Source organism: Vipera berus, assembly GCF_964194415.1.
Source record: "Vipera berus genome assembly, chromosome: 2".
NCBI classification, from domain to species: Eukaryota; Metazoa; Chordata; class Lepidosauria; order Squamata; family Viperidae; genus Vipera; species Vipera berus.
Genome location: NC_138203.1, coordinates 59,407,578 through 59,479,666, shown reverse-complemented (window position 1 = coordinate 59,479,666; position 72,089 = coordinate 59,407,578). Strand labels below are relative to the sequence as shown.

The window sequence follows — 72,089 nt, the reverse complement described above, 5'->3', positions numbered from 1 at the left end:
TGACATTTTAGATCTTAAACATTTTAAGAGCTGATATTGGAGGAGTACCTGTATCAATGTGTGCCTGCCCTCTCCTTCTGATCGAAAAAGAATTTACTTCAATGCCCCACAACTGGGAGATGTATTCTATGTGAGGATCCAGGAAATGGCCTTCCGCACCAGGACAACAAGAGGTTGGACAGAACATCAAATTTGCAAATTGTATATGATTGTGTGGAATAGCTAATATCTTGAAGTTAAAAATAAAATTCAAAATGGTATTGATTTTTCTAAAAATGGGCTGGGGAAAAAAACTTCCAAATTTAACCCAGACAAATCCAAAGCTGGCATTTAGGAAACAAAAAATAAACACAGAGATATTTATTTATGGATTAATCAATAATACCTGTGACATTCATTACAAATAAATATGAGCCAGCAGTATGCTATGGCTGCAAAAAGGCAAATTCACATTTAAGCTGCATCATGATAGTGATATAGTAAAGAGTGGAACTGAGATGAATACTATAAATGCTAATGTCTAAGACAAAATGATAACAAGACGTCTATTTATGCATTTATCATAGTGATGTGATGTATTTTTCAGAAAACATGTTGCAAAAGATGGGAAACTCTTTCCTTACACTAGCAAATGTATGATGATAAAAAAAGCTCCCGGCTCAAGATCCAGATGGATCTTGACAGATGGACCCTATCCAACACTGGGCCCTATCCAACAAAGTGAAATTCAATGTAGAGAAAAGAATGGTTTTACACTTAGGCAAGAAAAATCCAATGTGCAGGTACAAATTAGGTGAAACCTGGCTCAGTAGCACCAACTTGAGAGGGATCTTGGAATCCTAGTAGACAATCACTTAAATATGAGTCAGCAATATACAGCAGCAGTCAAAACAGCCAATACAATCCTAGGTTGCATTAACAGAGGGATAGAGTCAAAAATCACATGAAATACTAGCACTGTTTTTAAAGACTTAGTAAGACCACACTTAAAATACTGCATCCATTTTTGATCACCGTGTTATAAAAAAGATTAGAGACTCTGGAAGGAATGTAGAAAAGAGCAGCAAAGATGATTAGGGGGTTGGAGGATAAAACAAATGTAGAATGGTTGCAGGAATTGGGTTTGTCTAGTCTAGTGAAAAGCAGGACTAGGGGTGACATGATAGCAGTGTTCCAGTACTTGAGGGCTGCCACAAAGAAGAGGGGGTCATCCTATTTTTCCAAAGCACCAGAAGGCAAGACAAGAAACAATGGGTGGAAACTAATCAAGGAGAGAACCAACCTAGAACTAAGGAGAAATTTTCTGACAGTGAGAACAAATAACCAGAACTGGAGGCCTCACTGGAGGCTTTTAAGAAGAGATTGGACAGCCACTTGTAATGGTATAGGGCTGTAGTGGCGAATCTATGGCACATGTGCCACAGGTGGCACAGAGAGCCCTCTCTGTGGGCAAACGTGCCATTGCCCCAGTCCTAGGCCTTCAGCTGAGTTTTATAAAACCTTTTCACTTTAGGCCTTTGCCGCCGTGTGCAAAAAAAAGGGTTCAATCAATTAATCAATTTCAACTTCTTATGGGAAAAGAAAGATCTCAAAAAGTTGGAATTGATTGATTGAACTTTTTAGTCCCACCTGGTCTGCCATTACCACCGCAGCCACGCCCACCCAATGGGCCATGCCCACCCAATGGGCCACACCCACCCAGCACGTAACGATACATAAGGGGGTTTTGGGTTGCAGTTTGGATACTCGGCCTCTAAAAGGTTCACCATCACTGGTATAGGGTTTCCTTCTTGATCAGGGCATTGGATAAGAATACCTCCAAGATCTCTTCCAACTTTGTTATTCTGTTCTGTTCTGATGCATAATCTATTTAAAGAGAATAGCATCTGTACTCTTCCTCAAATACAGGCAACCAGTGGAAAAAATGTCTCCAAATTAAAGCATTTCAGATCCTTGAATTTGTGCAGGGTAGGGGAGCCTTCCACCACTCTAGATGATCTCTACATAGATAGATAGATAGATAGATAGATAGATAGATAGATAGATAGATAGATAGATAGATAGATAGATAGATAGATAGATAACTATGAATTTGTTATGAAATATTTTGTTTCTCCATAAAAGATTTACTAGTAATATGTGCTTTATCTATGCAGCAGTAGACCTTTAATATTTAACATAGGAAGCTAACATTTAAGAAAAGAATACTTATTGAAATACCAGCTTAAAAAATGAGGTGAAAGAATGTGCCCATGATGTGTATTTTCCTCAAAAACATTTAATATGTATATGGAAGTTTCTTTAAAAATATATATTCCTTTACAAGCAATTATTATAATCGTAACAGGTTTGCTCTGATATACAGGACTTAAATCCCTCGTTCATCTGAGCTTCTTTGACAACCATGTTATCTTCCAAGTGCTGGGAGCAGACTTTATTTAAGCCAAAAGCAAATCCAATTAAAAGATACACCAGGCCTGTATATTTATAAGGACTATGTGAAGGAGTAATATTGGAATGTGATAGATCTGGAAGATATAGCAATAGTTCCTCAAATGTGTGTGAGTGATGATTTCTGAAAGAATAATTCATCAATTCCAGTTTCAAATCCCAAGAGATCTCTTGGTGATACAGTAAACAAGAATCACAAAAGATACCCAGCAAAATGCCTAGCACAGATCATAAATCCACACACCGAATACAGATAATCTATAGCTAGATTATCTTTTGTTGCTATGAATCTATAAGTGAATGGCCTGTGAAAAGGAGGAAAAGAAACAAGATGCTAATTTTTTTTTCTATGCCTGCTCAGACTCATTTATGAAAGAGCAGCTCAATTCATCCTCCTTACTACAATTCTATTTACAGTGCCAATTCAACTGGCAGTATATTTAAATGGGACTGAAGAAGGATAATGGCCTCCATCATATCTGAAGGCAGAAAGCATGCAAATCTATCCTCAAGAGGAGAATGCAAAAAGAAACCCATCTGGATAGCTGCCACTGCTGGTCCTCAGAACTGTATCTGCTCCCTGAGGCAACTGTCTCCTTCTAGCTAATGATAGGGCCAACCGTCTACAGTCCCATTTCAGCTTCTTCTCTCAATCTGCCATGCTGGGGGCTCAAGATAGAGCTTATAGAAGGATCACTTGACCTCTCATAATATAATATACTGAGGTGTGTGCACGTGCACACAAAGTGCTTTCAAGTTAATGTTGACACCTAGACTAATCATGCAGGTTACTTGGCAAGATTTTTTTCAGAAGTGTTATGCTATTGTCTTTTTCTTAGGTCCAGGGCTTTTTTTCTTATAGAACGCTCAGAACGGAGTTCCGGAACCTTTTTTGGATGGAAACTTGTAGGGTAGGCAAGGCAGGTTGTATGACATGTGTGAGTTCCGGCACCTTTTTCTCTTACAAAAAAAAGCACTGCTTAGGTCTAAAAGAGAGACACTAGCCCATAATCATCCAGCTGGTTTTGTGCCTAATTCAGGATTAGAACTTGCAGTCTTTTGTTTTCTAGCCTGGTGTCTTAGCCATTACACTCTATAATGTGCTGGAGAGTGCTTTTAATTTCTTGATACCCTGGTTTTAAATTGAATCATGCTGGACAAATGTTCCTATAACTTATTATCTTAGATACAGATAATCCTTGACTTATGACTATAATGCCTCCTGCCTATCATGGCTGTAGCTCGTAATGGTCATAAAATGGATCACCCTCATGACTGACCTGATTTTATGACCCTTATTGACTCAGTCATTAAGCCTCAGTTATTAAAGCGAACCAATGGTTTGCTATGGGCTGTTTATGCCAAAACCCAGAAGTAAATGCCTTTTGGAATTTCATGTTCATATGACTGCGGGCTCCTGCAAATGGCTGTACATGCAGACCAGTTGCCAAGCACCCAAACTGTGATCACATTACCATGGGGGAGAGGGCTCCATTGTAACTTTGGAACTGGGAGGTTGGTCGTAACTTTGAATAGTCACTGAGTGACCAGTATACCTATATACAGAGTTTGATACACACTTCAGCTTCTGCAACTGGTAGAAATGAACTGGTCTTTTTGTAATATGTTTTACGTTTCCAGTCTTTCTCATGGTGACAAGATATTCAGAATGATGCATCAGGATCCTGATTATTTTACTGTACTTTAGCCAGTGGTGGGATTCAAATATGTGAACAACTGGTTCTCTGTGTGGATGCCACTTCCAAAAGTCGATTCTGGGCCTGGACAACAAAAAATTAGCTACCGGTTCTGCCTAAGTGGTGCGAATCAGTTGAATCCCACCACTGACTTTAGCATACTTGAAGTGATTGGTCATATGGATTCACTGATGAACACGAATGTCATTTGTTTTCTTTCAGGAGTGTGTGTCCTATAGGAATAGCAGCACTGACATTTATGAAAGCAAATTATTTTCTAGAATATGCATGTCTCCTCTGTAGTGATATCAATGATGACATTTACAAGGCAAAATTCTTTTCATGATGTGTCCATCTAAAATGTGTTCAATCTTTTGCTTGAAGTTTTAAAAAATCTTGCTGCATGAGATCTTTAAATCTGCAGTCCTGTGATACCTTATAGACAGATTATTAATATCAAAACTGCCATACTAGATCAAATCAAAGCCCTTCTTGCTTCCAGAAGTGGCTAAAGAAATGTCCATGATGATGAATAAGCTTATGCTCATTTCCAGATACAATGTGTTTTTAATTTTCTCACAGATCTCTGTAGAATCTCTGAGGATGTTTAAAAACAGTTTTTCAATGTGAACTAGGAAGCTAGTTAAAATTTCTATATTTCTGCTCCTGTTCCAGACACTTGGCCCTTTTTTCCTCCATTCTATTACATTCTTTTTCTCTGTCTAATACAGGTAGTTCTTGACTTACAAACGTTTCATTTAATGACCATTCAAAGTTACAATGGCACTGAAGAAAGTGAGTTGTGACCATTTTTCACACTTACGACTGTTGCAGTATCCCCATGGTCATGAGATCAAAATTCAGATGCTTGGCAACTAACCCATATTTATGACAGTTGCAGTCTCTCAGGATCATGTGATCACTTTTTGCATCTTTCTGACAAGCAAAGTCAATGGGGGAAGCCAAAGTGATGGGATTCAGTCAGTTCACACCGGTTCAGCAGAACCAGTAGCTAAATTTTGTTGAGTTTGAAGAACCAGTTGAATGCACACAACTTCCAGAAGTCCATTCGAGGTCTGGGAAGCCTGAAGAAGGCCTCCCAGGCCTAGAATGGCCCACTGGAAGTGTGGGGATGAAACTTCCGGAAGTCCGTTCTAGGCCTCGGAGTCCTCCTCCAGGCCTCCCAGGCCTAGAACGGCCCACTGGAAGTGCGGGGATGGTACTTCCGGAAGTCCGTTCTAAGCTCGGAGGCCTAGGCCTGCATCCACGCAGACAACCAGTTGTTCAGGGATTTGAAACCCACCACTGCTTATATAGCTGGCTCACAGTCCAAACACATCCACATCTGCTAAAAAAGTAAATGTTTAAGGGCACCATTTAAGGGAAACAGGAAAACAGATTACAGCCTCTCTGTTGTGCTTTGTCACTTATTACATTCAGATGACCAAGGCAGAAGCACTCATTGGCTGTTTCAAACTGATGTGGGTGTGATCCTTTTTCTGATGTGAGCATGATCCTTTCCCTCTAGTCCTTGATTGTCTTCATCTGTTGTCATTCTCCTGTTGAGTTCCTAAAGAATTAGTCATAGGAGGGCATGAAATATAAGAAAAACTGTGGAACCTGAAAGAGCACTGCTTGTGTGTATGTGATTTATGAACAACTTCAATTTTTATTTACCGATTACCTGTCTAACATAACCTGGTCATTAGTACATTAATGTTCAAATCCTTGCTTTTCATTCTATCTATGCATACTCAGTAGAATGTGCTGTAAATCATTTGAATTGCCCGGCAGTAAGACTTCGTAGCAGGAGCAGTAATTAATTTTGATAGAAGCTTCACAGAATGACACGGCTCTATGACTTGCAGAAATGAAAGAAGACATATATGCGCCTACCTGCATGGAAGACTGGAATGCAAAAGTCAGCCTTCATGTCTATTCCAGATTTAAATTTTAGGCCTTGTCTTGCACAAGTTTTTCAACTCAGTGGACTTTTAACCATTGTTTACTTTTCTTGAAATGATAATGGTTCTGTTTACCCTGAGAATCATTGGTTCCTTTCTCAAAAAGTTGTTTGTGTTTTATCTGTCTCTTTTAATCTTAATGACCCTGTCTCTGTTATTTCAGGTATTTTTTCCCCTATCTATATGCATGATGTAATGATGATGATTCAGTAGTGTCCCACTCTTGGTGATTCTAAGGGGCCACTTATCTCCACATCTTCCAATCTTGTGCTACTTCTTTGAGTTGTTTGATGCTCTGGCTGGTGTCAGCTTTGATGGTATCCAGCCACTATATTCTTTGGCAGCCTTATTTCACTGTTTCATCAACCATCCTTTTTTGTATACCCCATTAGTGCAGGGGTGTCAAACTGCTGGCCCATGGGCCGGATGCATCACGCAGAAGCTGTGCCCACCCCATTGCTGGCAATGGCAAAACAGTCCTTATACGTTGCACAACGTCATGTGACATCACGAGTTTGACATGTCTGCATTAATGTAACTCTTCTGGGCCATTCTTTATCCTCCACCCACCCACCCAAAATATATAATCTGTTCCACATTCAGATCTTCTCATCACTCTGGTATCAATTACTAAGTCTCTAACTCTTTCACCATAAACAAATCAGTCATGCTTTCTAATTTAGTCCTTTGCCCTGTGTACATGTGAACAGTTTTATGCTAAAATGACTTATTAAAACCAGACATTTTTCTAAGCAAATATCATCCAATATTCACCGTGCTTATTTATTGTGCATTTTCAGATGACACTATAATTTCTCACCTCATTCCCATTCATATTGTCATGCCATCTAACTGAATCACTTTCTCCCAGCTCACATTCATTCCGAAACTGATTCCTAGTTCTTCCATTATGAACATTATTCACAATGTTAGCAACACAGCTATCATCAATATGAATTACAACTTTCATGTACGCCTACAACAATTTAGACCAGTGTTTCTGAACCTGGCTGTGTTTTTCTGGGAACTAAAATCCGCACATCTTATAAGATATTGAGGCTAAAAAACTGATTTAGATCATCCCAATTCATACTTTCAGATATTCGATTTAGCCCTTTCAATCATAAGTAATCCCGTATTTTCAATTCCATGCAAATAATAATAATAATAATAATAATAATAATAATAATAATAATAATAGTAGTAGTAGTAGTAGTAGTAGTAGTAGTAGTAGTAGTTGGAAGAGACCTTGAAGGTCATCTAGTCCAACCTCCTGCTCAGGCGGGAAACCCTATACCATTTCAGACAAATGGCTGTCCAGTCTCTTAAAAAGTTACAGTGTTAGAGCATTCACAGCTTCTGGAGGCAGGTTGTTCCACTGATTAATGGTTCTAACTGTCAGGAAATTTCTCCTTAATTCTAGGTATTTATATGTATTATGTATTTATCAATTCTACTCCATAGAATTATATCATTCATTTTTCTCTCAATTTCCCAAGTGCAAATCCTATTTTTTCTTTTATCATTCATTTTATTAATTAATTCATAACTTTTTACCATATTTTAAATTCTAAATCACAGTCTTTCACATTCCCTGGTGGACCAAGAGATGGACCAATAAATATTTATGACTATTGCCCATCATAGCTGTAGTCAATTAAGGCTTTCACATAACACTTTTTAGTAAGACCAAGGGTAAACTTGATGTTGTGCAACATGGAGCATCCTTGCTAACAGTAAGGAGGACACTAGGAAATTCTGGCACATTTTTACCAGTATGCTGAATCTGCAATCAAAGCCCAGTTTTACCTCAGGCATGGACTCTCCATTCTATGTATCATCCGTCTAACTCAGGGGTAGGCAACCTTGGCTCTTTTATGTCTTGTGGACTTCAACTCCCAGAATTCCTGTGCTGGCTCAGGAATTCTGGGAGTTGAAGTCCACGAGTCATAAAAGAGCCAAGGTTGCCTACGCCTGGTCTAGCTGGCTGAGGAATTCTGGGAATTGAAGTCCACAAGTCATTAAACAGCCAAGTTTGAAGACCCCTGGTCTAGAGACTCCTTTGCAAGGCAATACACTTTGGCTCAGACTTCCCTGAGCAGCAGGAACATGCAGAATGCTGCAAAAACTCAGGATATGCAAATAAAGTATAAATGATTTAAATGGAAAACAAATACATCATGCTAGTTTCATCTCAGCCATCCTGGAGGCTTGTTTTTGCTTGTTTTTGCTTTGTTTCCTGAATCCTCTTTTTTTTTTGCCGGGATCTCATTTCTTGCTTAAAAATCATTTCTCCTCAAACTGATCTTTCAGTTTACTTTTCCTTTTTCACAGAACTCACTCTGTCCTTACTGATAACTCCCTGTTCCCTTGCTAGTTTTTACTACGCAGTATGTGTTTTCTTCCTTTCTTCATTGTGTATCTTCCGTCATAAGTCTACTAATCTGGAATTTGGACAGTGTTTCTCAACCTGGACACCTTTAAGATGAGTGGATTTCAGTATCCAGAATTCCCCAGCCTGTGCTTTGGGGTATTCCATTACTTCACCTTATAAATTCACCAGAGTGCACAAGAGCTCATATATGCATCAAGGATAGATACTTGAATCTAAAATCATACTGCTGTGGGCATAGGTGGGTGGCATGCCTTAGCTACTTCTGCCTAGAAGCTGGTGTTTGCTGTGTTTTGTTTCTGCACAAAATCATTCTTCTATCTTTTCTAACCTCTTGCTTAGAAATGCAGTTGTACTATAGAAAAAGTCAAACTCTGGGACTTTTCCTTTAAGGGAGCAAATCTCCAGTGATACTACTGCACAGCAAAACAATTCTCAGTTCATTACCATTGCAAAATAAATAAATAAATAAAAAATAAAGTTTCTAAAGCATATTTTTCTTCATGTGCAATACCCAAAAGGATACTAATTAATCTTCACTTATTAATACAAAAAGTCATTAAAACTTTACACTTTGCATTCATTTATTTTGATTATGACATAGTAAACAACAGCGACATCAGTTGACCAAAAAAAAGGCGTTTTCATGTAGCAGACATTGTCTGGTTAGCTTCAAGCAGCAAAAAGAAAAAAAAAGTTTTTCTCAGTCTCAAATGGTCCAAGACTGTGGTACTGTGGTACAAAGGGTCATTTTGGCATTCTGCAGCCCATTTAAGCTGCTTTGTGCTTTCTTTCTTTCTTTCTTTCTTTCTTTCTTTCTTTCTTTCTTTCTTTCTTTCTTTCTTTCTTTCTTTCTCTCTCTCTCTCTCTTTCTTTCTCCTTCCTTCCTTCCTTCCTTCCTTCCTTCCTTCCTTCCTTTCTTTCTTTCTTTCTTTCTTTCTTTCTTTCTCTCTCTCTCTCTCTCTCTCTTTCTTTCTCCTTCCTTCCTTCCTTCCTTCCTTCCTTCCTTCCTTCCTTTCTTTCTTTCTCTCTCTCTTTCTTTCTCCTTCCTTCCTTCCTTCCTTCCTTCCTTCCTTTCTTTCTTTCTCTCTCTCTCTTTCTTTCTCCTTCCTTCCTTCCTTCCTTCCTTCCTTTTTCTTTCTTTCTTTCTTTCTTTCTTTCTTTCTTTCTTTCTTTCTTTCTTTCTTTCTTTCTTTCTTTCTTTCTTTCTTTCTTTCTCTCTCTCTCTCTCTCTTTCTTTCTCCTTCCTTCCTTCCTTTCTTTCTTTCTTTCTTTCTTTCTTTCTTTCTTTCTTTCTCTCTCTCTCTCTCTCTCTCTCTCTCTCTCTCTCTTTCTTTCTTTCTTTCTTTCTTTCTTTCTTTCTTTCTTTCTTTCTTTCTTTCTTTCTTTCTTTCTTTCTTTCTTTCTTTCTTTCTTTCTTTCTTTCTTTCTTTCACCATGTGAAGCCAGCTCCATGTGGCCCAGCAGCCAGCCTGGGCACTCTTCAGCAGCAACAAGAGCAAGAAAATGATGGCAAAGGTGAACTGAGCATAAGGTAATAGGGGACCAAATGGGCATAGATGGTGAGGAAATAGGCAGACCATAACTTCAAGTCATAAGTCACTTTATTCAGTGCTGTTATAACTTTGAACCATCACAGATGGTCATTAGTCAAGGACTTTCAAATGTCTGTATCACAGTTACATATTAGAAGACAAAAGAGAGCAGATCTTTGCATAAAAAGGATACATATTAATACATAGTTCCAAAAGTAAATTTAGAAACAATTACTTAACAAGCACAATTGAGTCCAGAATTCTGGTCGTGTTTGCAGTCATTAAGCGGGTCACCACATGACCTGACTCAATTTAACAACTGTTTTTATGATGGTCCTAAAGTGAGTCACTGCAGTCCTTAAGTGAGTCGCATAGTCATTAAGTGAATCCATTCTCCCAAATGGGTGTCTTTTGCTAGAAAGAAACAGTTTCACATCAAGGAACTTTATCTTTCTTTATTTCACTAATTGGAGAAGCTATCTGATTCCAAACAACCCTGTGCAGCTTGAAAGCAAGGCCAAGTTTTCAGCAACTTCAGGAACATCGTCAGGGTGGGGTCCATACAGATCTGCAGGAGAGAGATGAAAATGCCTTGGGATTTGAAATACATGCGAATCCTGTTACTTCATAAAAGTCACACCCAAGAAGAGTTGCCCCATTGCAGAACATTCATCTTTCAAAGACAAAATGAGCAAAGCAAGCCTGTCATTGAAATAATAAAAGGAACGGACAAAATTGATTTGCATACAGATTTAAGTGCATTGAAGTGATTTATAAACACAAGAAGCTTGCAGCAAGTTCTTCAATGTATCTGTTAATGTTTGTGGCAGAAAACCTTAATCTTTAATAAGGACTCAAATTAAAAAAAAATTAGACCCAAACAGATTTACTTAATTAGTATACTAAATGATCAATTCACATTGTCATTGTATTTGTTTTCTATTGGCTGAAAACCCAAACTATCTTTGTCACCCCTAAAGGTGCTTACAAAATGTATCCAGAGTTACCCTTGTTACACTAGCTATGAACATTGGCCTTCGGATGTTGCTGAAACTCCCAACAGTTGCAGCCTTTAGCCAAAATGGCCACCATAATAATGTTAAGATCGATAGTTCAAGGGACATCTTGCTTTTGAGGGAAACCATTTCCTAATTAGAGTATGACCAAATTCTCTGCAATTCTCTCGTTGCCCTTGCATTAAAGAAGAAAACAGTAAAAATCAGCCTTCCAGCAAATGAAGCTACCTAACCCAGTGTTGACATTGTTAGCTGACAAGGGTTGTCCAAAAGACTCATGTGGAGAATTTTGTCATATGATCTCTTCAGCTAAGGGTTTGGAAATTGGACTTGGTGTTTTGCACCTGTGTTGGGCCTATGGGATTATGATTTACATGGATATTCTACCAGCAGAAACTCAGAATTCAGAGAATAAGAAGCTTCCTCTTCTTCAACCAACTGGTGGGTTGTGCTGAAAATAATAATAATAATAAAGATTATTATAAAGAAAAGGATATCCTATATCCTTTTTACATGCTAGAGTATAAAATGTACTACAAGACAAGATCTTGTATTCCTAATTAGTGATATTCTACAAATTCAAAATGCTCAAAAAGCTGGTGATGCAATTCTTTTATCTATAAAAAGCTCAGCATGTTATTTAGCAATACCAACTTGTTATATGACAAGAATTGAACTTGCAAAAATGGGACAGTTGCCTAAGGCTATGAAACATCCTTCAGGGAAGGAGATGCTAATAAAACTACTGGCATCATTTCTAAATCTGCTGTAATGAGGAGATTATCCTGATCACTTTACAGAATCCCAATTGCCTTTAACAGAAGAGGTGGTGAAGTTAATTGTCCATAATGATGTAAGTTCAACTGGTGGCTAAGATTTTTCTGGAAAAACAAAATAGCTGCAGTTGATTTAATTAGTTACTCTCTTTGTGAGGTATACCACCAAAGGCAATAGTGAATAGTAAGAGGACGTTCCCTCAGGCCACATTAATTATGTAGTCCCCACAATTGAATGGTTTTGTTGGACAACACAAAAGTGCACTATTGCTACAGTTTCTGGTGATGCTTGGCATCATTCTGACTTTCAGGCTCTTGCAGCAAGCCCTTCAATCTAACTTTAAGTACTTCAGCCCATCTAAGGAGACCACCCATGATTGAAAGCTTCAAAATATTTTTCAGGATGCTGACTATGAGAGATATTCACCTGGAGTTTTTCTATATAATTTGAGGTCAGAGATAGGACTTATAGCATAAAGATAAAACTCTCTGTTGCTATTCCATTAGTGGCTAGGGATTCCCAGAGGACGAATGTGGAGAACATAAATGGAAACTGCCACAAGAGGGAATCGGTGGAAATAAAGCCAGATTACACAGAAGGAAATGCGGAAAGAGGAGATGCTTGACGGGAATCCAAAGGAAATGGACTGAAGAATCAGCCTTAACAATTCAGAGACTGTCAACGTTGTATAATTCTTGAGCTGCAGTAATGAGACTCCAGGAAACTCCATTCAATGCTAATGAATACCTTAAAAAAACTTTATATCCTACTTAGATATATACAGCAAATATCACTCATATAGTTGGAAAAAGCCCACAAGTAGGCTTTCACTGAGGAAGAGAAATAGTCCTACAGGTTCCACTACCCCCATAAAAGACTCCTGATGGACTCAATACTTGTAAGGATAGAATAGTGCAGACCTGCCAGACGAAGACCAACATATAGTATTAGAGGATATATAAAATATAAATACTGTTATTTAAAAGGCAAGAGGGCAAGAGAAGAAGGGGGCGACAGAGAACGAGGTGGCTGGATGGAGTCACTGAAGCCATAGGCGTGAGCTTAAATGGACTCCAGAAGATGGCAGAGGACAGGAAGGCCTGGAGGAAGGTTGTCCATGGGGTCACCATGGGTTGGACACAACTTCGCAACTAGCAACAACATTTAAAAGATTGAAAATGTTTTATAGATTTTTTTGGCTAAAAGAAGAAAAAAGTGAAATGATTTATGCATTTAATGATTGAAACAATGAAAATAAAATAAGGTGTTGAGGGACTTCTGGAAGTGTTAAGAGGGAAGGTTTGTTCATATTTATTGAAGAGAGGGTTGAAAGTCATATTTCATATCCTTCCTTCCACCCTCCCTCCCTCCCCACCCTCCCTCACACTAGATACTAAGTGAGATAACCCTGTGCAAATCAGGCAAAATCACTCACCTTGGAAAATCTATTGGGCAAAATATACATTTTTGGCTTGAATTGCACTGAGAAACAAACTAGTAATGAACACAATTCCTGTAGGAATTTTTAAGTGACAAAACGACATAAGTTAAATAAATACACAGGGAGTCACATTTTGTAGCAGCTGAAATTTCCAGATAGTCTTTAATGGCAGCCATGAAAACAATTTAGATTAGGAGTCTTCAAACTTGGCCACTTTAAGACTTGTGGACTTCAATTCCTAGAATTCCTCAGCCAGCCAAGTTTGGAGACCCTTGATTTAGATTGTGGGGGGTGTTCTGTTTTAAATAAGGCTGCAGTTTGCACTCCATGAAGAGCTGGACACAATCTACCCCTCTCCTCCAGCAGGAGCTATGAATTAAAGAGGGGTTGCAGATTGCAAGATTGTCTGTGGAGGGAAGCACAACCCTATCAAGAGCCAAAATTGGTGTGACCACAGAATTGCCTAGTTTCTGAATTAACAGCCCTTCTATCTTGCTTGGATGAAATCTGAGCCAGTTTCCACACACCCAGGACTGGAGAATCTCTAAGGCCCAGTAGAGCAGACATGTCAAACTCGCGACATCATGTGATGTCGTGCAACGTATCAGGACAGTTTTGCCATTGCCGGCAATGGGGTGGGTGCGGCTTCTGGATGACGCATCCGGCCCATGGGCCGGCAGTAGAGGATTTCTACCCCATCTTCCATTTAGCCTTTTTCTGGATGTGGCTTCAACTTCTATGAACCCATCTGGGCTTGATTAATAAATAATATGGCAAACCCAATTTTACTATATAATAAAAAGAATATCATAGAATCAGTCACTCATGCTGTCTCCGTACCATCTCTGTAGACGTCCTAAAGTAGACAAACAGGTTATGGATGGCTTTCAATTACAGGTATTGACCCATATCAATCTGGATCTATTTCATGCAGCCTTCCTTTGTGGGGAGGGATATTGTGGGAATTGTAATGAAACCTATAAGTTACACTTTACACTAATTATAATAAAATATTTGCTTTTGCAGGTCATAGCCATAGAAAAAGTAATATTCAGAAGCCTGATTTCTGTAAAACGATAGGATGGGGTTCTTTGAAATCCCAACCTAAATATTCTCAGCTGTATTACCCACTGCAGTTTCTAGGGTTTTTTTTTTCTTTCTGTAAAAGTACCAGCTCATTGCTTTGAACTGGCACAAAGGCTTTAAAAACACAGCAGGATTTAGTTAATTATTTAGTTAGCATCCCACGGTGTTAATAAATTACTCAACATACATTCCCTATTGGAATTGCTTTCCCCCCACTTTTTCTTTGATCATCATAATTTCTACAGGGCCTGCTGAGGGATCAGTTTCATCATTTTTCCACAACAAAGCAAACACTCATATATGGGATACAAATGGTTTGCAATTACTCATTAGATGGAAAAAAATATTAAACTCCGTTCAAGATAAAACACAGCTTCATTCAGTGTATCTTTCTTCTAGACCCAGTGCTTTCTAGTAGATTTTTGTTAAACAGCTATACGATTATTTTACCAAGCAGTGTACAAAACACAGAGTTGTAAAATTCTACAGGAGGCAGATGGTGAGAATTTCCAGCTGCACAGAATGTCCTCTGGAATGATTCATTTTGCTCAGGCACAGTATTTCAGATCCTTCCTAGGCACAACATGTGGTGTTCCTGATATTTCCCATTAATAGTGCCACAGAAGCAAGACATTTACATAAGCCTGTTGCACTGTGCCTTTGTTACAATTATAATTTGAATTTGGATTGAACACAGGAATAAAATGATGCTTACTTTGATATCAGGACATTTGAGAAAGATTCAAAAATAAGCCAATCTGGCATCCCTAGCATTTCCAGATGACACCTGAAATCTCAAATCTGTCAGCTGTCATATATGTGTGCTAAGACTGGTAAAACATTGTGCTAAATGAAATGCCCAATCTTCTAGTGATGGGTTGTCTTAAGATATGTCAATCATTTTATTATTCAACCAATCATGGTTGAATAAGCAACCATCATCCTCAAGACAGCTATTTTGTAACCACAAATATGCCTACCAACCATCATTGGGTTTCATATTTCTTCTTTTCCTTCTAGGTTACCCTTTTTACTAACAGAGCAGTGATCACAAAGCATAGCAAAAAGAAAAGACTTCCTTGCTTAGTATTTCTTTGATTGGCAGACAAGACAAAACTCTCAGTCTCACAGATAGATTCCAAATTCTGCCCAGTTGTAAAGCTTACTGATTAATCTTGGGCAAAACTAGGAGTATGACAAAATACCAACATGGTTAATCAATAAGAAAATTGTGTCCTTCAAGAAAGCAGATGTCTCTATCATTCTAGGAAGTAAAAAGTGTACTTGAAGTCATACAATAAATATATTTATTGGCCAAAAATATATATTTTTTTAATTTAATTTGTATACCGCCCTTCTCCCGAAGGACTCAGGGCGGTGAACAGGGCAATAAATACTAAAATACAAAGTACAAAAATTAAGAAGAGATTAAACCATAATGCCCAATAAAACAGATAAATATATAAAAACATAATAAAATCCCAAAACCCATCAGACCAGGCCAGCTTGTTCAAATATGTTATGAATATATAGTAGAGCACCATATGAAAGGTAACAAAAGGGTTAGAGAATGGTCCTTTTTGCTGTACAATGTCATTCCTACTTTTGTGTGCAGTACACCCTTTGTATTCTTCTAAGATGCTGTACAGTAGATTGGTGCTCATTCCTTGTTACCGCCCTGTTAACTTCTTTCTTCTTTCATTTCATTTGAGACTTTGAAGCTTCATTTACAAATGAAGTAGTTCTAGGCGCATGTACCAGTTTTGGGCGCAAAGTGGAAGATGTGGCTTTTGCTACCATGCCACTTCTTAAAAATGTTTTTTTTTTTAAAAAAGGAAACAAAAGCAAAGCTAGGAAATTGCTTCACTTTATGATGTTCTGCTAAATGCCTTTTTTTTTACCGCGTTATAGCCGGTAATGAAAAAGGATCAGCCCATTCATGCTACATAACCTATTTAGGCTATGAGCTTACCACCGGTCACTTAAAAATAGGCCGTACTGAATTCCACAGGATTTTATTTAAGGTCAGCTATAAATCAGAGTTAAAGCATGTGACACTCAGTGAAGCCTAAAGCCACCATATCAAAACTGGGGGGGGGGGATGGATAGCCAGAAGATAACCGCAATGGGTTAGATGTTTTTTGCACCTTTTTGCTATTATCTAGTTGTTGTCTGGATTTGTGCAGCTGAAATATAGCAGCCTTCATGAAATCACTTTTGCAACCTATTTTTTATTAATACAAGCAAGCACAGCAATCTAAGGCCTTCAGCCTACTGTGCTTTTCTAGGTAGCCTACTGTTAAGTAGATTACAGTGGGTCACAGAGACATCACTTTCCTTCCCACAAAGGGAACTAACATCACACTACTTTCAGTTCTGCTGGAATTACCTTTGTAGCTTCTTAAATCTAAATGATTTTTAAGCAAGATCTTATGCAACAAGCAGCCTAATTAGAAGAATCATCTGGATTTGAAGGCAAATTTGTTAATCCCTGACTCCCACATTTTCCCATTGTTTTGACCCCATCTCATTATCATTCTAAAGCAAAGCACAACATCAAAACAGCAGATCATAAATTACGCTTTATGAAAGTCTATAAACAAATGATACCTAGATTAGATCTGTCCTCTCCGTCCCGGCTAAAAGAAAATCTTTTCCAGATTCCCCATTCTGCCTCATGATTAGGGTTTTAAGTTAAACTAAAAAATGTCCTAGTAGTGAACTTTCCATAAATATCTACACCTACTTTTCAGGTCTGTGATTTATTAACTCGAAATAATTATAGATTGATAAAGATCACATAATATCCTGTAGGTCACTAATAAACAGCATGTGTGATTTCCAGTTTAACTGAAAACTCTACAAAGGAGAATATTCCAGAAACAAAACTAATGTTTTTACTTGCTCGGGAGAAAAAATGAAATTACTGTGAAACATTAGGGGCTTATTAATTGTTTTGAGTTAAAAGGAACTTTTACATTCATTCAAATTATTTATATGACCACCCATTTCACAACAGTGACTCTGGGTGACATACAAGAAGTCTAGAGAATATATATATATATACAGTATATATTGAATAAGGTACCTACAGACTGATTTTCAAAGAAGTTCATAAAGCATACATGAAGACTATAATGCAAAGCAGAAGTGGTTTCTGCATTGTAGAATGGATTTTTTTTTGCTACTGTTATTTTTAAATTACTGGGTATTTTGTGGTCATAATAAATATAATCCACAGTCAATATTTTTTTCTCAGTTTGGGAAGATTTACATACTGAAATTGAAAGTTCTCTTTTTACATTTGTTCTGACATTAACTGCAATTTCAAAGTTGATTCTAAAAACAATCTGTGAGTGTCATGTATAAGTTTACTTTTAAATTTTTCACTATAATATCAGGCATTAAGATTAAATCTTATTTCAGTTGTACTCTTTCCTGATCAGGTATTAAGATTAAATCTTCTTTCAGTTGTACTCTTTCCTGGTGACTTGGATGCTGCTGACAACGTTGGGTTTGGAATACTCATCCTAACATCATTAAGTCCTGCTTTGATGTTTCTGTGATAACAAGAGGGAAGAAAAAAAGCTTCTTTCAAACCTGTACTAATCCTTTAACTCCAAGTAAGATTATGAGTTTACTTCATAGGATTCAGATTAGAATCCTAATGGATCAATTTGCATTGACTAAAGCACATTTCTTACCAAATGAAGAAAGGTAATTGATTGGTCAAATTTCTTTTAATCGAGAAGAGAATGTGTTGAAATTTTCATGAGTGTACTGTAAGACAGTAGTGTGATGGCCTCACATTTATTTAGTTATAAAGTAACCCCAGGGTATAAATATTCCTATTTTTCACTGCACAATCAATTTAGCTACCAACATGGATCTTTTCTGGCTTTCTCTGCTTTTGTTAAAACCCAGGGGAAGACCATATTTTTTCTTATATCTCCCCCTCCCCAAAATTGGAAATTATAAGCAGTGAAGGAGGCCTCAGGGTGATGGAAAAAACTGAATTAGAACAGTATCAGGAGTAGACATTCTCTGTGCTTTCTTCTCAAGAATTCAGAAGCTAAATTATAAAAATAAGGAATTTATTCAATAGTTATAAAGAGTTTGACCTTTATAATTTGAATAAAACTGATATAGTTAGACAAAGTTTCGTTTCTTTCTTGTTTTGTTTTGTTTTTGCTTAGGGCAGGGCTTTTCAACCAGTGGTACGGGTACCACCTGTGGTACATTGGCACCTGGCAGGTGGTACGTGACCACCCTAGAAAAGTGGTAGCAGGGGAGGAGAATGAGCTGAACTGGTGGCAGCACCACACACAAGCCTGGAGCTGCAGGGCTGGCAGGGCTCAGCAGAAGCGCAAGGATCAGTGCCAGGTTCCAGCTGGAGTTCGGCGCTGATCCTGGCGCTTCTGCTGAGCCCAGGAGAAGTGCCAATCAGCTGAAATGTAGCAGCATCTCCAGGGTCTTGTGATTTACATTCAAATGCTTGGCAACTGATTCATATTTATGATGGTCACAGTGTCCCAGGGTCATGTGAAGTGACCAAAACCTGCTGCAACCACCCAGCAGATGGGGGGAATAAAAACCAAACACCCCCCCACCCCTGTTGCCAATCCTCAACAGAAATGCTCGCAACAATGAAAACCTCGGACAGGAGGAAGAGAACAGCCGGGCGGGCAGGCAGGTGTCTTGCTCGGCTGTGGCTTGGGGGGCACTTTTTTCAGTGCCATTGTAACTTCAAACAGTCACTAAGAGAACTGTTGTAAGTCGAGGACTACCTGTACTTCATCACTTTTTTCCTTTTTTTTTTTTGGTCAAGTTTTTGACACCTTGCTAGGTGACTGGTGGTACTCGGATGTTGCCATATCCTAAAAGTGGTACAATGGGTGAAAAGGTTGAAAAGCCCTGGCTTAGGGGACACATCTGAAATGAATTCCTTGCAAAACAAATAAGTTTTACAGAAACTAATTCTTGAGAAACAAACTTCAGTTCATGGCTAGTTACTAATATTCTGTCAGAAAGGATAGAGGCTACTTTCTTGCTGCTGTTTTGAATAATTGTGAGTCAGAAATGATTTGCAATAGTTCCAGAAGGATTTCTGATTCAGAGTTACTCAACAAAACTTGTGAGTCAGAAATCCTTATTGATCTACCCAAATCATCAAGAACTTATCAGGAAATCCAACTACTGTATTTTTGATCACTCTCAATCTATTTGAATTAGCTGGGTAAAATTATCAAAAGGAGAACTGGATATGGGATTACTTTAAGAGAGTCATTACAGCATGTCCTAGTTTAGAGATAATGGAACAGCATGGTTGTCTGTTTTTGTGAAAAATCTTGCCCGTAGAAGTATTTAGGTGTATAGCATGCTTCCTGAGCATTACATGGACCTGAGATTTTTCTTTTTGTCTTTACTGCATTGTGAAGCTGTCTTGAGTTGCTGTGTTTATTGAAGGATGAATTTATACTACAATTAATTCTAAAATTTCAAGAAAATAAGAAAGCCCGGTAAACTACAGCATAAGTATATTTGGGAGCTAGTAATAAGAAACAATTATGGGTGGATTGTTAATATATAAATATATATATAGGCAGGTTTTTTGTATCAACCACTGCTATTTTATCTCTGCTATAGACAGAGCTATGATGTTGTTCCTGGGATCTGTTGGAGTCTCTCTCCCTGCTTAGGAGTCCATAGCCCCGAGTGCCTCTAACACCACTAGGACTACTATAGCGTTCACTTTTCACTTTCCACATCTTCTCCAGGCCTTAGTTTTTCATACTCCTTCTTCCTGATGTTGCTGTCAATTGACACTATTATATCTATCACCATCAATATCTTCTGGTCATTATCTATTACCACAATATCTAGTTGATTGGCTAGTACCCTGCCTGTCTGCCAGGATCTGAAAGTCCCACACAATCTTAACCCTCCTATTCTCTATGATCTTCTGTGAGATCTCCATTTGGACTTGGGAGTGTCTAGCCCAGTGCAAATATCAGCTCCTTGGTTGTGCCATAGAAAGTCCATACAGAGAATGGTAAGATCAGCCAAGAAGATCATAGGAAGCTCACTCCCTGGTATTCAGGATGCTGCTTATAAGCACTATGTGCTTAGAGCTCAAAGCATTGTTAGAGACCCCCAAACCCACTTTATGGTCTGTTTCTATTGCTCCCTCTGGGAGGAGGTTTTGAAGTATTTCTAGCAGGTCTACCCGATTCTGTAATAGCTTTGTTCCCTATGCCATCTGTCTGGTAAACTCGCAGGATTCGTTTTTCTTGCCATGCACATGTATACATAACTAGACTGTTGTTTCTCTGTGCCATATAATATATGTGGGTATATGCATAATTCTGTATTTATTTATTTATTTATTTTTGTCATATTAATGTAGTGTATATCGGAGGTGGTGACCCTTTGAGAGCTGTAGGCAATGAAATTTCATTTTAATGTATGTACATTCAAAGTGACAATAAAGTTATTGTTCTATTCTATTCAGTGTCTGCTGATCCTGCCTGCATCTTACAGCCTGCCACTATATCTCTTAGATTGTCTCTGAGGCCACTCTGCATAATCTGTACCTTGGGTCCTACCATACAGGTAATATGGTAGACCCCTGTTTCTATGCATCTGGTGCTTAGTGTCTGTTCTTGCGCTGCTGTAATTAATGACTAGTGCTGGGGGGGGGGGGTTAGTCCTTTCCAGCTACTGGTAAGATTTCCCAATTTATCATGTCAGCCATCTCAGCTATCTGTGGAAGGTACATCCTATGCGGATTCTTATCATTCCAGGGCATTTTCTTTGCCATCTCTGCTACTGCTTCAGGCTCATCATTGGGGCCATCTTATTGATGTACTCCTGGATCTTCTGGGTTTCATCCAGAACAGTGTCTTTGATACTCACCAGACACACACCCCCTTGCCCTTTTCCTGACTGTGTGCAATCTCTAGGTATGGACTAGGGGTAAAAACCCCCATACATTGTGAAGAGCTTCTGTCTGCTGATCCTGCCTGCATCTTACAGCCTGCCACTATATCTCTTAGATTGTCTCTGAGGCCACTCTGCATAATCTGTACCTTGGGTCCTTCCATACAGGTAATATGGTAGACCCCTGTTTCTATGCCTCTGGTGCTTAGTGTCTGTTCTTGCGCTGCTGTAATTAATGACTAGTGGTGGGGTTTTTTTAGTCCTTTCCAGCTACTGGTAAGATTTCCCAATTTATCATGTCAGCCATCTCAGCTATCTGTGGAAGGTACATCCTATGCGGATTCTTATCATTCCAGGGCATTTTCTTTGCCATCTCTGCTACTGCTTCAGGCTCATCATTGGGGCCATCTTATTGATGTACTCCTGGATCTTCTGGGTTTCATCCAGAACAGTGTCTTTGATACTCACCAGACACACACCCCCTTGCCCTTTTCCTGACTGTGTGCAATCTCTAGGTATGGACTAGGGGTGAAAACCCCCATACATTGTGAAGAGCTTCCAGGTCTTTGCATAAGCAGCTTCCATGTCGTCCTTTAGTCAGCTCAGCAGGGTTTCAGATGACTACCAGGGCATACCTGTATGTGCTGATAGCATAGATCTTTTTCTTCCCATTGAGCTGGCTCTTTTCTCAATATAGTAAAAGTATACAAAACAAAAACAACAACACAAAAATAGAAAGTAAGAAAAAGGAAAAAAAATGAAATGAAACAAGAAGAAAGTATAGTTATGCCTTCCATTCTTTCTATTGTTTTCCCCATCCTTTTCGGCCTCCTTTTAATCTCTGAATCCAGAAATCATCAGTTCAGTCTTTTTGTATTTCATTCAGAAAATCCATAGGACGTTTCTAGACTTTAAAAAAAAATTCTCTGTTGTTTGTTTCCCCTAACCAAATTGGTCAGTCTGGAATGAAAGTATTTTTCAAAGTAATGTTGCAGGTGTTGCTGCAGAAACTGGGTTATTCTGAAAGGACATATTTTAACTCAGCCTGAAAGTGTTGAACTAATCATTTTTAACTGAAAAAAGAACATTTCATCAGCAGGTTAGGAAGCATATGGTCTAAACATGAGTGGAAAACAAAACTTTACTCTATTGCTTTACTCTGTTTGATAAGCATTTGATGTAGCCTCTCCTGCAATAAAAAAATGAGCCGACAGTGCTAATATTATGCTTTTATTTACTGTATGCATGATCCTGCCATCCAATATAATTAGCTGCTCAAGATGGAATAATAGCTAATATAAAATGGTGATGACTTTTGTTGCAAAATGTGGACTTCGCTTATATAAAACACACAAATTCTAAGAATATTATGATCAGTATTAAAAGAAATCCTGCTTGCACATTTGAAAGGTCTCATATTCTTATTAATTCTGTGTCATGGACTGTCGTTCTTTCATCATTTGCCTGAGAGTAAATTCTAATAAATTGAATCTTCTGAGCTGCCATGCATATGATTGCTGTGTTGCCTTATTTTCCAGTGCCTCTATCTATATTTCATACAATTAATTACCTCTAGTAGATTAAAGGAAGAGTAACAGCTGTAGGGTTACCAATGTAGGGTTACCAATGCAACAAGTGAACCATTTAAATGCAATCATATAGAAAAAGAAAAATTAGTTCTGCTCTGAATAGCTTTGAAAGGGGGATATGTATATGCAAAGAACCCCCAAACCGTACATGTCTGAGCAAATGCCAACACCTCTGGCCATCAGTGAAATGGCCATACTAGTAAGTGGACTTCACTTTTGTGCCTCATTTCACTCAATTCACTTCAGTTCATTATTTACTAAGTGGAAATCGTAGAGGTTTACATCATTTCTACCTGGGAAGATTCTGGAAAAGATAATCAAACAACAAATCAGCGAACACCTTGATGCAAACAAAGTTATCACTAAAAGCCAACATGGGTTTGTCAAAAACAGATCATGCCAGACAAACCTTATTGCATTCTTTGACCAAGTGACAAAACTAGTGGACCAGAGGAATGCTGTAGATATAATTTACTTGGACTTCAGTAAGTCATTTGATAAAGTAGATCACAACCTACTGCTTGATAAGATAGAAAAATGTGGGTTAGATAGCATCACCACCAGATGGATTCGTAGCTGGCTGACAGGCCGTACTCAGCGTGTGGTCCTCAATGGAACTGCATCTACATGGAAGGAAGTGTGTAGTGGGGTGCCCCAGGGCTCTGTTCTGGGCCCAGTGCTCTTCAACATCTTCATCAACGATTTGGATGAGGGGATAGATGGGGAACTCATCAAATTTGCAGATGACACCAAGCTGGCAGGAATAGCCAATACTCCAGAAGATAGGCTTAAGATACAGGAGGATCTGGACAGACTCGAACACTGGGCACTATCTAACAAAATGAAATTCAATTGTGAAAAAAGTAAGGTTCTACATTTAGGCAGGAAAAATCAAATGCACAGGTATAGTATAGGTGGTACCTTGCTCGATAGTAGTAACTGTGAGAGAGATCTCGGAGTCCTAGTGGACGATCACTTAAATATGAGCCAGTAGTGTGCTGCAGCTGCCAAAAAAGCCAACACAGTGCTAGGCTGCATTAACAGAGGGATAGAATCAAGATCACGTGAAGTACTAATACCACTTTACAATGCCTTGGTAAGGCCACACCTGGAATACTGCATCCAATTTTGGTCACCACGATGTAAAAAAGATGTTGAGACTCTAGAAAGAATACAGAGATGAGCAACAAAGATGATTGGGGGACTGGAGGCTAAAACATATAGGGAACGGTTGCTGGAATTGGGTATGAAGAGAAGGACGAGGGGTGACATGATAGCAGTGTTCCAATATCTCAGGGGCTGCCACAAAGAAGAGGGAGTCAAGCTATTCTCCAAAGCACCTGAAAGCAGGACAAGAAGCAACGGATGGAAACTAGTCAAAGAGAGAAGCAACCTAGAACTAAGGAGAAACTTCCTGACAGTTAGAACAACTAACCAGTAGAACAACCTGCCTCTAGAAGTGGTGAATGCTCCAACACTGGAAGTTTTTAAGAAGAGACTGTGTGAAATGGTATAGGGTTTCCTGCCTTAGCAGGGGGTTGGACTAGATGACCTCCAAGGTCCCTTCCAACAACTACTTCTTCTTCTTCTTCTTCTTCTTCTTCTTCTTCTTCTTCTTATTATTATTATTATTATTATTATTATTATTATTATTATTATTATTATTATTATTTTCCAGACTGAATGTACTTGTGTGCCTTCAAGTTCCTTGAACCATCTGATTTTCTTTGAAAAATCACTTCTTTAAAAATGGAAACTTACTGCAAAGCATGACAACATGCTCTAGCATCATCCTGATTTCCATCCTGAGGTATCAATGGAGAAGCAGTAGCCTTGTTTGGTCAGGCATCTACCTGCCTACCATGAAGACCAAGACAGAATGCTTGAGAGAGTCTAGAGCAGAGGTACCAAACTGGCAGCCCATGAGCCGTATGCGTCATGCATAGGGCACGCCCACCCTGGCTCTGCAAAGGCAAAAGGTGTCGCAATACGTGGTTTAGAAGAAATGGTGGGGAACCATTGTAGTAGCTTTTAGTAAATATCATGTTGGAAAACATGTTGATGAGAGGTTTCATACCATGGTTTTAAAATTCAAGTTCGAGTGTTTTCTTGAAGAAGGGGAAATGTAACCTGACAAAGGACAAGTAAGACAGCCCTTTGTAATAGTAACAGAGATCAAGTTTTATTACAGGAAACTCTATGGAGGAATGAGTGGAAGGAGAGGCAAAGCCTAGCTGCCAGTAAGCTACATCCTGTCAGGCAGTGACAAGGAGCAAGTGTGCTGAGACAAGAAAGGCAGGAAGGAAAAACCCTGAGATTAAAACCTCATAGGCAAAGAGCTGTGTGCAGAGTAGAAGATACAACAGGGAGCACAGAGGAAATTCCTGTCTATTTACACACCATGGTCCCTTGTGATTAGTAAGCTATGAGATATTGAAAGGGTCAGTGAGACTAAGCCATTCTCCCAACTTATTGCCTACCAGATCAAAAATGGTTGCTTAAGCTAGGCTAAAGAACTGTGCTCTCTACCTGTCAGGCAACCTCAGCCAGGATCTTTGCTCTTTGACAAACCAGGACAACTTAACATTCTGTCCCCCCCCCCCTCTCTCTCTCTCTCTCTCTCTCTCTCTCTCCTGTTCCTTCTTTAATGCAAATTCCAGGGGCAAACAGATGCATCCCCTTAAGCACAGAACAGTTCCTGTAGTTATTGCTAGCATCTGTTCTCTATCTCTCTGCAAAATTTTATAGTCATACAAGGGCAGCAGTAACCCAGAATTTTCTTTTCTTTTGAGGAACATATTGGAGCGTTTCACGGTGAGAGATGTTTTCCATTGAGGAAAAAAACAACTACCATATAAACTCAGTATTCTCCCAAGCCTGTTGGATAGTGACCTTATTTTATTTTCAAGGTGATCAGGATAGAAGAGAAAGAGGAAATGATTGCTCTATTTCTGTTATTAAAATGTTACATTCTGTCCATTTGCTGCATTAACTTCAGTTGCTCTGTTTATTCTGCGGTGATGGCTGCAGTTAGTATATTTTAATTTTGACTGTAGGTGGATCATCTGATAAAATTATTTGTCGTTGGTTTCCTTTGAATCATAATTCTTGGCAAGAGAAAAATAAAGGGACTTATGAACTGAGAGAAACATTCCTTTTACTAATCAGGTTTTTTTTAATGTTGTGTGGGTGCGTGATGAGTTGTTTTTCTATGATTTATTAAGTTAATATAGTATTATAATCAGTAGGAGCCAATGGACATGCTTGATAAATATAAAACAAAAGTAGTAAAAAATGTAGCTGTGGTTAAATGGACCCTCAGACGTTGAAAAATTCAGAAAAGGAAGGCTTGCAGAAAAATACAGTCTCTTTGATTCTAGTTTTCAGACAACACGATATATAGACCTTTTCATATCATACCGTCACACAGGACAGTTTTCATCCCAAATAAAATATTTGCTTTCAGGAAGTTGGTATTTATCCTCAGGAAATAAAACATAGTGACTTTGGAAACTTCAAAAGAGAAACCGGCAAAAGTCTGGTTCAGATAACTATTAGTTGCAATTATGAGGTATTCATAATTGCAGTGAGAAATTGTGTGCATTGGAAGCAGTGTGACTTTGGACATCAGTTACTCAGGAGCGTTGTGAGCTCCTTCTATATTCACGCTTCCTAGCAGCAACTGCGATGAGAGAAGAACAAGGGATGGTGACTGTGATGAATGGAGGACAGGTCTCTTCTACAAGAATGCTTCCTAGCAGCAACTGCGATGAGAGGACAAGGGGAGTGTGTGTGGGGGGGGGGCTCAGAATGATGAGAGCAGCATTGTGGCCTCATGCTGCAAAGCTCACTTTTATCCTGCATGCCTTTTGATGTCACATGCACAATCTATATGGTGGAGTTTATGGCATGACACTACAGCAGTGCTTCGGTCCTTCTGACAAAAGCCATCAAAGAGGGTGGATAGCAGTGGGCTTTCCGGAGGGCTCTCCACAGTAAACACAAAACATTGCATTAGGTAATCCTTTAATCTGATTCAGCACAGCATTTTTGATGCTCTTGTTTTCTCCTTCGCATAAGACAGCTTCCTGATGATTATATTCCAGTTGTTATGGAAATTAAATGGCTTATTTTCTAATGTTCTTGATCCCTAAAGAAAATTAGTCTGTTTGCCATTCTACATTTTGCATAAGTAAATAGTGCATTCTGTAATAATGTGCACTTTTCTGGCAGAACGTTTGGGATGTTTTTGAATCATCACACACTGCACTGCATTAGGAATATATTTTCTCTGAGATTTCAAATATCCTTTCATTCCACACAGATAGTCTTTGACTTATGACCATAAGGGAGCCTGCCCATCATGGCTGCAAATCATGACTGTTGTTAAGTGAAGCAACCACATGATCACCTCACTTAATGACCACACCCTTCTTCTCCCTAATGCGTTCGTTCAGTGACCACATGGATTGTAAAGTGGAGCGTGGGGTGCCTCAGGGATGGGGAACACCCTCAGAGGCCTAGCACAATCCCAAGATCTCCCCCACCCCCTGAGGTACCTTATGCTCGGCCTCCAGCCTCTTAGGTTCATTTCATCTCATAGAATAATTTCTACCAAAATAACAATGAGCATATTAAAATTTCGCAAAAAATAAAAATAGCTAAAAATAAAATTAATTTATTTGTGCTGCCTAACACAGTGGTGGTGAACCTATGGCACGCATGCCAGAGGCGGCACTCAAAGTGCTCTCTGTTGGCACGCTTGCCACTGCCGCCAGCAGCAGGTCTATCAGGCCACCACAGTGGCCTGGAGCAGGAGCCCCACCCAGCACAAAGGAGATGAAGCAGCCAACTAGCAAGCTCGAGTGGAGGTGGTAGAGCAGAGGTCACCAACCACTGTCGATTGGCGGACTGGAAGAAAAGGGAGGGGGAAGCATTTTACATGTGTGCACACATGCACAGGGCCACGAGCATGCACAGCATGGGGCAGGGTGAGTGCCTGCATGATACGTACTAGCCCTGCCCCATTTTTGCATGTTGCAGTGCCTTGTATCTGCACCCCAAGGTGTGGTGGCGGTCGTTTTTGCATCTTGCAGCATGGTGGCCCATTTTTGCGCCCCCAGTTTTTGCGTGCCAGAGGTGGCACTCAGAGGTGCCTCCCTGCCCCCCTCCCCGAGGGCACCACAATGCTGATGCAGCCCTGGCACTTTGTGATAAATAAGTGGGTTTTGGGTTGCGGTTTGGGCACTCAGTCTCTAAAAGGTTTGCCATCACTGGCCTAACACATTCCCAAGTTTCTTCTCAGATCACTTCTCTGCACCCCACTCATATTTCATAAGATGGGAGATGCACCATTGCAAACAACTTCGATCTTGCCAAGTGGAAATTTGGCATAGAATCTAGCTTTTGCATAATAGTACTAACTGAGCACAACTTTGCTCTCAGTTAAGCAACTTCATTCTAAGGCTAAGCACTTTGCTCTGTCTTGGCAAGAACTGAATTAATAAAAAAAAACAGGCACAGCCTGCCAAGTGAATAGCACTTTACAGGAGCAATACAAATTTCCTATTTGCTAATCATGAAATATCTGTCCATTTGAGATAAATATCATAAAAGCACGCCAGCTATTGATTTATAGCTTATGGCGGGATAAGCTCTAATCTTGCTTTGGTCCAGTTTATTAGTCATACTAGCTATTGTTATTTCCCAGTGGTCCTCCAAGGAGCTGAAGACAGTAAGAACATTGTCTTTTATTCTTTTTCCTGCAACATAATTGTCTCAACATGAAGTGCTTTTAAGAATCAGTATTACCCTTTTCCCCTCAGATCATCTTTTAAAGTCTGGCATAAGGAACAAACTCTTCACTGTGGAAGAAGTAATACTGTACATGACTAATCAAAATGTCTGCCATAGGACTACATCACACTCAGGGGAATGCTTGGAGAATGCTTGGACATCTTGATTATATCAGCACATATGAAACCATAAGTTCTACATGCTAAAGTCTCCTGTAAACCTGAATTTGTCCTGGTTTTTATCTCCCTGCTGACAGATCAAGATATCTATTGGGATTGAGAAATGTAGTGCTGCAGTGATTCTCTTCATTCCACATTCTATGGAGCCAATTACATACACAGGGCCAGCTTATGATACAAATGTAAAGTGTTCATTGTATTTATAAATCTTCACCCATTGTTACATAAACACAATGTAGATTTTCTCCTTAAGGAATGAAAACAAGAAACTTTGAGAGATATACTAATTACCATTTGGCTTCTGAGTGGTATTAATGGTGCTGAATATTATGTTTAAAGCCCTATATTCTTTAGTTGCTGTTACAGAATATATCTAGGATCTAATCTGAGATCAGGGGCCAAATTTAAACAGTTTCAAATTGCTAAAATGCTTGCTAACCTCTGTTGCTACTCAACTTGTTATAGAAACAATGGGGAGGGAGAACCTGGAAAAGAAACAGAAGTTTCAAGAAGCTGTCCACGGACTGTGAGACCCAAGATCACAAAAGCAGGTGTCTGACAGAGAAGTGGACTGTTCCCATAACAAACCAAAGAGATGTGATTGGGCAATCTGAACACTTGGTGGGTGGTGGCTATGAAAAGCTATTGTTGGGCCATGCTAATCTTCTCTGTATCATTCCAATTTTAGTATATGTGCTGCCTAAGCGAGAAGTGGAACAATTAACTATTAAGACAGAAGACTCAATTGACCAACAAGTTCAGCTGATGGAAAACCCAGACAAGGAAAAGAGTCAACACTGAAAATGGAAATGATTTTTTATACAAATCAGAAAAAATTTGACAAAGAAGAAGAACAGATTAAATTGAAGACAAATATATCAGAGCAAACATGGGGGACTGGAATAACAGGGTGACAACTAAATGAATACAAATGGGCTAGTCCTTCCAGAAAACTGGCAATCAAATGGTGTCCTTTAATTCAACTAACATATATAACAATGAAGGGAGATTTATTTGATGATCTAAAAGCACTGATATGCAAGCTTAGTTGGCAAAGGAAGAAAGCTAGAATAAGGTTGAAAAAATTGGGGCCTTGACTCATTAGAGAGGATTTTATATTGTCAATTAGAGGGTTAAAGGGAGATGTTGAGATAAGGGGAATTTTGGTTATTAGATTTAAAATAGCTGGAAACTAGTTGAAAATAAGGATTTGATTTGTCTAATATTGAAAAATTAGATCTAAAAGGGAAAATAAAATTAATTATCATGAATATGTTTGCCTTATTGATTAACCCAGGCATATATATAATGGTTTTGATTTATTAAAGGGGATATTGTATTATTATTATTAAGTAGATGACTTAATATGGTGGGAAATAGATAACTTTCAGGAAATAGAACAAGATTACATTTAAATAGATAAAATGTGTATTTTGGATATTATAGTTTGTTATGAAGTGAGATAAGGGAAATCTTGGTTACCCAAGGTCTGAAAATTATGGATACCAAAGGTTAAATTGGAATATTGATGAGAAGCTTAAATTATGTAAAAATTAATAACAGGATATGGATTGTTTATGAAGATTGCATGTAATTAAGAAATGTATTTTATTGAGTTGATATAATTAGAAATGTACTAGTTTGAACACAATATAGTAAATGTTCAGGGAAAAAGAGAAGAAATATCTGATGTTGTAATCTGAGTTTTGTACTAAAGATTTTGTTATTAAATTATTGATTAACCCAGTCACCACGTTGCTTTTTAAATACGCAAATGTAAAATTGGAAAACTAATAAAATATTATATATATAAAAAAGAAAAGCTATTGTTAACCAGATTTTTGCGCAGGAAAACCAGAGTTGATTTTGCTTCTTCAGTACCGAGATGTATATTCAATAAAGTTTATCTTTTATGGCATCTCAAAGCTGTAAAGATTCCTCAGTGTTGAATTCGCTAGCTGGATGGTTGACACAAGCATAGAAGTGAGATCACAGGTACCAAAGTAATACAAATGGGTTTATTTGAACTGTTTCAGTAATTTCCCATTATTCTCATTCACACATTCTTACATACAGATAGTCCTCAACTTAAAAACCATTTGATTAGTGACTGAAGTTTCAATGGCACTAGAAAAAAGTGACTTATGATTGTTTTTCACACTTATGACCATTCCAGCATCTTGTCAAGATTGGCAAAGGTCCCTAATCTGAATGAGTATTCCATCAGGGGCTTGTAAGGAGGCTTTATTTGTGGCTACACCCCTTTTATTAAACAGATCTTCAAGATTTAGAAAGTCCATTAAAACATGCCTGTTCCAGAAAGAGTAAAATGGACAGACCATTGGTAATTTTCATTGGGAGAGTCTTTTTCCCAGTGTAGAAGTCATGATTTATAAAATACTTTATTTACTTTAATCTTTGCTACCAATGCAGTATAGGTGTCACGCTGCGTCATTGATGACAAACCACAGACGCATCCAAGGTACGAGTGACGTTGTTTATTCTTCTTGCAACCAGAAAGACTAAACCGGAGTAAAGTCAGCGTTGGCAGCATCCTGCTCCAACGCTCCTTTATCATCTGAACACACTCCGGCCCCACCCCGCCAACACAAACCAGCATCCGCCCACAATCCAATAAAGACCCCGCCCATATCCCCCCTGCCTGCCAGCTCTGCTCCTCACGTGATGGCAGCAACCATTGGGTGAGTCTGCCAGGTAACACCTGGCCCAGTCCCCAAAACCCCTCCTCGCGCTCCCCTGTCTGTCCTATCCCTGTCCCCACCACCCGTACCATGCAGACCCCCCCTCACGTGCAAGCCCACAGCTCCTGTCACCCCTCGCCGTGTCCGTCTCATCCCCGCGATTAGTTCGGCCTGACAGCCATGTTCCGCTTGAGCTGGTCATGCCGTTCCGGATCGGTCACAGCCAGCCTGTTGCTGGAGAGGCCCAAGGACCCCTGTCAAAGGCCTGGCAGAGGGAAAAGACTGCGCAGGCACGGCCGTCAGCTGTTCGGCATCTGCCTGCACTGGCCCCGGATGTTCGGCTGCTCCACAGGTATTCCGCGCCGCATGGGCAGTTGGATGAGCCCTCTGCGCTGCTGCGGACCCGTTGGGAGAAACCAGAGGCCGGTCGGCATGTCGGGAGCAGGAGGTAGGTATCCCCAGACTGACTGGTGCCCCCCCCAGAGTGGTGAGGAGTCCCCGGAGAGTGGCGAGCCAGCGAGGCTGGACAATAGGTGTGATTTCATTTAGAGTTGGTTGCAATTTAATTGACTTTTAAACCTGATGAATAAATAATTAGAACAAAATCTAAAGTTTGTCACTTAAAATGTTTATTTTTTTTTCTGTTTTATCTATAGAATATCACAGGGAACATAGAAACCCGGAAACACAAAGTACATGATAAACACTATTGAATAAAATTTACTGAATGAAACTATAACAATAAATACGCTTGAATATGCATCTTAATAGCTTGCAGACTTATATAAAAATTCATGCTTTTTGAACAGCATACTTTTCCATATTACATTTTCATGATGCTGGCATCCCTTGACAAGTTGAAACAAGTTATTTTTTGTTTGTGAATATTGATTTTCAAATATCTCATAGTTTATTAATATCACACCTGAAAATAAACCACCAATGTAACAAACCAAATAACTATTTATTCTCTAAGAATTTCTGTCTTCTATCAAAAAACTCCCACAAAACTTTACATTGTAAGAGTGAACATGTATTTTGCTAAACACACATTTATGTAAAATCTGTTATAAATTACAACAAAAGGGTATAATATAAAACATATCTTCTTTAGAATTACTGGTCCAACAATAAATATTGCTTGTATAGTAACCTTGCCCCAGTAAATGCAAAGCTATAAAATATAGTCATGGCTTATTCTATTATTACAAGAAAGGGATCAACAAGCAACAGAAGAATATTATGTTTTCATTTAAATAATGACCTCCAAGAGATGACTGATTTAACAGAGGCTAATATGCATAACTATCTAAAATATCTTCTAATTTCTGGAATCTAAATAGGATACTTACATGTTTAAAACTGATTATTTCAGTTTCCTTGATACAAACGATTAGATTTGCAATCACAGACAGGATTTGGGAAATAAATGAACTGTCCTTTTTTTTTAGATAATAAAGACTGAATGAAGTTAAGAAGGATTTGTACAAGCTTCTTTGACAGGGATGTCATGCATTTACAAGGAAAGTTCTATTAATAGCTTTTCTGGGAGTTACAGGCTGTAGGTTTTAGGGCTGCTTTTAGTTATCTCCCAGGATTATAATGACGAAAGCATATGTGCAGCATCCAAGTGGAACTCCTTTCTCACACTCAAACATGCTATGGGATATTGAAGGTTCTGCTGATCATATTAAACTGAGTTAAAACCATAGCTCTTTTGGCTTGATTAAAAAGAAACTAACTGCTCTGCCCTGTCGGAAGATCTAAAGATGTTTTAGCATCTGTGAGTTTGTGAATTGGCAGGCTATGTGCTCACTGGTGCCTCAGTATTCATGCACATGCATTGCCATTAGAATAAATCATGGCTTGTATCTATATGTAGTTTTACAGAACCAATACGTGAAACCATGGGACTTAATTTAATCATCAATAAAGCTTCTCTTTTTCAGTGCCACAACTGCAAAAATGACTCATCCATCTTTTCCACATCCCCAGAGTTAATTCAGAAAGAAGATAAATCCTGAAGAATAGTAAGGACAGCAGGTGGCTAGAAAACTACTCTCCAAATTACAAAGAAGAACACTAATTAGCCAGCCGTTATTACTGTAAAATAGGAAATGTCCCTGATAAATACGTAGGTTGTAGCTGGAGCAAATATTGCTACAGGAAGTCAGAGAAATGCTTCAGTGTTCAAGGTGGCTTCAGTGTACAAGGATGCCTTAAAGTACTGAATGATTCCAGAAAAATATGTAGGAGTTGCTCTATTCATTTTCTGCAGGTTAAGAAAAATAGGGCTAGAAATGAAGTTGGCAAAATTTATGAAGGAAAGAGGAACCAAGAGCTGTCTTTTCTTAAATCATGTTTAGGTTGGTCCTGAAATTCTAATTCAAAATATTCATTGCTTATAAGTAGTTTCTAAATGTAATATGTGATTGTAGCAAGAAGCTACCAGATTATATTTCAAAATGTGTTTCAGTCTTGAGTTTTTATTTTCCTTAATGGAATCCCAAATGGAAAGGACGAAAACCTTTTTTTAGTGAAGCCATGCTTAAAAACAAAAGAAGACAATCATATGGCTCTATATGAAATTATTGCCGTACTAAATGCTGTTGGATTTTGTGATAGTTTGAAAACCAACTTGTTTAACAGAAAATGGAAAAAAATGCCCATATGCTTACATGTGGTTTTAAAAAGATTATAACGACAAACGTGATGCAAAAAAAAAAATTAAAAGAAAATTTGAAAATACCTAGGTACTGTTCCTTTGGAAAAGTCTGAATTGGAAGCATTTGTTGAGTGAAAGCAATGGGTTATGGGTAAGCTACAACAAAATCCTAATTTAGAGCTCGATTTCACCAACTAGACTAAGGATGTTAGATGAACTCAGCTCTTGGTTTCCTTCTCCTGGAGATTCTGACTGAGACAAAAAAAGAAGCTATTGGATCCATCTTATAGTTTCTAAATGTGGAAGAAATTTTAACAGGCTTTGATGTCCCGAAAATGCTTCAGAATGTACTGAATGGGTGTCAAAATAATTTCCACCACATTTCTGAGTACACCATTAATCATCTCCGGCATTCAGTCTGGAACAAATAACCATATGAGAGGAGCACTATTAAAGTAGTATTCCTCCCCCATCCCTCCTTTACTGGAACATCAGAAGAAATATTTTCTTGTTCAAATGAATGTGTGCAGTTTAAAGGTGCAAGTTGTTGCTGTAACACTTCACTCCCCCCACACAGCTGTTCTATCAAGATCAAACATTTATAAAGGACATCTACCTTCACCTCAGGTTCATCCATTTTTATTTCTCCTCTACAGAAAATGAAAAAGAAAAGGTTCCATTTGAAATGAGCTATGGTTTCCTATGGCAGGTTCCTGCTTGTCTGCGATTCTTGTTTTTGTGCAAAACAGTAATTTGTTTGGAGCTGCTAAGATGGAAGGATTCACAGCATTAACATCATCATGAGCAATACCTAGTTAAAAGCAGACAATGCATTAAAAGCACCTCTTCAGTGACTTTCACAGTGAAACACATCCTATTTTTGTGAATACTTTGCTGTATTGCCTCACTTTTGATATATCCATTTGCTAAAACACCCAATATATTGTTTCAAAAGACCCCATTCTCCTTATATTCTCCTTAAAAAGAGAAATGTTCTGATTCAAGTGCTATAATATAAATGCAGAGGTTTCAGTTGTCTGTTTAAGATAATCAAACCTAACTTGAATCCACATCTGTTTGCAAAAAAGATTCAAAGAATCTTATACTATTCTCCAAGAGGTGGCCATCTTTCTTTGAATTTAGGACCATATTTGCCCTGAATGGCAAACCAGGGACCAATTTAAGATATAGCATGGATGAGGAAGGAAGAAAAAATAAATTAATATTTGATTACGATAAAACATAGTTAAGATTATTATTCTTTGGTAGTAAATATAACTAAATGATTCATCTTTAAAAAGAAGCTTCAGCTTAGATTTGTTGAGAATATGATGAGGAGGCACTCCTTTTTGTTTTTTAATCCCTTTTATATCCTGCCCTTCTCCGAAGACTCAGGGCGGCTTACAATCTAAGCGCAAATCAATGTGCTTAGCAATAGCCTTCATTCTATGTATATGCCTGCTTATTAGGGCTTTTGGTCCCCCCCAAGCGGCATTATTACAAAGTCAGCTTAATTGTCCCCAACAATCTGGGTCCTCATTTTACCTACCTCAGAAGGATGGAAGGCTGAGTCAACCTTGAGCCTGGTGGGATGTGAACCTGCACTAATTGCAGGCAGCTGGTGTTACTTAAGGAGGCATTAGCCCACTGCTCCACCAAGGCTCCTTGATGTCTACTGTGCACAGAAAAGGATTTATTGAGGAATGAGAGTGTTTTTGTTTTTGAAATTTTCCCAATTCCAAGGTTCACTTAAAATTTCCTGGTGGATCCATCCTCATATTCACAAATTCTGTGGTTTGCTACAACTAGAGCGGGATGTACGGTTTATCTGTTTTAAGGGGCATAGTTAGGTAAGAACATTTTTTTCTTACTTCTTCCCATTGCTGGTAAAAAAAATATTTGCACTAGCTCCAGACTTGTATAGTCTCAGTGGTTTTATTTATGTGTCTCGGGAACAATCAGATTTTGGAACTAGTGTGTGGATGTTACCATTCTACTTTCTTCCTGAAGCTGAATATTACAGAGAAAATATCCACATCTATTTACATCAGTTGAATTTGTATCAGTCCACTTCTGGCATAAAGTTATGGACCTCCCTGTCTGTGCCAAGTATGCTCTTTGGTTGTCCTCCATGTAGCACTTGATTGTTCCCCAACACAAATATTCCTAATCAATCTGTACTAAATTAATTGTATTTGTTTTAACTTTTCACAATTTATGGATTATAACTGTAATTCATTTGAGGACCTTATAAATAAGAAATTTTTTCAGATTATAGAACATCATTAATATTATTTGCTATTTGGTAGAAATAAATATAAAGAAAGTTAGGAACTATAGAAATAGTGTTTTTGTCAAAAACTGTTTCCTCTCCCAGGTATCCTTTTTTCTAGTAATTTCCATGCCATGCCATCTCTGGACTGAACTATTTGCAAGTAGAGCTGAAGGGTGATGAGCTTTTGCCCATGCATTGAGCAGTTCTTCCGGCTACAAGAGGGAAGATTACTTTTTTACACATTACTTAGGAGGGTAAGGAATCAGTGAGAATAAAAACAAGATATAGCAGAAGGGGGAAAAATACAATCTAGGAAAGTCATTTTTCTAATGCCTAAATAAAATTAAATTAAGTCTGCCAAATATGTGTGTATGGATGTGTGTACACACCCACATGCATCTTTCATAATTCTGCACATAACACTAGTGTTTATCTTTCAATGAGTAATTACCATATCCTTTCATTGCAATAGCAATGCTAGCAAAAGTCTTTTTTAATGGAAATATTATTGTTTCTGATCTGCAAGTTAGATACCATTGTGCCTTTGGAACATTTTTTTGTTCTCATTAATGGCTAATTTATGAAAAGATAACTTCTTGAAAGTACTTTTACTGCAAACAGCTGCTTGATTCAAGTACATTTCTTTCAAAATTGCTATTAATAAGACAGTTCCACCAATTTTCCCATGGCTTAGGGGGCATGAAATCTGGTACAGTCAGAAGAAGATATCTGCAGGACTGCTCCAGAATAAGGATCCTTTCACATGACCACACACTTGCCTTTCAGTTTTTCTCTTCTTTTCTGCTGCTTGCTTTTCTTGCCATCAATTTGTAAACTCACAGTCCGACGTTTCTCCAAATTCAGCAGCTCTTGGAACAACTCCTTGACATTGTGGTTCATTTTAGCTGAGGTCTCCATGAAGGCACACTTCCATTTTTTGGCCGTGGCTTCTCCATCAGCGGTTTGTACCTCTCGGTTGTGGTCCTCATCATTCTTGTTTCCCACCAGCATGATTGGAAAGCTCTCCGTATCCCCTTTGATCTGACATATCTGTTCATAAATGGGCTTGAGTTCCTCCAAAGACTGACGGCTGGTGACTGAATAGACCAAAATAAATGCGTGTCCTTTGGAAATAGACAAGCGTTGCATGGCAGGAAATTGATGACTCCCTGTTGTGTCAGTAATCTGCAAAGTGCATATGCTCTTATCGCAGCTGATCACCTGCCGGTAAGTGTCTTCAATTGTAGGGATGTAACTATCTCTGAAGGTGCCTTTAACAAATCTCAGGACCAGTGAACTTTTGCCAACTCCTCCTGCTCCAAACACCACCACCCTGTAATCATTACTTTGCTCTGGCATGTTTTCTGATTTTCTTTTTCAATGAGGAAAGAAAGTCTGCAGTGATAAAAAAAAATACATATATACAAAAAGTTACTAATAATCTATTTTTAAATAGTTCAGCAAAAATCTCAGAATGAAATATATCAGAACAATTTGCAAAGTCATGAAACTTCATCGTCAGAGGGTCTCTTTCATCTGACCTGGAATCTGCAATACAGATCAGATCAGTGAATTAATAGTAATGATTGATTCACTGAAATCATTTTGAGTACTTGATTTCAGGATGCTAAGCAGAAATGTTTATTATCAGAGTCACGTAAAAAGCTATATAACTATGATGATGAAAGAGTTTATGGATCTGCCAGCCTTGATCCATTGCTGTGATATTTCTATGGCTACTTATTTTCTTGGTTTTTGAATTAGACAAACTTTATTAGGAGATCCAAAGATTGGAAGATGCTTTGGATTTTGCCTTGCTAAGAGGAGATTGCAAGATAAGACTTTCCTTAATAGCCCCGTCATAGAATTTTTTCTCTCTCCCAAAAGCAAGAAGAGGCTTCTTCACTTTGGTTATACCAGTGCAAAAGCTTCTCCTGAATTTGCAAATGATAGAAGAGATAAGGGGCTTGTGGAGGCTTGAAAGTGCACCTAAATCAAATGCATTAAAGTGATGCAAAGTGCTTCATTGACACAAATTACATTGTCTCTTTGTCTTGACAAAGAAAATAATGGCACTGCCTTGAACAGCTAAGCATTCATTATTCTTACTACTGTTTTAATTTCAAATGTATTTTAATAAATGCAGGTAAATTAAACATGGTTCAACATAGTTGCTGAAAGTCAAGCGTGTTTAGTTTAAAATTAGGCTTGGAATTATGAAGTTCACTGGCCTACTTTAGGGAAATTTTCTTTATGGGTAACTAAAGATTTCAGAAGATTTCAAGAACTTTCCATTAAGATTTTTTTGAAAATTTCTCCTCAAATTGGGGGAAGTGTGAATTTCTTGATCTTGTTTTTGAAGTGAAATTGGTGCTTCTGGCATCCTACATAAATCTGTTTCATTTCTGATACGCAGAATGTGCAGCCCTCTGACGTTCTTAAAATGTTCAGTCCCTTTTGTTTCTTTTCCCCCATATGTTTCCATATAAAACTCCATGTTGAGAAACCATTGCAATCATGTGGATTCATGTGCATTAATGAAACTTTGACAAGATGGTGCTCTGCTAACCATAAAGCTACATGTGATTATCAGCAAAATATCACATTAAAAGAAAATGAATGGCTAAATTATACATACAATTTTCAGAGTTTACACATGCATGGTCACATTATTGCTAATACAAGAAGGAGGTCTATCAAGGGAAAGAGGAAGTTGAAGAAATTGAATGCTGCACATGCTGCAAAAATTCCCAACCTGTTACTAAGCAGACTAAAAATCAGAATAAATGTATTCTTTTCTTGCTGCTTATTATAAGCAGTTTTGTCACATTTGCAGTTTTTCCTACTATCTTTATGTTAGCAATAGTAATATTAACAGTTATTAGTCAAGTTTGGCTATGTATTGATAACATGAGAGCCTACACAGTTCAGTCCATGTGCAATAAATCTTCCCACAGAGAAATTGCTTTCCTTCTGAATGAACTTTATTTTTTTAATTATTTTAATCTGGAGACAATTTTGTATATACTGTTTTGGTTATGCATTAATTTTTTATAAATATGTTATACATATTAATAAATAAAATAGTCAAAATTGCTTATCATGCTAAGCCAAAATGGTTAAGATGAAAAAATCCTAAATATGTCCACTTTATACTTCTTTGAGATGTATGGGTACAAAATTCCCATATCATGCAACCACAAGAAATCAATTTGTTTCAGCCATGAAATGCATTTAGTGAAGAGACAATGCTATCTTATAGTATCCTTTATGTGAATGCACCCACAATGTTATTTCAACATTCTAAATGTGTAGGCATCTTAAATTGCAATTCGTTGTCTTCAACATCTGATATTGAAGAGGTGCTCTTACTGTTTTGGGGTTTTTTATTATTGTTGAAAGCCACCTGGGTTTTTGTTTCATAAGATAGACAGTCATATAGATCGAATGAAGGAATGAATGAATGAACGAACGAACTTCTTGGAAATTTAAGTTGTGCTTCTAGATTTTACAAAATGCCAATAAGATTTCAATGCCCTGTTTACAAATATAACAAAACCTAGGGAGCCGTTGCACATCTGTACATGTCTCAGTCACCCATCTTGAGATTAAGAGGCTTAGCTTGCAAGTGCATACTTACCTGAGATTAAACTCCACCAAACTGGAGTCTATTTTTGAGTAGACAAAATAGGTTTGTGTCATCAGAAACCAATCAAAGGATAGCTTTTGTGCTGAGAATATGCGAAATCTCGCTCGTGGATCTGTTCCATTTTTACTATCCTACAGAACTGCTTTTTAAGCAGAATACTAATCAGAAGAATTAATGATTTCAAAAAAGGTTTCCTGAATCAATTTAGTTTATGAGACTAGCCAAGTCATACTAAATTTAGCTAAGAAGCAAAAATGTCAGATTTAATGAAATATAATTAGAATTCTTCAGAGTTTTTTTTCCTGAGCAAACAAATATTGTAACACTGCAGGTTCTTTAATAAGATCCCCATAGTGCAATTCTTTTTGTCCTTCAGTGCTGTCCCACAAAGATTAGAACAGACTGAATTGCCTCTCTATTATCAAAGAAAGGTTATGATAGTTTGCACACAGCACGCCTTCAACTCCATGGGGATAAAATTAGATGCTAGCAGCAATAGCTAGCAGCAATATTCCCTGGAAAAGAAATGGAGATAGAATGGGGTGGCTATAAATTTGCCCTTCCATTCTTCCTGGAGCTCCAGAATTCTATTACCTGAAAACCTGCATGGAAAATTGAATTCCAGGTGGAGCAAATGACTGGAGAAATAGAGAAATGTTAGAAAAGAGAATCAGAAGGTTAAATCCCTGTTTCTACCTTGTCCCCACTACCAGCCAAATAGAGAAAAATGGATTATTCATCACTTCATTTCCAACTAATCTTACCTGTTTAAATGTGCTCTGAATTAAACAGCCAATATTCTAGATACAGGAATATTATTTACATTAGCTAACAACTGATACCGAAGAGAATTCTGACTGCACAGGTTTCCTCATGAGACGGGATCACGCGATGCCAAGGAATCAGTCCCTAGAATTGCAAGCCAAACTCTTGTTCATTTTCAAGGGTAGAGGATGCCTTCAGACCAATTTAGATTGTTTCTAAAGGGCAGGGCTTTTTTCTCATAGAACGCTCAGAACGGAGTTCCGGCACCTTTTTTGGATGGAACCTTGTAGGGTAGGCAAGGAAGGTTGTATGACATGTGTGAGTCCCGGCACCTTTTTCTTTTACAAAAAAAGCACTGCTAAAGGGGTTGGACAAAGTCAAGGAAACTTGAGATGTAAATAGTTCTTTATGTTGATAGCAGTTATTACCTCTACAATCTGAGTCAACATATCTTAAATATCAACTGCTAGGAAATAACAGTTGAAGAGACATATTAGCCTCTTATAGATGAATGCCTTTGGTTATCCTGAATGCCTTTGGCTATCCATTTGCAGATTATCTTAGTCTGGTGTTCTCCAGATTGTAACTCCAAGAATTCTGACAGGTGAAATTCAAAGCATTGTAGTCCAATAATCGGGAAACTACTAAATCAAAAAAGTTGCTTTAGAGTCAAAATGAGTTTTCATCGTGTTTTTATATAGGAGCATCTATAGTGACTTTTCTGGCTTCCCAACACTGAGTACAACAAAACAATAAACAATCCCAAACTTTTTAAACATGCATTACATACATAGTACATATGTGAAAAGGGGGCACAGTTTCAAACAGTTAGTCACACTTGCTATTTTCAAGCTAGCGAATGTTTTGTCACTCTTGTCTCAATAAACATGTGGTGGACATGTCTATCACTGATTGGCCACTAGGCTATTTTTCCAATTTCACCAAATGATACTAAGTTATTCATTTCGCTCTTTTGAAAATAATTAAAATGATCTTTGGATTTCACTGAGCTCAGTTTAATTATAAAAGAAAAAAACATTTACATCAGCTATTTAAAAAGCCATTTTGAAATAACATACATTGCTCAAGGATGTGTGATGCCTTAGGCTGCTATCCGATATACATTTATTGGGGTGCGTTCCCCAATAGGGGATAATATAGAATTGTGCTGTTGGTAAATATGTAATTACAAGAAAACAAAGTTTTGAAAATTCAATATCAAAGAAAGCCTGGACAGTATTGTCAATCAATGTTGACCATACTAGAATGGAGGGATTAAAAATGCATTGAAATAGAATAAAAAGGAAGCAGAGGCCAGCAAATCATTTCTGTGTTGCTTTTAGTCCATTCCAGACGTGTGGACAATCTCGAAATATATTAATAGCATTGGGTATAAGAATGCCAAATTATCATGCAAATGTCTTCCTTCATCATGAAAAACACCCTCAGGGAGTGACTGAAATCACTGCAATTTATTTATTCATTCATTCTTTCAAATTACATAGCTGCCCATCTCACAAAAAAAGTCACCCTGGGCATCATACAATAAAACTACAAAATAGAGTTCACAATTTCCTTGTAAATCAGGAAATAGTATTGTACTAACAGAAACACCTTTCTGTAAATGTATATTCATGCATGAAAAGAAAAGGGACTTTAATGCAGAAATACATAATACTTAACGCAGTATGAGGCTTATGTGTGCTGTGAAAAAAAGTAACAAATGAAGAATTTATCTTCTGATCACACCTAAAAAAAGGAAACTAGTATAGGAGAGATGTTTGTAATTTTAAAAAACGTTACCTAAATAGTAAGCTTAGAGAAAATGGCACGTTGGTTTAATCTTTGATCCAATATTAAAGTAGGGGCATAGGAAATGTGAGGTGGGGGGGGGCAGAATATTTTTATAGAGAGATCAATTTGTCTCTAGAAAATAATATCAAAATATGCCAAACACAGAAGTTGCTCGTAGTTGGAAAGTTATGGTATCCAGCACTACTAATATTGGCAATCCTCTGTTATATAAACTTAATGGAAACAAAGAAGACCAGCAAACTCTAATCGGAAGCATGGATCTACTAGCTCTAGCAAAGGAATTTGCAGCAGGCAGGACAAATTGTATGCAGCCAATGCTACTACAGTAGTACAGTATGAAGAAGTATATCTTATGGTTGAACAAACAGGAAAACATTTCTGAGCATGGAAAATATAATAACATGGCTAAACAATTATAAAGAATTTCTATTCATAAGTCAAAGAACATGCAACTGCGAAGGTAATTTCTACATAGATTAATCAAGTAGACACAAAAAGATATAAAAATGAAAACAGAATCTCCATAGCTTATAAAATGGATACTGGTGTGCAATTGCTCTCTAATTGCTGAAACTGGGTATGACAGATTGATGTCTAAGCTAGGTCTGTATTCAGTACCCAAATACCTAAAGTTATATGCCAAGGAACTTTGCTACTTTGCAAAAGGGTCATTTAGCGCTGGAGCTCTGCAAATGACAGGACACAAATTACATAAAGAATGTTGTACAGCATCTGTTTTGCAGAAACCTGCCATAATTGCTGACTGCCAGACTAATTCAGACTACTGAATATCCAAGGGAATGGCGTAGAAAAGGGCCAATCTTGAACCATCGCATGCGCCAAATTTGGGGTATTCGTATATTATATGATGGTCTAAGAATGGTTTCCAATTTAAGTTGAATTCTGTATCAGCTTCACTTTTAAGGTGCAATATCTAACCTCTACAGTATGCTGGTTTTTGAATATATATTTGAGGTTAAAATTAAGTAATGAGTTTAGGAGAAAATATTTTCATTTCATTTATTTAATTTATTTAATTTCATGTAGACATACGCTGGATCATGGAGAAAGCTAGGGAGTTCCAGAAAAACATCTACTTCTGCTTCATTGACTATGCTAAAGCCTTTGATTGTGTGGATCATAACAAACTGTGGCAAGTTCTTAAAGAGATGGGAGTACCAGACCATCTTATTTGTCTCTTGAGAAACCTATATGCGGGTCAAGAAGCAACAGTGAGAACTGGACACGGAACCACTGATTGGTTCAAAATTGGGAAAGGAGTCCGGCAAGGCTGTATACTGTCGCCCTGCCTATTTAACTTATATGCAGAGCACATCATGAGAAAGGCAGGGCTAGATGAATCAAAAGTTGGAATTAAGATTGCCGGAAGAAATATCAACAACCTAAGATACGCAGATGATACCACTCTAATGGCAGAAAGTGAAGAAGAACTAAAGAGCCTCTTGTTGCAGGTGAAGAAGGAGAGTGCAAAACTTGGGTTGAAACTTAACATTAAGAAAACCAAGATCATGGCATCTGGCCCTCTCAATTCCTGGCAAATAGATGGGGAAGAAATGGAGGTAGTGACAGATTTTATTTTCCTGGGCTCCAAGATCACTGCAGATGGGGACTGTAGCCAAGAAATTAAAAGACGCTTGCTCCTGGGGAGGAAAGCCATGGCAAATCTAGACAGCACACTAAAAAGCAGAGACATCACCCTGTCAACAAAAGTGCGTATAGTCAAGGCTATGGTCTTCCCAGTTGCAACGTATGGCAGTGAAAGTTGGACCATAAGAAAGGCTGAGCGCCAAAGAATTGAGGCCTTTGAACTGTGGTGCTGGAGAAGACTCCTGCGAGTCCCTTGGACCGCAAGGCGATCAAACCGGTCAGTCCTAGAGGAGATCAATCCTGACTGCTCTTTAGAAGGCCAGATCCTGAAGCTAAAACTCAAGTACTTTGGCCACCTAATGAGAAGGAAGGACTCACTGGAGAAGAGCCTAATGCTGGGAAAGATCGAGGGCAATAGAAGAAGGGGACGACAGAGAATGAGGTGGCTGGATGGAGTCACTGAAGCAGTAGGCGTGAGCTTAAATGGACTCCAGAAGATGGTAGAGGACAGGAAGGCCTGGAGGAATGTTGTCCATAGGGTCGCGATGGGTCGGACACGACTTCGCAGCTAACAACAACAACAACAAGAAGACCTTGGTAGATCATGTTGACTTTTGTTAAACTTTAAAATGTTATTGTTCTCCCAAGCCTTGAGGGTGATGGTGATCAAGTTCCGCAGGTAAAAAAATAAAAAAAAATTAAACAATAGAATTTTAGTAAATGCTAAATTTATTGTAATAATGTGACAGCTGTAACTTTGAAAATTTCTTTCATATGATTCCTAAAACCAATAGTTTGCACCCATTTATTATATTTACTCAGTTTATATCCTGTTCTCTCACTATAAAAGCTGAAATAATACCCAAAGGCAATGAGAAAGATGGTTGATTCATAACTTTAAACCTGCTGAATGCCTTCTTCCTGCGATTGTTCTGTACCCAGTCTCTGCTATCAAAAGTAATTGCCTCAATTTGCCTCATGGTAATGTAGAGGAGTACAGAGATGATGTTGATGAAAATATACAGCAGCTTTTCCAAAAACATCAATTTAGTCTGGAAAGATAGAAGTAGGCAAGGAAGAAACTCAAAACCGAACCATCTTCACTCTCTTTTGTATAAGGGGTGGTGGTGGTGGGAGAAAAATTCTGTTTAGCTTTCAAAATTATGTTACTATTGCATATATCAATCAAGCAGAGTTCCTATGTTTCTTGGGCGTCCACTTCCTGACTAATCTGGTTTGGTGAAAAGTATGGCTTTCCCTAGAGTGTCTTATGCAAATTTGCTAGGTGAATTTCTATTTTTATTAAATAATAGTTGATATAATTTAACTATTTAATAAAAATGGCTGCAATAATTTAATAATAAAGTTAAAATAATTAGCTAATAATAATTTCTACTTTTTATTCTAGTACTGATCATGCAATGCCACTTAAAGTCTAGTCTAGTGGCATCGGTACTCATAAATTGATATAAATATGGACCATCTTCTTATGGTCTTTTCACTGCATCTACCAGAGAAAAATATAAAAACATATGAAGAGTACCACTGAGGCCAGTGGCATTATCTAACCAAGCATTTTGTCATTTACATGATCAACCAAATAGATCTGGGGAAATTCACAAGCCAGACATGAAAGCAATACCTCTACAGTATCTAGTCACTTGAATTTTTTTTAATTGAACTTTAAAGAAAATAGAATAAAACAATATAATATAAGTGAATAAATCATGGAATGAAAAATGTCCTGGAGAATATACCCTTCTAACAGGATACTAATTAATTCTAAATAGTTAGGTATATTTTATATAACATTTAAAATGCTAATAATTACCACTAAATTAAAAATGAATATCAAGAATCATGTTTAACATAATAGAGATCACTGAATAACTTCAATAAAATCATAGGTCACAATAAAGTCAGTCTACATTACTAAGAGTCTAAATGTCCCTTCTGAAATTGGAATATATAGATAAACACAAATTTGAGGTGTGGTGGCAATTCATGCATTATATTAATAGTCTAAAAATGGCTTCCAATTTATAGTAAGTTGAAATTTGTGTCAGATTTACTTTTAAGGTACAAAGGTATTCTGAACATTGAAGTATACCCCCATAACTTGTTAGTTATTCTTCCATTGAAGGCCTGGATACCTTTCAGTAAAAAATAGATAGATATAGATAGATAGATAGATAGATAGATAGATAGATAGATAGATAGATAGATAGATAGATAGATAGATAGATAGATAGATAGATAGATAGACAGACAGACAGACAGACAGACAGACAGACAGACAGACAGACAGACAGATATAGATAGATAGACAACCTTTATTGTCATTTTTTTACTGTGGGTACAACGGCACCCTTGCAACATGGTATGTGGTACCTTTGCAGTAGTTATCACATCTAAGACTAATTCAGGATCTCATGAAGATTTGGTAAGGTTCAATAAGAATGTTATAGGTGGAAGGGGGAATTCAGCTTGTAAAATTTATCTTATTTTAACAAGGACTGTTTTCTAAAATTGCTACCAAAAATGAGTAATCCAACTTGCTCAATAAAATGTCACCAAATTACTTTGAACTTTAGATTGAAAGAAAATTGGAATAAGATGCTTTGATTGCTAAAATAACCATTAAAAAAACTGCTGGAAATGCAAAGCCACTAATAATTAAAGAATACCACCTTAGATTCTGAAGACTAGTAACCACTGATAGTCCATTCCTCTACAACATTTTCCAAACCCCTTTTAGAACCAGCTACGTTTATGGGTGCTAACACATTTCCTAGCACCAAAGCCCGTACTATATCTGTCACATAAGCAAATGCTTTTACTCTTTCTGAAAATCTCTAATTTCTAAAGGTTAATTTTTAGAAAAATTCAAAATGGATTTAATTCATTGATATATTTACTTGACAATAATTTCGCAATGGTTTATCAAACAATTTTAAAATTTTAAATTCTGTATTGAGCTTTGAATGTAATAAATATTTTAATAGTAAATAAACTGATGCTTTAAAGCAGAGCTTTGGGAATTTTGAAAAAAAAGAAAACGATTATTAAAATAAATCATTTTAAAATCGTAAATATTAAAATTATTTAAGGTCTGAATATGGGGTGATATTAGTGAAATATCAAAATATAATAGTTTTGCTTACAGGATTGACTGTAATGTCTACAATGGAAAAGATTGTATATTTTTAAAATAAAATCAGATGAGTTTTTTTAAAAAAATAACTGAAATTAGGATAATTTTCCAGTGACCACTAGAAATCTAATTAAGCAGGAAAAATAAAGAAATAATTATGTATTCTCATTACTATCCAATATTGATATTTAGTGTGAGCTGCAGAGCGTTAGAGGAAGGAACTTGATGCAAATTGGAAATTGATAAGCTTTTATCTTAGTTCCTTTTCTTTAGAAAACACTTATTTTAGAAAGAAGAAAGGATGCTAGCATTGTAGCAGCAACTAATCCACTCTCTTCCCACAACCTTAATGCAAAGTTTTTTTATATACATTTTTATTGCTTTTAAAAATAATAACAGAAAAAGAAAAAACAAAAGGTACCAAACACAAAATTATTTATACTGTATATTTTGGGGGTTTTTTTCTATTTTATTTTGCCACTTATTTTTTAAGTTTATGCATTTTTTTTCATTGCAACCTTAATGCAAAGTTTTTACCCTATTAGATAAAAAAAACAAGTAAAGCACACACTGACGGGCCTATTACAGTAAAGAAATAAAAAAAGAGTAAATAAATTTAGACAATGGTTTCTGGAATTTTTCCCCCCACATTTTGGAAATGCTTTATAATCCTTAGCTTCTCGCTTTGATCTAGATGTTCAGTGCAGCATAGATTGAAAAGATGAACTATCAATTTTTAAATTCAGATTGTAATAGCTATAGATATGATTACAAATTTAACTATTTGTCTCTTTTAACAAGCTAGACAGACAGACAGACAGTAGAGAAAGAGAGAGAACAATGACTAAATTTAGGTTAATTATCCAGTAGTTTTTATGGATTGTTTATAACAATCAGAACAGAAGCATCACAGCTGCCTGATTATCTCCATAGGAAACCATATGATAGTGCAAAGAAAAAACTAAATAGTAGCCTGAATCTTGAGAAATGAGCTGAGAACTGCAAGATGCATTATGGAGGTGGCTAAATTTGTGGTTTTAAAAGTTTGATCAATAAAGGACATAGACTTGCCTTACCAATACAGGTAGTCCTTGACTTACAACAGTTCATTTAGTGACTGTTCGAAGTTACAATGGCACTGAAAAAAGTGATTTATGACCGTTTTTCACACCTACGACCATTGCAGCAGCTCCGTGATCATGTGATCAATATTTGGCTGCTTGGCAACTGGCATGTATTTATGACAGTTGCAATGTCCCCAGGGGTCATATGATCACCTTGTGTAACCCTCTGACAAGCAAAGTCAATGGGGAAGCCACATTCGGTCAACAGCCCCATTACTAACTTAACAACCGAAGTGATTCATTTAACAACTAGAGCAAGAAACTTCACAAAATGAGGCAAAATCCACTTAACAAATGTCTCACTTAGCAACAGAAATTTTGGGCTAAATTGTGGTCATAAGAGGAAGACTAACTGTAGTTGCTTTTTCCCACTGGAGGTATTCTGCTAACATCTGGCACAGTTTATTAAGCACGCAACACTCATTTCTTTCAATGGCGCTCCCACAAGTCAGCCAATATACTTTGGGCCCTCAGAGGCTTTTGGGCTACAATTCTCCTCCATGCTGGTTAGGTTAGATTAGGATTTGTAGTCCAATGTGTGTGGTACAAATATTGTAATCTCCCTAAACAATTTTTTCAGATTACTCATTATTACAAAGAATTTGGGGCTATTGTTGTTGTTTAACAAAATACTCCTCTAATGAAATTCTTCCAATTTAAAGATGTTTCATTTTATACTGCCCAGACTAATATTACACATTTTTAAAAATGAGAGATATTGATGACAGTAATATTTCACAACACTAAAAGAGAGCTTCAGAATCAGCAGGTTCAAAGAGGAATAAACTATTTAAATAACTATAGAGTTTCTTGAAAAAAATATAGAAGGTTTGGTCATAGAGTAGCACATCCATACTAGGTATTTCTTGCAGGCAATACTCTATGGCCATATTGTTTTAATAACCTAGTGTAGAGTTAAAAAATCTTATACAAGATTAAGACAAAAGATGCCAGCATGGGTAAATTCAAATGCTTCTGTGTATGCATTTCTTCATTTGTTGGCTAGGATTAAAATTGAACATTTGTGCATCACTATTGAGCTGTAATCCTTGCTTAAAAATGATTGTATATAGTAAAATGAAAGCTAATTTAGGTTATGCCTAAATTAATATTATTCTGTGACATAGAAATACAATTGAATACAGTGAAGCTTTTTCCTGAATATAGAGTTATAGATTTGTGTAAATAGTGAAAAAAATATCCAGAATTCATATCAATATCAGCCAACACTCAATTTTTTGTCAAAACAACAAAGTTTATTACTCAAACTTTTAAAAAGTATGATTATATGGAACAGAAATATAAATGCCTATAAAGATATGCACTTGTATTAAAAACATGCAATGTTAGAAACTAAAGTAAAGATATTATGATTCTTAACATATTCTTCTATGAAAGGGCAAAAATAATGTGGAACAAAATAATCATAAAATGCTGATTTTCCATATCTCCTTGATTAAAAATAACTTAAGGAAAATGATTATCTGGGTTAAGTCATAGCTTGGCTTATAAATAAAAAAGGCATCTCTAAAGATTACTTGCTGTAAACATACTAGAGATTTGTTTTTTGGTTTGTTTAAAATAATATTCTGGTATCTCCTTCTTTCAGTCTGAATAAATTCAGACACATTTGCTAAGGCATGTAAGACAAAATTCCTGAACCTGTCTACTAAATATTCTGAACATTTTGAAAGATGCTGAGCTACATAAAGTTCCCTCTTGCAAAGCATCTTTTTGCCTTTCAAAATCTATGTATATGAATGATGTCTCCCCACATCCTTCCTCCCTTCCTTTTAAAAAAAATCTCTTTTTTTTAAAAAAAAACAAACCCTGTTTCTAATGCTTGAACACAACCAAACATACATTGCACATTTATTTCCTTAGATAAATATTGGTAACATTCAGTGAGCATCATTTAGTGTTCCACAGAGAACAGAGATTTGCAAAATGGTTAAATTTAAAGCAACAACAACATAGAAACTTACCTGAGGGAAATAAGTCTGACCTATACCATTCAGTTTTTGTCTGTCATAGTAGTAGAGAGATTTGGGAGAGGGAGAGGGAGAGGGAGAGGGAGAGGGGGAGAGAGAGAGAGAGAGAGAGAGAGAGAGAGAGAGAGAGAGAGAGAGAGAGAGAGAGAGAGAGAGAGAGAGTCTTTTGCTATGTCAGATAGCTGGCTGATTTTCTTCCATCCAGCTCCCTTTCCCTCTTTTATGACCGATCAGCAACTGTTCTGGGGGGCTTTTTGCATCACTTATGGGGCTCATGGGCTTACCTTCTGCCTTCCTATTTGGATGCTGGGGATGGTGGTTAATGCTAGCGCTAGGGAGTAACAAGCTCCCTCCAGTTACACTCCTTCTTCCTCTCGGTGGTGAACCAGCTGTAGCTTTAGCTGCTGCTTCAGCGGCTATTAGTACCTCAATGGCGACAGCAGATCTCATCTAAGCTTTTAACTGCCACCTACTGAATAAATAGGGGATGCACATCTTTTGCAAGGAGCTGCATTTTCCCTTTATATATTTATTTAGTGGCTGATTTCTGGTGTCTCCTTTCTGCCATGCAGGGAATCTTCCAGAACTTAGAAATATTATTCCATGAACTGCTCCAATTGTGCCTGCAAAGTAGCTTTCTTCTTCCAGCCTCAAAGCTCAATTAGAAGAAACCAGGATCTAGCACAATAGAATTTCAGCATCACAAAACCTATAAAGTTGGCTAGGTTCACCATAGGGTGTACCCTTGTGGTAATTTCCAGATGGAGGTGCAGATCCAGTCACAGACTAAGTTCATCCTCTAGCAATTTTAGGATACTCTTGGTGGGGAAATTCTATTGTTCTAAATCCTGATTTCTTCCAGTTGAGCTGTGAAATGTTTGTTCAACAGCAGCTACCCATTTGCAAGCAGAGAAACTGCTTTGTTTCATTATAATGGATTGTGTGGGACATTTGAGGCAGTCACTAGAGAAGCAATTCTCAATATAGCAACTTGAAGACATCTGGACTTCAACTCCCAGAATTCCCCAGCCACTACTGCTAATAATGCATAATTGGATTTAAGAAGGATTTAGAATAATACAGTAAAAGCAGATCAGCACCATTACAATTATCACAAGACTTCTGAGTATTCTTTTTTGTAGAGGAAAAAGGGTTGGGCTTTTTTCTCAATATGAACTGAGATGGACAGGACAAGACATTTTTGTTACTAAGTAGATAAGGATTGATTGATTGATTGAGATCTCTCAGCATGCATCTCTCAGGAAGGAACTATTATTATTTAGTTCTTTACCAGCACTACAGAATCTCAAATACTGTATATCCCTCTAATGTCCTGATATCCTAAAAGAGTCAAAAGAGCCTGATCTCACCTTGTGGGCTATAGAAAGGTTGCCAGAAAATGCCCTGTGGTCAGTTTGGGGCTGAAGGAATTTTGATGTCAAAACTCATTTTCTACACTTTAGACTAACTGGTTTTTTTTAAAAAAAAAGCAAGAAAAAAGGATGCACATAAGAACAACGAAGCAATAACAACACTGCCATTGCTATTATAAATTAGCAATAATGAATGCTCAGCTTTGAAAGATGTTGAGTGTAGATGCTGCATTTGGACCTGGCAATCCATTTTCTCAATCCTAGAAAAATTGGATCTTTGCTTGTTACTCTCAAGAATGTCCCTATTTTGGTTATAACTTTGTTGGTATTCAGAATACATGAAAACTGTGCAAATGAATGTGGTACAGAGAGGTAGTGTAAAATGAAATGAAATGAAACGAACCTTTATTGTCAAAGTACAACTATGTGTACATTGAGATTAGCTGAGCCTCCCTTTGTGCTCCCACCCCCCAACACACAGTGACAACAAACCTTCCATCTTACTACAGCATGTGAACCAACTACACCACACACCAGCCTCCCAAGTCAATTCTGCATAAAATTCACAAAAGTTATTTTTCATTCAAAAGCCTAACAGCCCATGGATAAAAGCTGTTTTTCAGCCTGTTGGTGTGGCTGGCTATACTCCTATATCTCCTACCCAATGGTAGGAGAGTAAAGAGATACCGTCCAGGGCACAGGTCTGCACCCCACGGCTCCGGAGACGCATGCGGCTCTTTCAGCCGTCTCCTGCGGCTCCCAGTCCTCTGCCATGTGCAGTCCAAAAAAAAAAGTGGGACTAAAAAAGTGTTTTGTATGTTCTAAGTTTGAAGTAAAAATAACTTTTTCAAAAATTTGATGTAATCTCAGGAAACTTTGCAAAACCTCTACTGTATAAGACTGCTTTCTGCCTTGTATATTGGTACATATGCACCCAAATGTAACTGCATTTCAATATTAAGTATTTTTTGAAGTGCAGTTAATTAAATTGAAATATACAAATAAATGGATCACTTTGGTGAATGGCCTCTGCAGAATCAGAATAGGTTTAGTACTTTGACCTCCCATACCATTTAATACCATAAATGGCATATTTGTATATTTGTGGACTGTCTCTGAGGATTGGGAATGGGGATTCTGCATTCCAATGGTTCTCCTCCTTCTTCCAGGATCACTTCCATTTTGTATTATAGATGGAAAGAGACTTCCAAAGACTTCGACATTTTCCCCACTCCTAAATTAAAGATAAGATAACCTTTATTGTCTTTTTTTTCTGTGGGCACACTGGCACACATTAAAAATGAAATTCTGTTGCCTGCTCTCAAATGTGTACACATACATAACACATATATAGACATGCTATATACAACATATGTATAGACCTACATCCTTACATATAAATACATATAAATATTAATCACTGTCCATCTTGAATACAGAGTGGAAAAGGGAAGCTTGAGAGTTCACAAGGTTAATATTGTATGGAACAAAACTGTGACTGAATCTGGATGTTCTGCTTCGGATACCATGAAGCCTCCTTCCCAGAAGGTAACAAGGAAAACAGGTTGTGAAGAGGATGTGTAGTGTCTCAGACAATCCTGCAGACCCTGCTCAAGCAATGCTTATATGCTATGTCCTGGATAGAAGGAAGTGAACTGCAATAATCTTTTCTGCCATCCTCACCACTTTCTGCACTGCCTTCTTGTCTGCAGCAGTGATGCTTCTAAACCAGACTGTAATGCAATATGACAGGATGCTCTCAATCATCCCTCTATAGAAAGGGGGATGATTGAGATGCAGAAAATGTGATGCAGAAAATGCAGGCGCTGCTGTGCCCGCTTCACCAGTGTCCCACTGTTGAGCAACCATGCAAACCTTATAGTTTGCATGGTCACTCAACAGCAAGACACTAGTGAAGCAGGCACTGCAGTGCCTGCATTTTGCATGGAATCCAATATCCTCTATAAATAGTACACATTACACATGGGAATACACATTACACACACGGTACACATGGAAGCCACAATGTTGGCATAGGATCACATTTTGTCAGTACACAAGTAATAGAATTAGAATTAGAATTCTTTATTGGCCAAGTGTGATTGGACACACAAGGAATTTCTCTCCAGTGCATAAGCTCTCAGTGTACACATAAGGAACAAGTGATAAATCATGATCTTAATCATCGCAAAATACATCCATCATAAATCATAAGTGATAGTCGTGAATACTTTATATTTTAACCTTGGGCCAGACAGGAGATGAAATAAAAGTCTGTCCCTGAGCCTGGAAACTGTAAGTTCAATCCAAATAAAACCAAGTGGTCTTGTTTTTGAGAACTTTTGGATCACAGAGATCTATCTTCAGTTCTCAGTGGGACTGCACTTCTCTAGAAAAAACTGGTAATAATTGGGGGTGCTCCTGGGATTTCAGTTCCTGCTCAATAAGGAGATGCTATTTATGGCAAGGATAGTCTTTGCAAAAATTTATTTTGTGTACCAACTGCATTCTTTCCTGGATCCAGAAGTTGTTCTTGCCTTCACTTCTGTTCTAGTTATGTCCTACTATGATGCAATCTCCTTTTCTTGATGGCCACTTAGAAGTCTGAAATACAGCTGCAAAAGCAATTTTGAATATTCCTCTCTTTGCCCAAATAATGTGGGCAACCTGCACTGGTTAGCAGGTCCCAGCTATAAGCCAACTTGCAGAAGATTAGAGAAGTGTCTTCTCTGTAACTGCATTTAATCTATAAAACAGCATCTCCCCAGAGGACTGTATGGCCCTGGCACTATTCAAAATGCTGTGAAAACTTTTATGAAGTCTGGGATGCTGTATAATGATCTACAGTATGCTATAGCAATTTATTCTGCATTGTTGTAATTGTTTTGTTGTTGTTGTTGTTGTTGATTATTCTTCCTAATGTATGCTTATCTATTACTATTTTTCTATAGTTATTCAATTTCTAACATGTGGACTGCCTGGTAGCAGAGGCTTATACAAATCGCTGATAAATAAATGCTGATCTGTGTAATAAAAAAGTACTGTCTTTACCTTTAGTTATGCATGCTCTAATAAAGCTCAAAGGTCTGCTTCTGTTTCTTTTAATAATGAAATAGAGTTAGATATCTAACTTCCCTCCTCCCTGTGCGCTCCCACAGAGAGGGCCTCCTCAGGGTGCCACCGATCAGAGAATGTTGATTGGTGGCCCCCAGGGGGAGGGCCTTCTCTGTGGGCGCCCCGGAGCTATGGAATCGGTTGCCGGTTGAGCTCCGGATGGCGCCCGACCTTTGCTCCTTCCGTCGCGATCTGAAGACATTCTTATTTGAACAAGCCGGCCTGGCCTGAAGGGGGATGGGTTGGGTTTTTATGGTCATTTTTAACACCTGTATTTACTGTTTTTAGTTGGGCATATGTTTAATTTTCTTTTAACTTTTGTATTTTTGTATTTTTTATATATCTGCCCTGTTCACCGCCCTGAGTCCTTCGGGAGAAGGGCGGTATATACATTTTAATAAATAAATAAATAAATAAATAAATAAATAAATAAATAAATATTTGGGGAGAATGGAGACATTTGAAATTTTATGAGTTTTTCCATAAAATGATGCTGTAGAGACTCACTTAAGAACAAAATATCTGCAAGGTTAAAAGCACAAACTAGTGATAATGGTCTTAGCCTGCCAAGATACTCTTTACAATCCTACCATGGGTATCCAGGATAAGAAATGTTGGAAACTAGAAATGACTCGTTTCATCGCACACATGATTTGAGTTGTGTACTTGTGCCAAACATCATAGTAGAATTACGTAACTTTTCAATGATATCATGATACACATCATCATCTTGGCGTCATCATGACTTGTTTTGCATACTGCTGCATCCCAGTTATCTTTCAGTCTAACCTAATTGGGATATTTACAAATAGAACACTCACCTAATGTTTTCCTTCATTTTCTAAGGCTGATTTCAGACAGCATGCATAACCGGGTTAATTAAAAACCTAACAGCCTCATTTGCACAATATACTAAACATTTATTTTAACTTTACTGAGTGTATTCATAATGTAGCATGTTAGGCAAACGGAACCTCTTTGGTTTATTTCTCATTCAATGTACTGTGTCAGCCTTGTGTTGGGTGAATTTATTAAATGAATATCAAGTGGATTATGTAAACAATATCTCAGAACGCTTGAGAGGGTCTGTATGGTTGGTTTGCAAAATGTCACTTCCTATTTATTCATTCTTTTAATTAAAAGAATCTAATGAAAACAGTAACAGGTGGGGCAGTGAAACTGGCAAGTCCCAAAAGAGCTGCCTACCGATGTTGTCACTGCCTATCCCTGAAGTCAATCTATGACCAATTGCTTCAGAAATGAGAATTTGCTTTCTCTTCTTCAAACATCTGTCCTTTTGTGAAAATAGAACCAAACAGGATTTCACGGTGTACACAAATATTCATTTTCCAAGATCAGTTCAGCACCGGTATAACTAACTAACTGTATTTCTGGCATAAGCTGACTCCTTGCTGACATCTAGACAAAGGATGAAAAATGCCCTCTGCAATGGAATCAAGAGCTAAGTTCATTTATTTGAGCATTACTTTAACATTTTGAGAGCATTCTAAAATGAGGCATGTAAGTGCATGCATAAATTAGCAAAACAAAACAAAAAGGCTGTCTTTCTGTTTATGGCAGGCCCCCCCTCAACCCCTGGTCCATGGACCAACACCGGGCTGCAAGATGGCAGAAACTGGGCTGCACAAACAAGCAAAGCCCCATCTATGGGATGCAGGCAGCATGTGGAACCACATCCTCTTCGGTCCATGGAATAACTTCTCTCCACAGAACCAGTTCCTGGTGCCCAAAACGTTGGGGGGCGCTGGTTTATGGTGCTTTAACTCAACAACCCAGCTATCAAATCCAACAGTTGAATTGGCTTACATAGGTTAAAAAATGGTTTATATACCTGCAATGCTACCAAAGTAGCATCTGTATTCAGGCCCCCAAGGAAAGCTATTGAAATACTAACTGCTTTATCAAATATAAGTGATGAAACCCACAAGTCCAAGAAACCCCTGCTTGAATATGATATGCAGAGATTGAAAAATTATTGACTTTGAATTCTCTCAGGCACAGCTGTTGCCAGATATTCCATGTGCATCATAAGTGAATTGCTTCCAATTTGAAAATATTGGCTTGGGCAGGATAGAAATGATTTTGCATAAGGGGATCATTTCTCCATAATTATCAGATACCCCTGGAGCCTATTAGCAATCTCAGGAAAGAGGCTCAGTAAAATAAAAGGACCAGCACAGGTACTCAGTTCCAATAATAATAAGAGCCATCTTGGCAGCCAACATTAATGCACATTTCTGGAATCAGGTTGGCTCAAATATATCTTTTTTTTTTAACTTTTTGTTTTTAAGAAGAACTGGGGGTTTGGGATTGCCATTTGATAATCACTCGGAACTATGAAATTACTTAGTGCTATTATGAATTGGACTTTTGGTTTTCCTCAAATGTTATTCTTTAGCACAAAATGTTAAATGAGATTTTGTGCACACTAAGCCTCTGACTAGCCAATTGGGCGCCTATTGTTTTGTAGATGCACATGCAGAGATTCTTCGGTCCTAATTCTTGGCTAACTCATGTTAAAAATGTTTTATTTGGCAGTTCTCTTTCCCATTTCAGCTAAAAATATTTTTTTAAAAATCTTTATCATGCCTACTTCATCTTACTCATTACAATGGGTAAAGTTTAGAATCCGACAGTGGCGGGAGGGAGGAAAGGAGAAAGGGAAGGAAGTGGAAGTAGTGAAGTTCTGGTCAGAGAATATGAAGTATGGAATCTGTTTTGAATCATGTTTTATTTGGTCAAAAACTCACTGATTCTACAGTCTGGCCTACATCACTTCAGTCTTTATTTGGGGGCCCTCAAAAAGACTCCTCATGTAGAAAATTAACAGACTGGAGGAAAGGGTAAGCAGGAACCCAGTAAAAGCCAAGCAATGACACTATGATTATTCTTCTATATTTCCTACATACACCAAGTGCTAGAGAACTGGGAAACCAAGCTTCAAATCCACTATAAATTATGGAAGCTCACTGAGCGTCTTCAAACTGACTAATTCCTCTCACTTAACTCATCTCACAGGCATTAGGGCTGTCGTGGGTTTAATAATCAGAAGAAAAAGATTACTGGTGTATAAATTGCCTTAAATCTTTAGAGGAAATACAGATTAAATAACAACAAATAAAATAAATAAGATTAAATTTGTGATTGAAATTGAAACTGCAGGACTAACAAAGGCAGATGGGCCACATGCTTAGCTTTGGAGAGCAACTGGGTCAGGGGCGTTTTGAGCATTATCTGGAAGAGAAATGTAAGCATCCCCTTCCTCCATGCCAGTTCCCATCTGATTTCATCTTCCCTTGGCTCAGTGACCATTCACACGTCTACTCCTACCCTATTTGCAAATATATGCAAGAATACATACATACATACATACATACATACATACATACATACATACTCTTATAGATGGAGAAATCATCACCTAGGCTTCAATGTCACGTGGGTAATCATATAATTCTGAGGGAATTTCAGTTGAAAATAAGAATCTTCCACATCCATATTTCCCCCAAAATCCTTTACTATAAACCTAGCTGCCCTTATGAACAGCAAGGACTCTGAGTTACATCTTGACTATACATGTTCACACTGCAAGCAAACTCTCCAATTCTCCTCAACATTATCTATGGAAATGATGTTGAACTGGTCTTTATATAGACTTGTCAGCAAAAAGACTAAATCTGTCTGACCTGACGTACCCTCTGAAATGGTGCAGCCCACCCAATTGATAAATATTCTGAAGGGTTACAGTTCAATTGGTCTGTGATTTATGAGGATTAGATCTATGACAACTGGGGGAGAGGTGGTGGTGGGGGCATAGAAACCCACATTGCTCCAGAGGCAAGTTAATGTCAGGCACTGCCTGTTAATTTTTCTGGCCAGTGCTTTTGATTTCCTGTGATTGCACAGCTCTTGAAACAACATCTGTCATATGTAAAAATTAGAGCTCTGTGTTTAAAAACTATCCTAAAAATAACACTGTCCTAGTTTCAAGGCTCGTTCTAAAAGCTAAGTTAAAAGGCTGCACACACACTATCTGTGTGGAATCTTTAAAGAGATTCCTATTCATGCCTTTATTTTAAAAGACAGTTTGGAATTGATAGCCCTGGTATCTGAGATGACTACTTGTGGCAAAAAGCCCCAATTATAAAGGAATATTCTGTTTGGTCAGCGTAAGAACTAGAAGAGGCTCAGAAACCTACTTAATGTATTCTCCAAATATCCATATTTATCTCCTCCTGCCTCATCTAGATAAGCAACACAATAGATATTTTTCAACTTTTTGAATGCAAAAGGATGCATAGCATACAATTCCTTCTGTATTCCTTTCACCCCAGAGGCCATGTTATATCAGGATTAATCTTCCAAGAGCACATAAGCATTTGCAATATCAGACAAAAGGGAGCCAAGCAATAAAATACATATTGCGGTGCAGATTCTTTTATAGTTGTTTATGACACAGGTATAAAAAGATGAAGTTTTCATTAGGACATCATGGAACATGCTTCAATATATTGACACTATCCTGGTAAGGATGCCTCTACTGCAGCAATATAGCAGCACAGGCTGAAACTAACAAGTTATATTGCACACAGTTGTATATTGAAAAATCTGTCATTCACCACATTCATTTCTATAACTTTGATTAATTCAGAATCTAACTGCCGCAAGACGTTATCTGAAAATGAAGCCTGAGCTGGCATTAATATGTAGATTATATTCAGATCTATTAATCCTTTGTTCCAAATCCAGCCTAAGCCATTAATACTCTGAACCAATTCTTGAGTAGAATAAGAACTAGAAGAGGGTCAGTAAATGTTGACTCCATCAAGACAAAATGGCGAGACTGTTTGCATTAGGAGTGTGAAATCTGCTATGGATTTCTATGGCAACAGATTGTAATATCTGCCAAATGGATTCAGTTCAGAAGACTGAATTGAACAGTGTACAGTAGCAACTGCCTTTTACTGGTCAATAGCTCACTTCCAACAAATCCAACAACCTGTTGTTTTCAGTGAACTAAATACAAAAGAGTTTATTATGTTAATAATAAAGGAAAATATACTGAGAAAAGTTCTATTTTAAAACCCTGTACCAGGAAATTGATATAACAAGGAATGACAGTGAAAAATTTGCATTAAATGAAAATTACAGGAAGAATTATGTTAACTACTAATGTTAGGAATTATTATCTGCAAAAGCTCCATACACAAGGAAACCTGCAAATATAAACTGACACGAATCTTTTAAAAATCATTCGGGGGGAAAAACCCAAAATGCTTGCATGCTAAGCTTTATAGGAAAAGATGGTGCTTATACTGATCTGCATATCCCAAATGTACGGGGTCTAATGGAATTCCACAGAAATCAGCTTAGCAGATTCTTGGATACAGCATTAGCTATAGGGCACAAATGCCTTAAAGCAATTTTATCATTTTAGATTGCTTTACCATATGTAACCTGATTTTGATATAAATAGCCTGGACATAAGAATTTCATCAGAATTTCAGCTGTCAATGGCAATCTGTGCCATTATAGTTATTCAGGGATTACAAGGTTGCAGTTTCATTTAATTACAGGAGAGAACTATGCTAGAAACTTGCCTTACAACTGCATTGTACTACAAAAAAGAGAGACCAGATGTAGAGATTTGGACAGCTCAGTGGGTTAGGACGCTGAGCTTGTCGATCAGAAGGTCGGCAGTTTGGTGGGTCGAATCCCGAGTGCCGCGTAGCAGAGTGAGTGCCTGTTACTCGTCCCAGCTTCTGCCCACCTAGCAGTTCGAAAGCACATAAAAATGCAAGTAGAAAAATAGGGACCACTACGGTGGGAAGGTAACAGCGTTCCGTGCGCCTTTGGCATCTAATCATGCCGGCCACATGACCACGGAGATGTCCTCGGACAAGCGCTGGCTCTTCGGCTTTGAAACGGGGATGAGCACTGGCCCCTAGAGTCGGAAACGACTAGCACGCATGTGCGGGGGAACCTTTACCGTTACCTTTTTTTGTAAAAGAGAAACATATTTCTTTAGAAGTCTTGAACCCAGAAGTTGCAAAGAAGAAAAAAAAGAAAAAAAGAAAAAGTGACACATATTTTCCACATAGAAATAAATCTAAGATCTAATCAACAGAGGTGACCGTTTCACATAAAGATTTTCTGCATCAACATCATGCTTTTTCCAAGACATAAACATGTGATACTGTAATATATAAAGAAGTTCAGTATCATGTTTATGCACAAAACATAATTTTTGGTCAAAACATAGAATTGCACTTCCATATTTCTGTTTCTATTAGGTCAAAGGGACTATTTCTATTGACCTGCATTTTTATAATGTGTTTTGCTCAGGGCTTTTTTTCCTCATAGAACGCTCAGAACGGAGTTCCGGCACCTTTTTTGGATGGAACCTTGTAGGGAAGGCAAGGCGGGTTGTATGACATGTGTGAGTTCCGGCACCTTTTTCTTTTACAAAAAAAGCACTGGTTTTGCTGAGAAATGGGACACTCTGAGGAATAAAAAATAATTTGTAAGAGCAGGGCTTGCATAGAAAAGTCTCCTTTTACTTCAGAATAATTAAGAAAAGGCCACATTTTGGTTCAAACTGATTTTCTTTTGGAAAACAGTTACAAGAGCCCTTTAAATGAAATGCAATCTGAAATAGTATGGTTTTCTCTTTTACAGGAAGATAGCATCTAACTAGCTCCCAACACTATGTGCCTCTTCTTTGAGGAGGATCATTTGATTGTTTTCTTTAAAGCTTAATTTAGCCACCAGGGCTTGAATGATATGTTTTCCCTCCATCCATCTTTATTCAACTTCAACCTAGTTTTGATCAAGATGGGAAAGTCACAAAGAAAAGATTTTTTTTAAAAATGGCAGAAAACCAACCTGATAGAAGAGTGGAGAATCCTTCTGCAGATTTTATCTGCAGTTCAGATTTCTGGTAAGAGCAGAACAGAACAGACATTATTATGGTCTGTGACCAGTGCAACCTCTGCTAGGAATGAACTTTTTTTTACTTAACAGGTCCATCAGGCAAGGAAAGGGTAGAAATGAGGAGATTGGCTTTTGGCCAATTTAACTATTCACCTTTGACTAATTCATCCTAAGCAAATGTGGAAAAAATGTTTAACTTAAGTTTTAAAATGCATGTTGCAAAGGAAGCCAAGGAAGAGGAAAGAATTATGATTGTTGTTGTTAGTTGCAAAGACGTGTCTGACCCATCGTGACCCCATGGACAACGTTGCTCCAGGCCTTCCTGTCCTCTACCATCTTTGGGAGTCCATTTAAACTCATGCCTACTGCTTCAGTGACTCCATCCAGCCACCTCATTCTCTGTCGTCCCCTTCTTCCATTGCCCTCAATCTTTCCCAGCATTAGGCTCTTCTCCAGTGAGTCCTTCCTTCTCATTAGGTGGCCAAAGTATTTGAGTTTCAACTTCAGGATCTGGCTTTCTAAAGAGCAGTCAGGGTTGATCAGAAACTATGATAGGTTTCTTTAAAACAGAGGTCAGTGACACGATATACAGTATATGAGTACAGTACTGGGGATCTACTGATAATGAAAAGGATCATTGTACCTCTTAATGAAATTAAAGTTAAAATAATTCTACTATTTTAAATTATTTTTTAAAGAAGATTCTTGGATATTTTAAAACCCCAGGAGGAGAGAAGGCTCAGTCCAGACTTGGTTATGACAGGGCCTGAAAATGTTGCTGTTCATCAAATTCATATAGTTTCCCCTCAAGGTCTACTGAATTGAGAGTGATTCTATTTCTGGGGACAAGAAAGCCCCCCCATCCTTCAATTAGGCCTATAATCCTATAATGGTTATAGAAGCAAGCATATAGTTACTGCATTCTCTTTTGCCTTTTCAGCCTTCATTTCAAAGCTAGGGAAGAAGTGCTAATGAGCTTTTAAAAAATCTTCATGGGAAAAGGAGAAGAGCAAATGTGTTAAAAGTGAGCTATTCATGGCACTTCTGAGATATTTCCAGAGTGTTAAGAACATAACATTGTAAAAATGCTAATAAGAGGTATGAAGACTGAAAACAAGAAAAAAAAGTTGGCTTGCTTGGTTGTGATTAGTGCAAGTTCCCAATTAACCAACATTTCTGAATCTTCAGTGTAGAAAGGACTTCATAATTTGTGTTTGTTTATCTCTATAGGTACAACCAGCTCCATGCTAAGAAAATGTGGCTTACAAATTTCATGGCCAAAAGATGATTTGAAAATGGGTCCAGAAGTTTCACCATTCATTCTCTCTTCTCATTTAATAGCTCACTCCAGCTGTGAGTGTGGGAATTCAGTGGACACAGGATTCATTATGGGAGAGGAGAAAATGTTGTGCCTGTAGAAAGGATGGGTGATAATGGCACTATACAGTAGAAGCTAATGTTACTTGGATAGTCAGAGGCAGTTAAGTGAGAAGCTGAGTGCATTTCCTTCCATTTGTCACAACTCAAAACTAGGGAAGGAAGGATCTATGTAATCCGGGATAATTGTTTTACCATTTACCAACTTAAGTTTAATATTTTACAATGTCTTTTAACTGTCTTTATTCATTAAGCTCAGAACTGCTGATCTCTGACTGTCAGTGTGTGTAATATACATACATCATGATTCCAGGTTATAAATTATCACCATAATTCTTTTGAAGGATGTGTATTCAGGCAGGTAACAAAGGAGTGTTGATGTGTTGCAACTTCTTATGAATTCTTGTGAACTTTTAACATCTTCTTTAAATTGTTAAAAGTAACTTAAACAGGGGTAGTGCCCAAAACTACACACGGAAGAGCAAGCAGATGTTTCTGGTTAAAGTAAGCTTACAACTTGCTGGTTAGTATGCATGGATGAAACTTCCTTTTGCAGAAACATATTTCAATGCTATTTATAACTATTTATGTTGAAACTTAACATCACTTGGGATACAGATTTCAAAAAAGAGAGCTTGTTTTCTTAGAAATAAAAACTAGAGGTATTACATACAGCACAATAATTTGCACTTAAATTATTATTGCAAATTCAAAATCATTTCATAATGTTACATAATAAAACAATATAATGTAAAAGGATCAGGTTAATAAGAGAGCACTTAAACTTAATTCTTTTTTATTCAAGTTTTATTGGTTTTTCAATATTTACATATACATATATTTGTAAAGCAATATGGTGGTTGGGTAGTGAAAAGTAACAAATAACAAGTTGTTTGTAAATAGTTCAGGTTCATCAATAAAGATTCCCTCTCTGATTCCCTTAGTTTTCACATAGTCAAAGTGATCAAGTTAGTACATTTCTAGATATGACCTAATCAATTAAGAAAGTTTTCAATGTAATTAGACTAAAAAGGTAAAAGGTAAAGGTTCCCCTGCACATGCGTGCTAGTCGTTTCTGACTCTAGGGGCCAGTGCTCATCTCCGTTTCAAAGCCAAAGAGCCAGCACTTGTCCGAGGACATTTCTGTGGTCATGTGGCCGGCATGACTAGACGCCAAAGGCACACGGAATGCTGTTACCTTCCCACCGTAGTGGTCCCTATTTTTCTACTTGCATTTTTGCGTGCTTTCAAACTGCTAGGTTGGCAGAAGCTGGGACGAGTAACAGGCGCTCACTTTGTTACGCGGCACTTGGGATTCGACCCGCCAAACTGCCGACCATCTGATTGACAAGCTCAGTGTCTAACCCACTGAGCCACCGCGTCCCTGTAATTAGACTAATACATATCAAAATCCTGTTTTTAAGTTTTACCTAATTGCAATAAAATACTCTAAAGTGGCCTATAATATAAAAAAGAAAGCTTACTTTTCGGGTAACCTATAATTCCCTATTTCAGTAAAGAATAATTATCTTGTCTACAAACCTTATAATTCTTATGATTTAACAGTAAATTCTAGTTTTCATCTTAACAAATCACCAATTGTAAGAAACAATTTTTGTCTTAACCATTCAACACTTATTAAAATACTACCTTATAAGATTCTAAATTCTATAGTATAATTCAATGTTTTATTCTAAAAGCTTAATTTTATTTTCCTTTAAAAATCTAAAACCTAAATATGAAATCAGTTTATATATTTTTTTAAGATTCCCCTTAGTCCATCAAAAAAAGATTTTTTTAAGTTCTGTCCTTTCAAATCCCCCCAAAAGACAAGTCTAAATCTTTAAATCTAACTCTCGCCTTCCTTTTGTGCCAATCAGGCTTCCATCTTAGTGTCTTTAAATTCTCAAATGTGTCTCCCTTTCTTCCTCCACCTCTTATCTGAATCCACGGAAACCATCCAAATGACAGTTTTGCCAAGCTGGTGTCCCCTTTATAATCATTGAAATATTGCTTTAATGGCTCAGTTTTTGATGTTTGATGTAATTCTTGTTCCATTTCCATCTGGGTTAGGTAGAATGTAGTAGCTAATGTTGTTATCGTTTGATTAGCTGAATCCTCAACATACTGTATTTGTAGGCCTTTGATATCTTCGCTCTTAATGTTGCTTTCTTCAGCTGTTATTATTTTTTGAACTGTAAGTTTTGCAGTTAAAGTTGGAGTTTGGACTTCAAAGTTCTCTGTAGGCTGTGTTTGTTGCTCTTTGAAGTCTCCTATTTCAGTGTTAATTTCCAGTTCTTCTATTTGTTTTTGGGTTGTCAGTTCATCATTTAAGGTCAAAGTTTGATCTGGTGGTTTTGAGTTGTCAGGTTTATCATGCAATTTGGCTTTAATTTGCTCAGTTATAGACAAGATTGTGTCCAATATCAATTTGTAGTTAAGTGGTGGGATATAGTCATTCATTTCGTTAGTATTTACAGCTAAGTCTCCCATGGAGGCTATTTTAATAGAAGTCAGTAATTTTCCACCTCCAATGCTCCTAAAAGTTGTTTTCAGTGCCAGGTGTTCCCACACTTGTCTTTGAAGATAATATCAAGGACAACTCTGTTATTCAGTCAGCTGTCAGAATAAGCAAAAGGTTTACTTGCAATTCCAAGTTTAGCCACAGGATGTCATCAGTAGCATATAGAATAAGTTGTAAAATTCTTTTTTTCTTCCAAATTAATATAAAGCTTTTATATAATTAGTCCGTTCTTTTTTCCTTAGTTCACATCTTAAACAGAAAATAGGGTAGTAGATCCCCACAAAAATATGAGCTTTTTAATAGGTAGGAATGAGATTGCTTAGTTTCTTTGCTTAATCAGATGGTGTTTTTTTTCTTCGCTTTAAGGCTTAAAATGTTATTCCCCCAAGTATACAAAAGCTGTTTTTTCAAAAAAAGGGGGGGAGAAAATTTTCAGAAAAGTCCCACAGGCAGGCAGTTAGGGGGATAAGAAAGGAAAGGTCTCACCCAAGTTCTCCAGATTGCTTTGTTGTGCTAGATGGTGCTTTTAGCTTTCGGCAGGGAACAGCTTAATGATAGGCCATGTTAATGGCTAGTCTCTTCTTCTTCGGGCCAAAAGGAGCTGCTCCGGATTCAAGAGGAGGGCTGCCACCCTTCTATGATCACAGGAAGGCCTCCTTATGGTGGTCGCCCCTCCAGGGTGACTTTTGACCCTTTTCAGGGTCCTCCAATGAAGAAAGATCGGACGGCAGGGAGGGAGCTCTCTCTGAGTGTCCAAAAGTGCCGCGCGCGCAAACCGGAAGCCCACTTAAACTTAATTCTGATACCACTAGAGCAAGGGTGTCAAACTGCTGGCCCATGAGCCGGTTTCATCATACTGAAAGCACGCCCATCCCATTGCCGGCAATGCAAAAAGAGTTGCAATACATCACGACACGTCACATGATGTGGCGAGTTTGACACCCATGCGCTAGAGGATTTTATTGATGTTGTTGTTGTTGTTGTTGTTGTTGTTGTTGTTGTTCTTCTTCTTCTTCTTCTTCTTCTTCTTCTTCTTCTTCTTCTTCTTCTTCTTCTTCTTCTTCTTCTTCTTCTTCTTCTTCTTCTCTCCCCCTCCCCCTCATCCAGTCGCAATTACAGTCATTAAGTGAGGACTATCTATATTCCATGCCCATTACATTCAATTTACTTTGATTTTCCTTTACAATTCACTTCTATATTAAAAGTAGGCAGCATATGCTTATATATAACATTTTATTTATTTTCATTAACATTTATTCCTTGCAACAGAACACATATTACACAATATATTTTGGCACATATTAAATATTCTCCTTATTTTCATCTTTTCAAACATTACATTAAGGTACACAAATTCATCTAGTTGCACTAGTTTTTCCCTACTAATATATAACTTGTAATCATTCACTCCATTTTCCCTGTCAAAGAAAATTGCTTTAAACTTTGATACATTAATTTCCAGATCCATGCTCCTAATTACATCATCTTCTGTAATCTATCTAACACTGACTGCAAATCATGTAGTTTTCAGGCAAACAGTAAACAACTCTGCATACAAAACCACACGCATTTAGGAAGTATACAGGATGAAGCTGAACACAAGTACAAACCCATTTTCAGGTCTACCCTGTGACAATAAGGAGGCAGAGTATGCTTACTTCTTAACAGAAAAACAGAGTTGGAATGGACATTGGAGATCTTCTAGTTCAACCCCCTGCTCAACCATTTCAGACAAATTGTTGTTCAATATCTTCTTAAAAACCTCCAGTGTTGGAACATCTCCCATCTCCTTTGGATGTTCCAGCCACTCTTAAAAAATGGCAAATTCCCAGTTGGGGAAGAAACCATCCTGTGATTTCCCACTTGATGGCTATATCAGCTTTTGCAGCATTTTGCCAATGAAGTCACTCAGATTGAGTATACATCGGTGGTTCTGGATCAGGATGGAGAGAAGAGTCACTTGGTGTGTTTCAAAACACCATTATTAAACTTATATATGACGCAAAAGTAGGGGGCTAGCAAACAGAGGACAATATCAAGATTTAGAAGGACAGACAATGGGAACAATGGGCAGAAATTAGCATGCTGAGAATTTCAACAGGGACAAATGCAAAGTCCTAAACTGTATTAATAAAGCACCAGTTTGGTCTAGCAGTTAAGGCACCAGGCTAGAAAATGGGAAAGCAAGACTTGTAACCCAGCCTTAGCCATGAAAGCCACTTGGGTAACTTTGGGCCAGTCACTGTCTCTCTGCCCAGCCCACCTCACAGGTTTGTTGTTGTGAGGAAAATAGCAGGAGAAAGGTGTGTTGGATATGTTTGCCACCTTGAGTTATTTGTAAAAAGAATAATACAGGCAGGATATAAATAAATAATGTCAAGATCATGAGAAGTTATTGTTCATATGTTCTGTATTGGTGCCTTAAATGTATATCGTATTTTAGGCAGAAAACTTGCAACTGGAATACACTCACAGGAGAACAACCTATATGATGAAGAGCCTGGAAGGAAACCTTTATTTTTAATTTTTTTAAATTTTAATCCCATTTATATCCCGCCCTTCTCCGAAGACTCAGGGCGGCTTACAATTTAAGCACAAACCAATGTGCTTAGCAATAGCCTTCATTCTATGTATATGCCTGCTTATTAGGGCTTTTTGCCCCCCCCCCCAAGCGGCATTATTACAAAGTCAGCTTATTGCCCCCAACAATCTGGGTCCTCATTTTACCTACCTCGGAAGGATGGAAGGCTGAGTCAACCTTGAGCCTGGTGGGATGCGAACCTGCACTAATTGCAGGCAGCTGGTGTTACTTAAGGAGGCATTAGCCCACTGCGCCACCAAGGCTCCTAATGAAGAATGGTTGGTGCTATTGGGCTTGTTTAGTCTGGAGATAAGAAGACTTATGGAGACATAATTAACCATCTTCAAATGTTTGAAGTATTGTCATGCAGAATATTAGGCAGGTCTGCTAAGAATTATTTCATAAGCCAGGACAGAGAACAAAAGATATGTTTTAAATTAGTAGGAAGTAAAGTACTTTGCACATCAGGAACAATTTCCTAATGGTAAGGAGCTCTTCAGGACATCCTCAGGAGATGGTGGACCCTCCTTTGCTGGAGCTGTTTAAATAGAAATCGGATGGCTATTGGCTTGGAATATAGAAGTAGGAGATTCTTGCATTGGCCAGGGGGATGGAATAGATCACCTCTAAAGTTTTCATTTTGTGATTCTGTAACTATTGCCTTCATCCCACCATCTAGAAGGCACATGCAGTATCCTTATAATACCTGAGATAATCCCACATATTTGGTTACATCCAATTCCGTTTCTACTTGGAAATACTTATAGATCTTGTCTTGAAACAGAAAAAAAAAGAAATTCTAACTTTTGGACTTGCTGATTAGATATGTTTGTTGTTATAGAAATAGCTAGTATATACCAAGTATGCAAAAATAAAAAGTAAAAATCTTCCATGGCTCTTTTCTAACTGAATGTCCATCAGTCCCAGCAATAAATGTTCTGGTTTGGGTTGAATATTGATCATTAAAAAAATTGTAGAAATTCCATTGTCCTCTCATTCAGTTCTTCAATTTCTACATTCCCCAACTCTGAATCAATCTTTACCTCTCTGTCATCTACCATTGGTTTCTAGGTTTATAACATTGCAGTACACAGATGGAATTCATGAGATTCATAATGTAAGTCATGTAAGAAAGCTTGACGGGAATTAAATAAACAGGATTTGCTTCCTCATCTAGTTACCACTCAATATCTTAAAGTGGTGTTTCAAGCTGTTTTATTTAACCTGTTCTTTGCTAACTCTAAATGATCAGCATATGAGTCTTGGAATTTCTGAGTGAGCATATTGTACATAGACGTTGCCCTAGCAACCAGTGGCCCCATGATTGACATGCCACTTTCCAATCACATTTCATCTTAATGATTCCCATTTTATATTCCTCTCATTTGTGCTTGTCTTAAATAATTCTTGTGTGTCCTACTCAATTTCAAAACCGGTGAACACTTTGTAAGAGTGGGCTGTCATTGGCTATTTTCAGTATATGCCATGCACTTAGCTATTTAGCCTTAAGATGTTGGTATTAGATTTTTCCATCTTAGCAACAAAGATAAAAGCTAGAATATGCAGCCTGAATCAATTGTGTTGGCAGACACAGAAAGGCAAAAAGCAGTTTCATTAATTGCTGCCACTTCCTCATCCTAGAAGTAATATGATATCTCAAAATGCAACAAATGTGCTGTCTCTTCTCCATTTGCTACAACTTCACAGATGTGCCTAACATGCCCAATCTATTTTGTTAGTGTTATTATGTGCTTCCTTACATAAAATCCTTTTGGATATCTCTAAAAATTAGGGCGATATGTGAAAATTGGGGGGAGGGGGATGGACTTGATCTGAAAGTAATGACTAGGAAGTATTATTTCTGATTTGCCTAGAATACCGTATATTTCAAAGGCTTTACTGGAGAAATAAAGAAAAAAATGGACAATATCTATGAAATCATAGATGACAACAAAAAGGAGACATTGGGTATTTTGATTCTTTTCCTGATGCAAAAGCTTCAGACTCTTTCAAGAAATCAGGATTAATTTGCCAGCAACTTAATGATCTACAGCTTTCACAGAAAAATGAAATTGCAGAAATAAAGATGCAATGATGTCAGCGCCTCTCCAGCAGCAGTGATAAAGCTAGAGAAACCGAGATCCCTACAAACATTTCTCTACATGGCTTATCGCTCCTAAAACCAAGGCAAACTATTTATCAAAGCAGAGGCCCCTTCATTGTTCATTGTTTGCCATTTCTTGTTCTTTTTCCATCTGTTATATATTGGGCCATCCTTTCAGAAATGCAATAATACCAGAGCAATCTGGCATTGATAAAACTCCAGCAGTTTGCGAAAGTAGTAGAAAATGTGAAGCCAAGAGAACACCATTATACCAAAATCACCAATACAAAGAAGAAATTGAATAGAAAACACAACTTAAATTGGAAGGGAGCAGATGAAGAGAAAGTAATTTGGAGAAGCAGTGCAAATGTATGTCTCCCAGAATATTCTAGTAAAAAAAATACAGTAAGAAGATTTTTAAAAAGTATTTTTTGTAAGACTTTTTAAAAGTTTTTATAAGGCAGAAAAAGAAAGAAAATAAATACATTGTGGATTTACAAACTATAAAACTTATTTAAGCATTTAATAGAAAAAAGGGGGAAACAGAAGGAAAAAACACTCCTGACAATTTTTTTCCAAATAATATTGAATTAGAGCAAATACAAAAAAAATAACATGTCAGCTCTGAACTTTACTATTAAAATTAAATCAGAAAAAGATAAAAACACCCCAGATTAGAATTTTAAGTCATATTAGTAAGAATGTGCAAGAATTTCTAAATAAATAAACTGAAATTAGACATTTAAACACTGGATACTGAATAAGTTTTTAAAACTTATGTTGAATAAGTTATTGTTTCCAGTTAAGTAAATTTGCAAGTACTCAACTAGTTTAACAGTGACATTAAAATCTATTGTTTGTTTAATAGATTGTTTTTCTTCTTTATATAAATTATATGTAAACAGGGCTTTTTTTGTCATAGAACGCTCAGAACGGAGTTCCGGCACCTTTTTTGGATGGAACCTTGTAGGGTAGGCAAGGCAGGTTGTATGACATGTGTGAGTTCTGGCACCTTTTTCTTTTACAAAAAAAAAGCACTGTATGTAAATATTCATGTTTTATAGTTTATTCAGTATCCTGATATTCAGTTGTACAGTTGTAGACTGTATGCAGCACTGTAGATTCTAAACAGTCTTTAATTAAGTGTGGGAACAATGTAATCAGCATATAAATTGAATTTATGCATTTGAGTTTCCAGTTTGATTCCTAAAATTTTACTTTCTTGTGATTCTAATGCCAATAAAAACAGAGGCGAGAGGAGACTGCCTTATCTTGTCCTTTACACAATAATACATCTAATCCATTAACAATGATCTTAATTTCTTGATTGTAAACATTCTCCATCCAGGAAAGAATATCAGAGCTACCTTTCATCCTCTTCATGGCTATAAAAGGCAGTTCCTATTTATCAAAATCATTCTCTGAATTTCTTTTTTCCCTCCTTAATTATTG

At 37.5% G+C, this 72,089-nt stretch overlaps 1 protein-coding gene across 1 annotated transcript; it reads right to left on the bottom strand.

The window, feature by feature from the left end:
• Window positions 1-37,133: 37,133 nt before the first annotated feature.
• Window positions 37,134-50,987, bottom strand: DIRAS2 (DIRAS family GTPase 2). Its single transcript, XM_081321122.1, has 2 exons — window positions 50,895-50,987; window positions 37,134-37,899 (listed from the first exon to the last, which is right to left on the bottom strand). The coding sequence occupies exon 2, from the start codon at window positions 37,861-37,863 to the stop codon at window positions 37,264-37,266; it is 600 nt and encodes a 199-aa protein (XP_081177248.1). The 5' UTR covers window positions 37,864-37,899; window positions 50,895-50,987; the 3' UTR covers window positions 37,134-37,263.
• Window positions 50,988-72,089: the final 21,102 nt, after the last annotated feature.

Excerpts from the sequence above, each read along its gene's own strand:
- DIRAS2 (XM_081321122.1), bottom strand. The coding sequence starts at position 37,863 with ATGCCAGAGCAAAGTAATGATTACAGGGTGGTGGTGTTTGGAGCAGGA.